Source organism: Strongylocentrotus purpuratus, unplaced genomic scaffold (assembly GCF_000002235.5).
Source record: "Strongylocentrotus purpuratus isolate Spur 01 unplaced genomic scaffold, Spur_5.0 spur5_scaffold_2, whole genome shotgun sequence".
NCBI classification, from domain to species: domain Eukaryota; kingdom Metazoa; phylum Echinodermata; class Echinoidea; order Camarodonta; family Strongylocentrotidae; genus Strongylocentrotus; species Strongylocentrotus purpuratus.
The window spans coordinates 23,630,901-23,702,989 of record NW_022145605.1 but is presented as its reverse complement, the minus strand read 5'-3'; the positions used below and the strand labels follow the sequence as shown (position 1 = coordinate 23,702,989).

Genomic DNA, 72,089 nt, shown 5'->3' with positions numbered 1-72,089 from the left:
GCATTACAAGAAAAAAGCTCAAACAAAGTTTACATTTAAGATATCGAGGGTTCGGTGACACAAAGACGTAACTCCATATTTGCTAACATGAGTATTTGATATCAAAATGTTCAGAAAAATGTGGGCTTTCCATGAAACACAAAGACTTAACTACACCCAACCCCCCATTGAAGTCAATGGCTAGTGAAACATAGACTTAACTCCCTAAGGCCCAAGTGGAACCTCTATCTTTAAACCACTTTTTCTCAAAATAGCCAAAATGGAGTTACGTCTTTGTGTCACTGACCCCTTAATATTACTATTTGAGAAAATTTGTTAGAGCATGTGTTACCTTGGTAGTGAGAGTTATATTGAGCCTGCGTGATGCGCCCGAGGAGTGTGCCTCCGGGAAGCATTTCTTGGGCATCACACCGTACTTGTTGACCAGATTGACCAGCATGTCCCATTGACCACCGTCGTTTACTGGATTGGTCAACATGAAACTGACCAGACGACCCTCAACGGGCTCGCCTTTCTTGAAGATCTCTACCATTGAAGTGAGGAAGTAGTTGGATCGCTCAATCTAGAAACAATAAAACACAGAAAATTAAATTTATTATCAGAAAGAAAAAAGGTACCTGTGAACACGAGTAAACATTTCCATGCCCTTTTTCTTCTTTTATTAATTAGGGATAGTGAAACCTAGATCTGAAATAAAATCGATGTAGACTTAGGGTCAAGAATGAAACAAATGTAGACTACAATCTTCAATATGAGATAATACTGTAGAGTGCCAATCTATATAAATTCTTTGCTACATTTGAATATTCCCATTTTCATGCATGTTTAGCAGGTCTAAGTGATGAATTGAAAATAAGATAAAATGATTAGGCCTCATTTGATAACAGCCTGAGTGCAGATAAATTTCAATGAGACAAAATAGGGAATATATGGACCAATTAATCTCCATTTTAGCTCACCTTATCCCAGAAGAAGAGATGATTTTGACTGAATTCAAACTCTTCTATGTTGAGTTTGCGCATGAACGGTACGCGCATGGCGTTCAGACAGGCAAACATCCAGCAACGCCCAGAGCTACGCTGGTTGCTCATGGGTTTGGCCTCAGCCACCTGGAGAGAGAGAAACAAATCAAATTGGAAAATAATGAGGAGAGTCCTGAGCGATGGCTTGTGGTAGAGCGGTGGTTTTGTAACCGGGATGTCCCACCTCCAAAACCAAGTCAATATGCTCATGCACATTTTATACTGAAGGCATTAAAGAGAAGGTCGAGCTCTGGGAAGAGGTGAAAAATAATTGGTTAGCGTTATCATTGTTAATATGCAAGTGTGGAAGAACATCATATTAAAATGTTCCATGAAAAGCATGGCTCTTCAAATGCCTTGATATTCTAAATATAGCATGTAACAATATACAAATCTGTTTTCTATTGACTTTTGAATTTGCTCTAATCTATTGCTAAGGAAGACAGGGTCAAAAGGAATTAAATTCCAATTCAATGAATAATTTATGTGGGGTTCTTAAAACTCTAGTATATATAAAAAAAACAAAAAACATATAATACAATCAAGGGCAGCATCATTTCATTCATCAAGAAACTTGAGATGGAATTATGAAAAATAAATCAATGAATTTCTATACATTCCATACTTTTTGTTAAATTGTGAGACAAAAGTCACAGCTTTATTTTTGATAATTACGTGCCTGGCACACATCCTCTCTTATATCAATTATAGATCTGTGAGTTAAACCTTCCAATGAGGATTGAAGCCTAGACTTACTTTGTGTGTGTATACATGTAGGTTTTGTCCTGTAGCCCCATGATGAATGCAGAAGTCCAGAGGATCGTGTGAGGTTGCGGCATTCTGAGCTAGGAGATTCTTAGGATCTGAGTAGAAAGCCTTTGTCAATCCTACAATCTGTTCGCCAGAAATCTCTGTAAAGGGAACAGTCATCAGTTTAAAAAAGTTTTAAATTCTGGCTTAGGTGATTGGCACAAGATAATAGCACTGTAGGGTTATCCCACATCAAATAACCCAATACAAATAAATTGGCCCAAATTAGGTACATCTTTATGGGATGATTAAGGCTTTAAAAGGCTGAAGTTTAAAGTGTTTGCCCCATCAGCCAGGTATTTTTGTTGCTATGTTAGCCAAGATAAAACTAAGACTAGAAGTCTAGTTAGGCACTAACAACTGTGTACAGACACACCTCAGTCTTTAACTCTATCATCCTGCGGCTGGCTTAGTGAATAACATCACTCAGTCTCAGCTTCAGGAAATTAAAAATTTGTCGGTTCATAATTCATATATTTTGTTACACGGAATGGCAGAGCATTCCATATTTGTATAAGATGGTAGTGTGACAATATTTTGCACATGACTAAACTTAACGCACAGATCAATATCTCAACAACAAAAATAAAAAATCTGGGCTCAGTTTCATAAAACTTCATAGAGTAAAGGAGCCCGTTTTCGGCCACTTAAGACAAAATCCTATTTTTAGGACTCTTTACTTCCTATTTATTATCATTTCTTGTTCAAATCATGAAGCAAATATTATTATTATTTAAACAAAAACAGAATCCCAGAAAAAAATCACGAATTGCCATGACAATATTCATTTCAATTTTCACTGTTTTGGAGCCAGTTATCGGCCGAGCGTTTCAGTTTACGGCCGCATGTACAAAGTCAATAGGAAGCGCTCGCGCGCGCCGTGCGTTTCCGCGCTGATGTACAGCACAAGCGGACAGAGCAGGTATCCCATGCCGGAGCTCCCTGGTGCTCGCCTGGCCGAAGACAGGCACAGCGGTGATCGGAAGTTGGAATCTGAATTAGACAGACATATCGTGTGTGCGTGGCAGGGTCCGGCTTAGACCGAAAGCTTCAGTCTCTATACCGTCGGTTGTTCCACTGAGACTACGTCTGGCTCCACTAGACCTCCGGTTATAGAGACAGAACGATCGCCTATGCCAGCCTATGTTGAAGATATCACGGCTAGATTTTAGCCGTTAGGCCCCTCCCACAAACATGAACAAACTTGCCACGGCCGTATTGTTATGCCCCCAAAATCCCCCAAAATGTCATTTTACCTCGTGCATATCCAATTTTGCATTAGGCCTAGGCTATAATACATCGGTTCCACTTACTAACTCGATTGAAATAATCCGTTTAATGGTCCCTTTTAAGGAAATTATGGGTCAAAATCGACATCCATGTTGAAAATCTTGCAAGCCGTGTTAAACTCTCGCTGCCGTCAATCTCATCCCTTCTAGTCTACGCCGAAGGCAAAATGATTATGAAGGAAAAACTGTGCGCCATCTACACGTTCGTAATGGCGTTATCACAGTAGACTAGAAGGGATGAGATTGACGGCAGCGAGAGTTTAATACGGCTTGCAAGATTTTCAACATGGATGTCGATTTTGACCCATAATTTCCTTAAAAGGGACCATTAAACGGATTATTTCAATCAAGTTAGTAAGTTTGTTCATGTTTGTGGGAGGGGCCTAACGGCTAAAATCTAGCCGTGATATCTTCAACATAGGCTGGCATAGGCGATCGTTCAGTCTCTATAACCGGAGGTCAAGTGCCGAGTGGAGCCAGACGTAGTCTCAGTGGAACAACCGACGGTATAGAAACTGAAGCTTTCGGTCTAGGTCCGGCTACATTGATTTAATACATGCGATGAGATACTTTTGAGCTTGCGACTAACACAAAATCGGGCTCTTAATCTGAAAAATACTTGAAATAAAGCTGATTTTATGGTACCCATATTTCTTACATACATGCGTAAGGAACTCGATTTTTCAGATTTGGGTAGCGGGACCGGCGATTACATCGCTAAAATGTGATATTTTAGGATATATTTTCCATTGCAAATGTGGTTCTTCAGTGACACTGGCATGGTATGGTATGTGTGGGATATGTGTTATGCTATTATGCGATGTATTTTAGAGTGATTTTACCTTGCATCCAACCAATCGGCCGAAAACTGGAGCTGGCCGATTACCGGCTCCTTTACTCTAGAGCAGTAGAGGTCAATGAATTTGCAAAATGTTAAACTACTGAAATCACGGCATCCGAGCAAAGTTTTCATGGAATCATAGCATTTGTTATTGATAAACAGGAGCCAGGCCCTGATAACGATCAATGGAAACAGTATTTGGGGAGCAAATTTCAAAATTCGACCGTGCGCCAAGTAGTTTTCTGTGTCTAGGCATATGCATGACAATGCAAATGCCAAGCACATAGCCATAGGCCAAAGCCATAGCCCCGGCAGCGCGTTTCCGTTTTACACCCTGCCCTAGGCTTTTCGGCAAGAAATGACACGAAACATGCTGTATCCGAAGTCTAAGTTTGTTTATATCGACGTCAAGAATAGCGAAGCCAAAGCTTATGTACAATTTCAATTGGGGATGCTTGTTCAAGACGGTTTTCCCGATATATTATTGTTTTGTTATCGCTGGGCTAAATTTTGCGAGCTGATCACGCATCCTCACGCTCTTAGAGTATTGCGTATTAATGGATAAAAATAAATGATACGACTAGGAAGATCAACTAGTATAGAGAGTTAGCTAGCGCTACGTGACCGGTACGTGACGTTTTCAGAGTTCTGGTGGTGTGCAGAGCGCCGAGGCGTGTGTGTGTGTGTGTGTATTGGGTTTTTACAGACGTGTATCAATCAGATAAGATTATTTACGTCTGGGACCGACCTTTAAACGTCACCATCCGAAAGACGTGACTCAGTTTCGAACCTGCGTCCTCGGCTGAATCAGTTTGTAACTTCCACTTTTTAGCTGGATTACAGGCGCACGCCACAACGCCTAGTTGTGGCAAGAGGCAAGATGTGGACGACTAGACTCCGAATACCAGTCGGTTTGTAAAATTTTATTGGAGAAAAGCCTAGGGCAGGGTGTAAAACGGAAACGCGCGCCCCGGCAATGTTTTGTTGGATTGATGGTGGATTTAACTTTATGTTCTGAACTTCTGACATGTTTAATAAACTACAGATAGGCAAATGCTATTAATGATCAAATTACCTAGAATAACCATACTAGTAAGGAGCCTAGACAATGAAGATATCACTTACCAGCCATGGTTGTACGAAAGTGAACTTAGATGTTTAAGATTAAGAAGGATTTGGTACGGCTGCGCTGCACTACGTACACGGTACACGTCGAAACTTATGAAACGCCAATTGTGACTGCATATTGCGTGGAGGATCTAGAAGGAGAAGGAGGGGGGGGGGGGGTGTAAGTATAGCAAGAGATAGGGATTATGGTTGACCCTAGACCGAATTTTCCGTCTCTTTCGTTCGTTAGCCTCTTATTGGGGTAGGGTCGGCTCTCTCTTTAGAGACGGAAACCGTCTATACACATTCCCTTGTACGCCACGGCCATTTCAGGTCGTAGCGTTTTGCCCCCGGCCAAAATCCCCCAAAATGTCATTTTACCTCGTGCATATCCACATGTAAATTAGGCCTAGGCTATAATAAATCAGTTCCACTTACCAACTTGACTGAAATAATCAGTTTAATAGTCCCTTTTTAGGAAATTATGGGTCAAAATCGAAATCCATTTTGAAAATCTTTTTGTTGTATTAAACATTTACATTCGTTAGCTAAACTATATAGTACAAAAAACAAGCAACATACTTTTTTCACACTTCACTTTTTTTTAAACAATAATGCGAAGGAGCGTATAGCTACCGAGCGAGAAGATTTTTGCATATTTTATTTGTAGCTGCACTCTTTGGATCTCCAGAGCATAAAAGTATGTTGCAGTCTTTAGTCAGTATTTGCTATACATTTTTTGTGTGTGCACATTTTCAAATCCCCCCTAAACCAATTAAGAGGGGGAGGGGGGGGGGGGGGACGTGTTCCTCGTCCCCCGGGATCGCCCCCCCTGGTGCTAAGACACATGGTTTGGTCTTACACATTACAATAATTGAGCTTCAAAATAAAGGAGGTCAAAAATATGGGGGGGGGGACATTTTGATATTGTGTCCCCAACCCTTGAACATTTTTTTTTTTGGGGGGGGGGGGGGGGACATGTCCCCTCTCCACCCCATGATTGACGCCCATGCCTCAACAATGTTAACATAAATGTCATTCCAAGAATTAATTATCTTTAGACTGAAAGTATCTAACCTTTTGCTAAAACCACATCTCCTCATATACTTGCGCCCACGGGTGACTTGTACATTATGAACAAAGAGTGCAGCTGGATCAAAATCATTCAACAACTTAAAAAAAAAACAACTTAATATTCAAAATAGGGGGGGGGGGGGGCGGGGGGGGGTAGGGGCACCGTGTCTCATTTTTTCAGATACCCCCAAAGTGTTACCTTTTACATAGGACAAGTGCCCCTTTGCCTCATCTAATAATACTGTCCTTTATCTCTGTTTTCATTTTTGGTGAGTACCTCTTTTCAGCTGCGAGAAACTCCCGTTTTTCACCTTTGACATTTTTGCCCCCCTTTTTTAAAAACTTCGACTCATGCTTATTTTCCTTATCAGTGCAATTTTCCTTCGTAATAAGAACCCCCTTCCCTTTCTCTTAAATGCCACTTTTCATCTCTGATAAGTGCCCCTCTATTCTGACTAATACTCATCAGAATTTGTTTTTTGTCTTCTTTATAAGATGTAATTTTTCGCACTGGGACCTCACAAATCTTAATATTTTTGCTCACTCGCTTGGCTCGCTCGAAAATTTATATTCAGACCATCGATCACCTCCAGTGCAAAGATTGTTGCAACTTGCAAGTTTCTTTTACTACGTAAAGAAAGAAACTAATATTACATCCCTGGTAGTGTAATCACAATCAAGACGATGTATAGGGGTAGGTTATACCAGTTTCTGAAAATGGTGTATGTTTTTTTAATATTTCCCTTTGTAGATGCCCCTTTTCCCTACAAAGTGCCCTTTTTGTTGATGCCCCCCCCCCTGCTTTGGAAGACGCTACGCCGCCCCTGCATTAGAATACTTGGTGGTGACGCGGATTTTGTTCTGACCCCCCCCCCCCAAGTTTTTGCTCATTACGTCACTAAGTGAGCATGCCATAACAGCAGCATACGGCAACCACTGAAATGACGACAGCAATCACAACTATACGGCGATGACTATGCCAGCCAGTGATGATCAGTGCATGCCCCGCGGAAAGTTGTGGAGCGCCCTCTATAGCTATTCCCATATTTCCAAGAGAGATTCTATTATACTACTACTAGATTCTAGTTGCGCTGCGCTGCGAAGTTACACATTTTTACATCAGACGTAAAGTTATCCTGACAACAGAACACGAAAATCCGAGCGAAAAATATTCTGGTAAGAAAGCTTTAGTGATTAAATGATTGTTTGTATGCATGTGATGTATGATGTCTATTTTTTTTGTTCACGATTTCGCTCTGAAATAATGAAAACTCATCGCACATGTGAGTGACCCAGTTTTTGCGCAGTACCGTCACCGGTACGTGAAGAAGCTACGGTCCTTGCTCTCCAGCCATCCGAGGCGGCATGCGGCGACTGTCCCTGGCGTAGCTGTAGGTGAATCGCTTGGCTTTGCTCGGCCCGGGTCTTAGTCAATCGGATCATTGGTGTCCAAAAATGTGGGCTATCGTGTATATAATTGGGTTTAACATCCACAGAAAGGTAAGAAACGTGACCAGGGATTGTTTTAACGAAAAAGTCATAAGGAAAAGACGAGCGTGATCTTGACACTGCCACTGGCCCACTCAGTGCACTTTCGCCCGTCGGAATGTTGCAACATGCAATGTGGCATGACTTGCAAGTTGCAATGAATGATCATTATGCAAAGACAATAAGTCAAAGACAAACTTGTCTGTGGCTTTGCTAAGAGTAAGAGGCAAGACCAGCAACACTTTAAACACAAGTACAGTGACCTCAAAACCTGTAAAATCTTTGTAGGCCTAGGCCTACTTAGAATGCCACTGCACCAAGTTTTATTATTAGTTTAAATAATATTAATAGTCTAGACCTAGACTTCTAGATCTATAGTCTATGCAGCAAAAAAAGGAATAGGGTCTACGTAAATTTATCAGAAATTTTGATTTTCATATCTTTGATCCCTAAATTTCACGCACTTTCAGTTAAATGCGTCTAATTGATGTTGATTTATACAAGCATGCAATATTAGTAAATCTTTTATTTTCTTTTTTACTCATTATTTGTTAGCCAATATGATGCCATACTAGATGATAGATCTATAAAAGATTTATTGCTTTGACACACATTATTTTTTTTAGATGATAGGTACACTTTAAAGCAAGCTACAAAGCTGTATAACAACAACATTTTTTAAAGTCTGTGCATGATTCACTTTGTGATGTCAGTGATTCTGTCTGCTCCAGTGTTTCTATGATGTTGATTTTGATTTTTTTTTCTTCCCCTTTAGATCAAATTTTTAAAGACCTTGACCGGAGCGTAAACAACCATACATCCACAGACGGCTAATGAAACACAAAATACAAATACAAGAAAGAAAAAATTAAATACCCTTTCATTACTGAGAAAAATGAAAATTACAGTACAACTGCCGCCCCCTCCCAAATTCGCCTCGGTCAAGAGCCCCCGCGCCGCACGGACTTGGGTGACGTCATTTCGTGTAGACTCGAATTGTTTGCTGTAATTCTTCGCCGCGCGATGTTCGAGATCTACATTGATTTTGCGTAGGCTACCGTGAATCCTTTCTGCTTTTTATCGATTGAAGTTTGAGAAGTTTTGAGAAGTCTTTCTAAAGAGAATGGCTACCCCAGTCGTCAGGGCAGATGCACAAGATGATTTAGTTATGGAATTTGAGTGTGAGGAGGATGGCAGTTGCGGGGAAAGCGGTGAAAATGACAGTGTCAGTGGTAGTAGTGACAGTCCGGACAGTACTGGCAGCAGCAGTGATACCGACAGCGATGCAAGTGATGCAGACGCCGGAGAACACGGGCGTATCGTCGAGTGGGAGTATGAGCCTTTACCTCGTGGTGAACCTGGGCAAAATGTTGGCGATGCTGGAAGGGCCAACAACGCAAATCGGCTTCATGAAAATGTCGAGGATTGGTAATTAAGACTTATAAGCTTATTGAATTTGTTGTGCATTCTAAATATTTATTCCCCCCCAAAAAAAAAAATTGAAATCAAATACCGTAGATCTCTAGACTCGGTCATAAATGGCATGTCTAATTCTAAAGTTAACTTGTTAAAATGATTCTCTAGATCTATGTCTGCGCACCTAAAATTCGACCTCGATTTCATTACACAGTAAGATATTATTTTTAGAATCATCATTGTTATTCCGTTCTTCATATTCTAATGATTACTGAAACAAAAAAACTCGACAAATTATTCACAAGAACAATTTTTTTTAACGAATTTCAGACGGGCTCGTCATTTTGTGTAGCAAAACTGAAAAGTGCCCATATCTGCGCACTCACTATTTTGCACGCAATTCAATCAAGCACAGTGAAGTTTCATACCAGGGACAACCCCCTGTTCAGACTTTTCTTTTTTGACAATGATTGAAATTTTCAGGGTGGCAAATGAAACTTGCTAAAACTCATTTTTAATCTTCCCAATTATTTTCACAAATTTTGGTATCTAAATGAATTGTTGAGGTTAAGATTGAAAATTGGTGTCAGTTTGATGTTTTGTTCTATAAATATCGCGCATTTACGTGGGTGCGCAGACATAGGCACTGCCTTGGGCACTCTTACCATACTACGACTACGAGAACGATGTCATTTTTATATTTATCAGGAAGCTGTAATAAAATATTTATAAAATTATAGTAGGTGTATTGATTTTTGTTTGAATCTTTCTGTATTTCAAGGTGTACATGTGGAAGATGTCGTGTGCCTCCATCTTTCAATGAAGGTGATTGTGTCTGTTGTCAGGAAATTGCAGAGGTCAAGGCAGAGGCTGATCGACAGGGTTCAAGTTGTCTGGTGGATTCTGAGGAGTTTGAGCCGGCCATCCTAAATGCGACAACATTGTACATCGGATGGATGGAGTACACAGATAGGTGGCGCCGAGCAGCCAAAGCATTTGGGGACAGGAACAATGAGTAAGTTATGTTTCTCCTTTTCATCATTTTGGCAAGGGCTAAAAAATAAATGGATTGATTTTGAAAGTTTATTGGGTGAAACTTTTCAAAACGAATTGAGTCACCGCAAGATGAATTACTAGTTTTGACCAAAATTCTTGCCTGGTGACCACTGGTGTACTAGCTGCCTTATCTGCAGGTGCTTCGGGGCACTTTTTCAGGAAATGTATACAAATAGGCAAGAATGACCACCGGTTTGTGAGTTTTAGCATGTTACCCCCCCCCCCCCCCCCCCCCCCCCCCCAATAATCTGTAGTTATGAAACACAAACTTTATATGCGATTTTGAATGTTGCCCCCCACCGCCCGACAAACAATGACTAACCCTTGGTCATTTTAGTTTTTTTTAATCATTTTTATTTTCCTGAATTAATTAATAAAGAATTAATATTTTGACATCAAATCATCTATCCTAAGAAAAATAATGAATTTTTTTTATTGCTTTTTATTTTACAGAAAATACAGGTATGTGGCCTACAGGAAAGTCGTGAGATGGTGTTGGGGCTGGCTCGGGAAGGACATCAGGGTGCAACTGCCAGCATGTGTCCATGCCTCAATAATGGAAGCGTATCCTGATGGACGTGGTCAGTACAAAGGGACCATCCTGCGTCGGTTGAGATGAGGATGTAACATCAACTATTGTCTTGCGAACTTTGAATGACTGTCATCTTCTATGTGATTGTCAGCCATCTTCTGTACGTTATTTGTGATCATCGGCTTTCATCTTCATATTCATCACAAATACTATTGTTTGAACTTCTCATGATGGTATGGTTGCTATGAACTTTGATCTCGACATTTGATTCTAATTTCCAAGAGCTGATATTCGAACTTTTGCAAAACTGTGATCAAGCAACGATTTCTTATGAGGAAGAATGTTGAAATCTATATAAACAAGCAACAACAAAAAAAACAAAAAAAAAAACACAACATGCCTTGTTCCTTCTCTTTTGTTATACACCCTGCAATGTAATTTGTTTTAATAATTTGAGCATTTCATATACAGTCAACCTGCCGAGTCAGAAAAGGGGAGAGAAAGAGAAAATGAAATTGAAAGAGAAAACGAAATTGAGAGAAAGAGAAATAACAGCATGGACACAACAAAGATAGACAGAGGAATAATGAGAGTAAGAGAAGGGAATTGCGGTTGACGAAATTTCAAATGTGTGATAAATGGTAAGCATCGTAATAAATCCAGGAAATCCTTTATTTTGCATCAAATCTATCCTCCCAAAAAGGATAAACCTTAACCCTATCTCCCACTCTGTCCCTCTTCCTCTCTCTTTCTCCTCTTCCACCCTCCACATTCCCATCTCTCTATCCCACTTCCTCTCTCTGTTTCCTCTTCCATATTTCCATCTCTCACTCTGTCCCTCCTCTCTTTCTCCTCCTCCACATTCCCATCTCTCACTCTGTCCCTCCTTCTCCTCTTCCACCCTCCACATTCCTATCTCTCACTCTGTCCCTCCTTCTCCTCTTCCACCCTCCACATTCCCATCTCTCACTCTGTCCCTCCTTCTCCTCTTCCTCCACATTCCCATCTTTCACTCTCTCCCTCTGCCTCTCTTTTCCTCCTCCACCCTCCACATTCCCATCTCTCACTCTTTCACAATCTCTCTTTCTCCTCTTCCATCCATCACATTCCCATCTCTCACTCTTTCACAATCTCTCTTTCTCCTCTTCCATCCATCACATTCACATCTCTCACTCTATCCCTATTGGTATCTATCTTTATCCCTCTTCTTCCTTCACATTCTCTATCTCACTCTCATTTTCACAGCAATTTCCATCTTTAAATTATGAAGCTTCCTACAAGACACCTATAATAGAAATAAACAAACAAGATTTGTGTTCCTTTAGATGAATTTTTGTTTACCTTTGCTCAAAATATTCTCAGAACATCCCATTGACGGTTTTTCCCTCCAATCATTTTCTTCTCTGTTTGTGCAATATATTTCAAAATGATGCACCATTGGAACAAAAACTTTGATGCAACATGTACATTACATTCATCCTTATTTTATGTAAAGTTTACAGGATAGATGACTATTTTTATTATATCTGCAAGGATGATTATTTTTCAATCTTTTATAACCAGGTTTTAGGACAAACAGGAAACCGCTGTTAGGAAAAAAAGTATGGATGCGATGAAGTAATCATCACAATGTTTCCTCTTCTGTGATAATATGGCATGATCTTTAAAACTACTAACTTTGAAAATGAATAACACAATTCACCTCGGCAGAAAAGGGAAAAAATCAAAAACAAAAAATAAAGTCATATCTGGTGCAATACATCAAATGGTTCTTGAATAAGAACAGTTTAGATGGAAAAAAAAAAATGCATTTTTTAATTTTTTATTTTTTGCAAATAAGAAGCAAAAAGCATTGGCCAAGATGAAGGACTGTGAGAAAAATCAGATTATATTTGGTGCCAAATTCATGATCAACAGTGATTTACTTAGTGTTTATGAAAATCTAGTGCATATGCTTCAGAAATTGTTTTTAATTGAACTAAAAATGTAAGTTTTACAAATTTAATAAGTATTTTACCTATTAAAACCAATGACTATTGATGTGTACCATGGACTTTGGCTTGTGTAAGTATGTACAAGCTTACAGACAAGTTTCTAGTGCTTTACACTCACATAGAATCGGAATCCACTACTCACTTGCATAGAGTACTTCCATGTTACTCTCCATAATTATACTGGCATAAACATAATTTAGGGTCTATGAAAAACATGTCTTGTACTGAAATAAAACAATCAGTGGTTAATGTTCAGGTAGCTGACACATTCATCATAGTTTCTATCACCAAAAGAACTAGTTTCTATCGCCAAAGCGATGATGTTGTTCAAAAGCTTGCACGGCTTCTCCATTGTCGGGGTGATGATGAGAGGCACTCCGTGCTGGTTGAGGCTGTAGCTCCTCCATGTTGTCTCTGAGCTGCTCCCTGTTTTCCACCAGTTCTACGACAACTCTCATCAGGGCTTTCACATAACCTACAAGATAAAATCCAAAACTATACCTTGAAAATTCATCTGTACGGTGTTAAAAAAATACATTTTGATAAGAGGAAAAAAGGAAAAGAGAAAAATAAGAACATAAGAAGAGAAAACTCTTTTTCTCACAAATATTGAATTACCTAATTTTACACACTATTTGTAGGTGGATGACCAATCAAATACCAATGGCATGCACATGTTCTTTGCTGAATAGGTAGTTCACTGACTTGGGGACTGACATATATGCCTGTTTCTGCTTGCTATTCAATATTACACATTTGCAGAAAGTAACCCAATACATGTTTATAATTATCAATTTAATCAACAGATTAAATTAAGGGCATATAGGCCACAAGAATCTACTAATTTGAATTCTATTGATCATGAAGTAATAAAAGATTTCTATATATAATTGAGCTCTTTTGTTGAATATTGATATCATTCACTAGACATGTGGCTACTTACCACATGTGCCAGCTGTCAGCACTCTCTCCACTGTGTGGCCTCCTTCCTTCGAGCGTGGATACTTCAACCTGTACACTGGGTTCCCTTCGGCATCAACAGCCTGGGCTCTATCACAATTTTCGTTCCAATGTAGGACAGCCAAATATAATCTGAAAAGAGTGAAGTTAAAAATAAAGGTCACATGAATAACATACTTGTGACAGTTGATTTTATCTTTTTGGTAATGTAATGTCTATCATCATAAACTCGTTACCTACTCTCCAATAAGTGAAGGCAAGAGTTAGTGTAAAAAGCATGTGTTACAAATAATAAATAAAAAAAAAAAAAAAAAAAAAAAAAATATGAAATAGAAAGAACCTGGCTATAACAAAAAGAAAATAATAACTTTAAAACATAAAACCAATAAAATCAAATTCAAAAGAAGAAGAAGAAACAACACTGCCCTCTGTGACGTTCTTGTTAAATTTATATTAGGGGAGCATAATGTTGATGAATTAATTGCCTAATTTACCTGCACTTCATCCCTTGATATGAGTATACAAGCAACTTGGGGCAAAAGTGAAGGAGGATGTTGTGGAATGATTCAACCTTGCTGGTTTGGGCATGTGGGGACATCATCCCAATGTCGTTCATCAGTCTGGTCCTCAGCCATTCCTCTCGAAGCTTGTCGTACACCTTTGTACCTGTAATAAGATTGGGAATATAATATATGCGGTAAAGGTGAAGGAGAGTTCATTTAAATAGTTAGCAATCATGATCTCGGCATTTCCAAGCATCTCATCCCTTCGCCAAAACTATTTTTTCATTCCACAATGAATATTAATCATTTAGAAAATTGCACAAAAAAAAATATGAATATCATGATCAAAATTGAACTAAATTAAACTTGAATGTACATTATTAAAAATAAATGTAAATATTTTGCTCGCATTTTGACAAACATCTTCAAAGTATTATTACACCGTATGCATATAAATAAGGATTTTACCCACATCCAAACAAAAAGAACAACTTGAGGCTAGTTTCATAGAAAAAAAAAAGCAAAGTTAATCTGTAGTCGGATAAAAAAAAAGAAGCAAAGTCAACAACAAATGACCGATGATTTTGTTTTAATAATCATCCCTGGCAACAACACTAGATCTAGACTCTAGACCATTTTGATTTGAATAAAAACAGTGTTTTCATCACGAGAAAGTATCAAGAAGAGGCACCCATGTGATTTCTGACATCAATTCAAAATAATTTAGTTCCTGGCTTCACTGTACTGCAGTGCACTGCCACTGGGCGGCACGAGTCCAAGGCCTAGATTCTACCAACTACCTAGTTTTCTTTTTCTTCTTTTTTAGGCCCAATTCTTCTTCAAAATCTCCATTTCATCTTCTTCTTATTTTTCATTGTTTACAGACTATATTCTAGACAATAAAACAATGTAGATCTAAATAATTCTTTGATTTAATGCTGGTAAACCATGCAAAAGGAAAGGCTATCTGTGCGATAAAAGCGAGCGAAACTTAGTTTTGTTCGAGAAATATTCCACGACCACCAGCATGACACGGCGCGGCAAGTCAGGCCGGGCCGGCCGCGGCCCGAGTGCTCTCGCGAGGCTCAGCGATAGATTGCTGAAAGTTGTGCAATCGCAGACCGAGGCAGGCAGCCAGCAGCGCGGGCAAATGATTCGTTTCAATCTAATTTAGTGGAAATTTGGGGTTGATATTCCATATTACGTAGCGTGAAATTAATACAGATATAAAATGTCAACATTCTAATCGTAAAATGTCCAAATACAGCTTCGACATTGATATTTACAACAACAAAAAAAGAGAGAAGAAAACTTCACATACCGACCACCATGCGAAGAACCAGCTGCAATACCGAGTGGCCAAATAACCTACACGTTATGACGTCATCAGAAACGGGTAGAAACGGCCACCGGCTAGCGCAGCCGAAACTAAATCTCCGGGGTGCCCCTCTCAGTCCGTGAATCCTGGGGTTCGGATGCTAAATACTTCTTTCAGAGGCCGTGGAATCTCGAGAAGTTTGCATTTTCATATTCAGTAAATATTCACGAGTCCGTAGGTATATAATTTGTCTATATAATGCTCTGCTCCGGTCAAGGTCTTTAAAATTATTAAATAGAAACGAAACAAAAACTGTTTTGGGGGGTCCACCATGTAGAGATGTCTGATCTTCAATGTACAAGGACATTTTAGATAATGCTGAGTTTATTATTCTACTACTTCGAATGCGATATACTCGCTGATCTCCGAAAAGCGGAGGGACAACAACAGAGAGAGATGAAAGATATAGATTTCAAATATTGTATCCCAACTTGTAAGCTCTATATTGGGTTGAAGTCAGTAAAATGGAGCCAGGATACGATTAGTTATCTTGCCCAGCCACCCGGATTGAGACACACAAACAAATATATATATATATAATTTAATAATTGAATATATAGATAGATAACTAAATACTCGTATAAGTAGGTAATTTAAAAAAAATGAATGAAAGAATGCTAAATTGAAAAATATGTGTAAAAAAAAATACAATTGGCTCATGTTAATGGTAATTACTCAAAAAATGCAAGTCAAAATGAACTGAATATCCATGTTTTTTTTTTCTTCAATTTTTCTACTTTTTTTCTACTTTTCTTGATAAAGTGTTGAAAAAGCAACTTTCTCTTTTTGACAAATATTGTTTCAAGGATCCCTGTCTAATGTAATTTAGTTCATGATTCACATTTTAGTGTGTCTCACTGTTATGAATACAATTTTCATTTCATTAATCTACATGTCGTTCGCAAAGAGACTTGATGCCTTGATTTTCTATATTTGCACTTCCTTTCCATGTGCATCTTTGTCATCCTTGTGCTCTTGGTTTCCCCGAACCTTAGACAGGAGGCATTACAAGATTAAGGAAATCAAACCGGAGATGGATAACATCGGATATTATTTTAGTCTTGATTTGTCATTCAATATGTGGGAAGTGACTCGATTACAGCATCATGTTTGCAAAGGGATCAAATGATATCACAAATATTGTTGGGTTTGTGAGTCTTTAAAATGTTACTCATAATTTATGTGATATTGGAATGTAGACATTTAATTTGGTACTAGGATGTACAATGTCAAAATGAATACAAATAAAAAATGTTAATTTTGCTAAATGAATCTCTCCTCATATACTGTCTGATCTAGATACAGTACATGATTTCAAAGATGACAATGACATACAATACATGTACAGTACCTACATGTATGTCTAGTTTCATAATTATTGGCACAAATGAAAAGAGACCATCAATGTTTTACAAACTGTACATGTACATGTTTGTAGATGTTTCTTAAATGAAAATTAGGTATTGGGGCTCTCGTAAGATGTTTCTCTTGAACTCTCAAATGCGAATGGTTTTCCTTGTACATGTACATCTACATTGAGGCCTGTGTCTAGTCTGCAGTAAGGCTGTGCACAACAGTGTAATGAGGTATCCGAGTACACTCCCAGGCTTACAAGCGAATACTCGAATATTCGGATGCCATGTTTTTTTATAATTTTTTTGAATTTTTTTGATTTTTTTTGTTTTTGTTTTTGTTTTTTTGCCACCACCATACCTTTGGAGCAGTATCCCAGTTCTGTCGCCGAAAACGCATGCAATTTTAGTTCGAGTTGCAGTTGAAGGCGCCGATTTAATAATAATAACAGTAAACAATACTGTTTTAAAAACCCATTTTCCTACAAGTCCAAACAGAAATCCAGACATTTGGTCCCAGTTTCTGAGTGGTGAGTTTGACAATGCTTGAGTTTGGAAACATTTTTACCGACGGCAGCATGCCAGCGGCCGCCGGGTGGCCTGGACAGATTTTTTTTTTTTTTTTTTGCGGCTGAATATTCGGGTACGAGAAATCGTACCCGAGTAGTTTTCAACCGTGCGGGTACTCGAGCATTCGACTACACGTCGCAGCCCTAGTCTGTAGGCACAACCTTTGTCAGTCGCTGTACATTACAGTGTTTGCGCTGTGAGACTGTTCTGACATACTGCATATGCTCTGGACAAGGCAGCTTGAGACTGACAAAGCTAGGCTCTTCTCAAAGCTTTAGGAATGGTGGTAAAGTGTCAAATTAGAGTCTGCGCATGTAGACTATCACAGACCCTTGTCAGTCACAATGCTCACAAGAGGGTCTGAGCTAGGAGACTACACAGAGACTGCAGTCCGTGGGCCTTGATTAGGGTCTGTGCTTGCACTCCTTGCAGACTAGCACAGACCCTTGTCATTCACAATGCTCACAAGAGGGTCTGAGCTAGGAGACTATACAGAGACTGCAGTCGGTGGGCCTTGATTAGGGTCTGCGCTTTCACTCCTTTCAGACTAGCTTGAGTCCGTCTCTCAGTCTTTGGTAAAGGAAAAGGAGTGTGTTACCACTAAAACCCCCATATACATGTACAATTAAAATCATTGATGACTTCTGTAAGTGTTTATGTTAAACAAAACAAAAATATATTTGGAAGGATAAAGAGATATGTAAAGGAGGATGGAGATGAATGAAAAGTGAAACTGTTATAAGCTCTACAAATGATCATGGGTGAGGTAATTAAAGGTTGAAAGTAAGAGGTGTTGATTAATGTCATCCAGTCTTCCTGTGAATTTCATAGTCTGCCTCTGCAAGCTTTGTTCTTAATATAATTAAAGCCCTAAATTCAATTCAATTCAATTTGATTTTTCAATTCATATTTATTTCATTTCCAACAGAAAGATAAACAAAGATATTACATTTTTTTCCACACATAATTCATTTTTTCTGGTAACTATACAAATACACTTTGCACATAATAAAATTATTAAATGAAATGAAGAAGAGAAAGAGAGACTATTACATGTACACATGTGAGTCAAAGTGGATAGCTGATTACTTTTTTGAAGTATGTTTTTAATTTTCACACTGATGAAACTCAATTCATTAACACTTTTTCCCCATTTAGAAATATGAGTAATACCCACTCCAAACTCCAGTTGCTATATCTGCTTGAGGTGTAATGGTTCCAAATAACCTCCTTCCCACCCTAAAAATTAAAAATGCCCCGATAACTGGCATAACTGATAACTTTTTTTTGTGGGGGGGGGGGGGAGGAATATATGAATGATGAATGGGTATTGGGAGTAATAATTATGGTATGTTCTTTTGTAGCGATGACAAATTACAGTGTACACTGTATGCAGCATGACACTGAGAGACCTACTAATAATTTTTACTAAACTGGAATGTCTAGAATAGGGTAGTTTCAAATGAAAACAAAAGAAACATGTATTATTGATGTGTAATAATTGTCCGAAATATGTGTATTTTTAAAAATTGGAATTGAGTGGAAGGGTAAATAACTGATGATTTGGCAAAGCATAGATTTCAAATGAAAATCGCAAAGAAAACCTAAAAAAAAAAACTGTGTGTAGATAAACAAATTGCAATATGGATGATTACGAGTAGAAGAAAAAGGGGAGGGGAGGGGAGGGGGGGGGGGTGTAGTCTGTGCATTTTGGGGAAATGCAAATGATTCAGGCTCAGAAGCCGAGGTGCCTGGATTTGGAGGGGTCTGCGTATGACACCGAGACTAGTCGAGTAAGTCAACGATCTACGCTGGTGACTTTTTGATCGAGATCATATTCACCGGCATGTGACCGGGAAATATGCTTAGTCTTGAATTACTCAGTATTTATACTGCATCAGGGGGCAAGGAGGGGCAAAGATCCAATCCAGTCGCTTATTAGCACTTGGGACTTGGGTGAACAGTGGGCAAACTTGTTTGTGACTTAGGAGTGTAGACCAAACCTTTTAGGATGTTAACGTGTCAGCCGTAGGATTTTATTGACTATTTCCCATCGCTCATCTTCATTGACCTATTGGAGATACATGTACGTGTTGTTTACTGGTAAGTTTTATCATTCAAAATAGCTTTATCTGTAATCAAGATCATAAAAGTTGGTCTTTAGTTTGACCAATTGTTTTGACTTTTTCTAAATATTGATTTTATACTTCATTTTTGGCCTTTTTGAAATGTATATTATTGAATCAATTTATTTTCATATATGAATTTTTATGAAGCTTATCGATAAATTTAGTTAGATTGACAGTTTGCAATTTGAATGAAAGTCATATGTTTAATTCTAAAACATTTGAAGACAATTCATACGTCTTTTAGTTTGTTAGAAGCAAAGTTTCTAGTGCAAACATTTTAGAAGAAAAACTGAATATGAAGAGATTATGTAACATCATGTGGAGAGAAGGAAAGATAGATAGAGAGAGAGAGAGTGTGAGAGAGAAAGAAAGAAAGAGGGTGGGGGGGGGGGGGGATGAGTTTACAAAAGACTCATGAAAGTCACATGTAATCAGCCACAGTAGTAGTCAGTTAATCTTCCTCTTAGGGACTTTGTAGGCTCTTTTACGATAAATTTTCTAGTTGCACCAATTTGTAGTCAAACACTTTGCAGTCCATTTGGTAATTATTTTGATAAATATATTTGTGTAGAATATGAAAAATCATGGGGTTGAATATCACATTTTTTGATATTTCAAAAAAACTTCTGCGAACTGTGGTCACCCCATCACAAGAAGGAAGAAGAAGAAGAAAAAAAAAAAAAAGAAGGAAGAAGAAAAAGGGAAGAAGTAAGAAGAATTACTTTTAGCAACTTTTAGAATGGTGGGTATTTCATAATTTCTTAGCTAAAATTAGAGAAATCCGCCTAAATATATTTGTGCCATTCGCCACCTCGCTCTAACACACTGAAGGGATTAATCCCTGCCACAGGTCTGTCGTGCATCATCTATATATACGATCACGAGGAACTAAAAATAAACTCAGTCTTTCCGGGGAAGGAACTCCCGTTTACAAAATCCAAGGGGGTAAGACTCTCTCACCCTGCCTTTCATATGAACTCTTCAGAATTCGAACATGTTCATGGAACATGTACTTGTAACCTATTATTCATGTTATTTCATGTCTGCATCTAAGATTCATATGTTCAGTCATGCTCTAGTGTGCGGTAAACACTCTTGCTTGCCGCCATCTTAAAATATACAGATGTACTGTACATTACATACAAACATGTACCGTACATGTATGTTGTGTGTTATTATTTTATTTGCAATTTTTTAAAATCGTTAATTACCTGTAGAATTAGAAATGGAATAAGTGTGTGAATGTGAATTGCTCTGCATTTAAAGTGGACACTTTTAAGTTTTGAGTAGGAGAATCAAAGAAACTTTATAAGGTTCTTTTTAAAGTGCAAACCAATATTTACTGGCAAGTTGTGTGTGAAATCAAAAGATACAGTTAACATTTAGACATTTAATAACAAAAGTGATATTGAACAAAAAATCAATAAATCAATAAAGATATGAATTGGCAATTATGTCATTGGACTTTAATGTGCTATTCACCGAAAAATCTTTGTAAACTTAAGTGAGTACCGGTATCTGTTTTTCTCTTTTAAAGTACAACTCTTTCTTGTTGCTCTTCTCATGTTACATGTTTGTTATGTTTGGCATGTTCACATGTGTCCTCCAATATACATGAACGGTAACACTATTCTTGTACATTTTGTACTTCACTTCCAGAATATAATAGGGACTTTTATATTGAGTGGACGAGAACGGCATGAACGTCCAGTGATCAGGCGTGTCTATGGCAAGCTGTTTTAACCTTTATTCCTATTTCTTGATATAGAAAATCATTTCTTGATATCAAGAAATAAGATTAAATGTTAAAACGGCTTGCCATGGACACGCACGATCAGTGAATGTTCACGCCGTTCTCGTTCACTCAATCTAAAAGTCCCTAAAATGCAGACATACACATTTACAAATGTCCCTTTCTGTCCATTCCTACTATTGATTCACATTGATATCATTCTACCGATGTGGTTTATGGCATGGTTTATGGCATGGTTTCTGGCATGGTTTCTGGAAGTGAGTCAAGCTCAGCCTCCTGCCTTTCGGTCGGTCTGTGAAAAGGTCCAATGGAAATGAACAATGAAGGCAGCCAGTGAATAATACCATACTGCGTGCATACTCGTCACAGTCAATACAGAGTATAATGTACAGGTAGTAGGTAGGGGTGCCAGTACCTTTAAATGATGAGTAATTCATGGAACGTTCGAATAGGGACTTCCGTTCAGGACCGCAAGAGCACATGAATAGAACGAATAGAGCTGATCATACATCATTTCAGAGCAAACGTGTTCATAGGATAAGACATCACAGGTAGGCCAAAGTAGGGAAATATCCTTGTACTCGTGGGCCTATACAATCTCCATGTTCAATTGGGCAAGTAGTGTTATTTTTTTATACAAAGTTATACCCCATATATTTTATTAAGATGAATATGAGCTTTTCCAGGACCAAGCAGTTTTCGTCTCGATGTCTTTTGGTACTTAAATTGTATCTTTTATTTCCTGTGAAAGTGAGAGTACTTGTAATATCTCAAGAGGCTGGATTCGATTGAAGTTGAGCAGAATATGCTCTTGTTAATTGACACAACAATGAAGTCATAACTACCACTTCAGTACACATTTTAATTCACACAAATTTACATACATGTACTGTAGTATACTAACTCAGGGGAGGGGGGCTGCATTGTAGATTCCTGATCTTTTATGTTATCGTGTTCCCTTTGCACAGACGAGCTTAACGAAAGATATCAAGGACATATTTCAGCGATCTAAATTTAGAAAGCGCCTCTTCATTCCGGGAGAAATGTCTCAGCGATTATGAGGGGAGAGGAAGGTACGTCTTGGGAATCGTTAGACCCACGTGCATCGGCCTCGTACAGCACACTTGTGTGATTTCCTGACTTGAGTAGGGCACTAGTTAGGAGAAGGAAGTCCGTCATTAGTGTCGTCAGTTGACAATAAGGGGCTCTTCTACCCTCTCATTTTAATCGAGGAGCATACACATCATAGGTATCTAGACGCTGAGAGACTCTTGTTAGTCCTGTTTGTCTTTGTTGGTGGAGGATTCTTTTTGTTGTTGTTGTTGTGCTATTAAATGAATTAATGTTTTCAGCATCTGATAGTGATAGACTTTCTGGTGAGTAGCTGTTGTTTAATATTTTGGCTTATGAAGTAATGTTTTCAAGCATCTGATACTAGTGATAGACTCTGTGGCGAGTAGCTGTTGTATAATCTTTTTTATTTTGGCTTATGAAGTAATGTTTTCAGCATCTGATAGACATTCTGGTGAGTAACTGCTGTATAATCTTTTTTATTTGGGCTTATGAAGTAATGTTTTCAGCATCTGATAGACATTCTGGTGAGTAACTGCTGTATAATCTCTGTCTTTGGTCTAGATTGCTTTACAGCCTCACAGAATGTTTACAACTGTACAGAATTAGTTAGACATATTAAAAAAAAGTTTTCATATCAGTATTTGTATGACATTTGTCATTACCGGTATATCTTTAGATTGTACAACTTTCTTGTTGATAAAAACAATGAACACCGAACACTAGATTTATTTAAGTTGTATTTTCATATTTGTTTAACATTTGTCATTACATCTTTCAATTGTAAAACTTTATTGTTGATAATAACACTGAACAGTCAGCACTCAATGTTGGGAGTATTATATTTCATTTATCTTATTGTCATATTTGTTATCAAAGATACAAAGTCTTCATAATGCCTGCATTAAAATCTGATACTTTAACAGCTTATTATGATTGTTATCTGAAAAGAAAGCTATATCAAATAGCAGTTATAAAGCACATCATGGGAATATACAGTTAATTCTGCAGAAGTCAAAAGTCCCTCTTGTCAAACTTTTCCCAAGTCCAGTCTTTAATTTTATTAATTTTTATATGAAACTATGCAAAACACTTCTTAAATTAAATTTTACATAAGAACTACCGGTAGTCTTTTTCTTAGTGGTCCCAACAGATATGACTAATGCAATGTTCATAATAGGTTATCTGTACATAAGTTATTTCAATTTTTTTCTTCAGAGAGCTTGTTTGAAGAGAAGGTTGGGCACTAGTAACAGGGGAAAACGGTGATGAGCAATTAGGCATTTTTTCCAAAAAAATCTCTGGTTTTCTCTAGAAAATAGAAAAAGAGAGTACTTTGTAACAAAAAGAAGGAGGAGGGGGGGGGGGGGGGGGGAGGAAAAAGAGATAACACCATATTGAGGTGATTATCTCTTTGGTTCTTCTTTGTTGCAAAGATTGTAGCCTTGAACATTACTGACAGAGGTATTATCAATGAAGACGATGTCTATAATAACTTCTTTTTCTTGGTGTATTTTCATTCTGATGTGTTTGTAATTACAGTGTACTTTACACAGAGGTCACATGGCTTCTTACAACACATACCTGCACAATGTTTGAACTCAGTTTCCTGCCAAATCTGATCGGCAAATAACCTGCTTGCGTAAGGGCAAGGCCCCACTAGAAATTGTGGCTAGAATCACGTCTGCAGTGGTAGACTAATTAGTAATCCTATTAGACCTTCATAGAAGAAGATGGTACCATTATTAATCATTCATCTTGCTGGTGTAAATTGCTTGGTCTTGGTACTGGATCTCACTAGGCCCTGTCAGACATTATGTTGCCTTGGAATGGATTTTTATGATTTCTCTGGCGACACATCCTTCTCATGGAGTTCATTAGTTCATTTAGTTGAATATCACTTATTCAATCGTTAATTTAATAATTAAATAGTACTAGAGACAAAGAAAAGGGAAGCTACAGAAAATGATGAGCTGTGAAAATGTTCATGAACAAACTCTTCCACATACAGTACGTACATGTACAAGGAATAGGTAACATACAAATTAATGTCTGTAAAATGTTGTTTTGTTAATATTGTTATTTTTAAAAACAAAGCTTTAAGAAATGTAAAAAAATGTACAATATGTTTCTTGACCTATATTTCTGTTGTAATGCTAGGCTCAGTAGGCTGAAGTGTAATAAGTCATATTCATGCACACAGTGTTGATACTCGTCTGGCTCTGGACAGATGATGTAGGTCTGTATTAATTTGATACACCATGCAGACCCGTTTTATAACATCTTTATTGCTCGATATTTGTACAGAATGAAGGTGTAAATGACTGTATACCATTCAGGAGATGTTCAAACATTATAAACTGGTTTCTTTTACTTCAATGTGTTTCAAGGTTTCTCCCATGTACGAATGGTAGAAGTGTTTTCATGTGCGTTTGCATGATAATCTTATTCATGTCATTCAAAGGTAATCCTCGTAAATCCCCTCCTGATCCTTTCATTTTGCAGGGTGCTTAGAACAGGCACCCCGTAAAGCCCTACATGTATAAACGGTAATCCAGAATTCTATATCTCTCTTCCCAAGGAATACCACCCTTCACTGATACAGCCCTTGTCAGTTTAAAGAGATTGTGACCTTCAAAATTGCAACTATAAGTGTATGGTTAGTCAAAACTAGAAATGACAACCACAGAGTTTCCAATATATATTCGCAATACCGACAAGCTAGAACGCTTTAAGCTGGCTTTAAAATCCATCTTTTCAGCAAATGTGTAGTCCATGACTATTCAGTATTGGAGGAGCGGCGTCTTTGAATGTTTAAACCAGATAAATGGCGCCATACAAGTGCTGTAGATCATCATTATCATATACTTAGCTCTTAAATCTAAACCTGTTTTGAATTTCATATCTAGACTAAAAAGAATTTAATACGCAGATGGTTTCTGTATGCCGCAAATTAGCACTGCTACCATATTACCTTTAGATAAACATGTTTAATTGATGCTCTAAGCTTTGTTTATCATTTTGAAGAGAAATTCTGAATGGGTGATAACCTTCCTGATATGATACATTGTAAATAGAAGTAGGATTACACGTTTTTTCATCCATCTGAGCTCCGTCTTATAAAGAGTAGCGATTGATTCAAATCAATCTTGTAAGTACTACACAGTTGCTATATTTCTATGTTGCGATTGATTTGAATCAATTTAACAAAATGCAAGAAAGTGTGAAATGCAATGCTGCCAACTTTAAGGAGTACAGGACTCCATAGATTATCATTATTGATAAGTTAATTTTTTTAATGGGTTTTAATTCTTTCTGTGGTTGAACATTGTGTTATGATATCGATAAAAAAATCTGATCCCCTGAGAGGTCTCAAGGCTACTTTTGTCCGGATTATAAGGAAATTAGTTAATTAAACATTCTGATCATGGGCGATACATGTACTATTTAGTGGCATGAAGGAAATAATAATTTTCCCCAAATCCATGGCATAAACTTGACCAACACTGTGGTTTTACCTGGAATATTGTCTTTCAGTGAATATCCTGTCTCTCAGTGTATCCTGTATGTATTTTTTAAAAGTGAAACGACATTGGCTTGTGAAGTAGTAAATATACGTAGGCCGACATGTACATCATGTTAAGATACTACATCTGGCAGAGTCTCTAGAAGAATTACCTCACACCCCCCCCCCTTTCCCCTCCTTCCGAGGAAAAATATTGTTTCTTTTGGCTTGCTTTCAAGTGTATGATAGACACTCTCCATTTTTCTTGTCCTTGGAAGGGATTTTTGCAAAGCAGTTTTAGTTGAGCTAATTAAAATCAAAACATCCTGCGTGACTTGCAAACACACATACATGGGTAATCTTCCTGTGTTTGTTTTTGTTTCATGTATGATATCATAGCATGATGTAGAGAAGAGCTAAAAATCCAATTTTATGTTTTGATGGCTTATTTTGAGCCAAATCTGATACGGCCATGATGTTCTTGGGATCATATTGTGGCATTACATGTACATCTTGAAACTGATTTAATAGGGGCAAGTCACCCCCTGTCCGTTAAAAAAAAAAAAAAATCATCAGCTGAACGTCTAAATAGCATGAATACTTGGTTACTTCACATCACGACTATAGACACCAACATGCACCCGGGACAAATCTAAGACTGGACCCCTTACATTTGTAATTCTTTACATAGGATAATAGAACAATAAATCTTCATACACATATGTACACATAAGTCAAATCAACTTCTTGGTCAAATGAAATGTGCAGTTTGTGTTAACGTTTGAATTAAACATCCAATGGACATCAGTTATGCAATAATGTACCTGCATTTTCTACTGTTATTTGCCCACAAAGTGCTGGTAGCCTCCATACAAACTACAAACATACAAACAACTTATTCACATCTGGCTGGTGCACTATACCAGGCATGCCCAAACCTGATGCAGTGAGCAGAAATAGATTCAGAATCCTGTAATGGGATTGGTTAGGGGACAATACAGGAAAAAACTCACATTGTAGTTTATACAGATTTGACATATTGTGAAATATTTGATTTGAAAACATTATCCTTTTTTAAACAACATACATGTATGAAGAAATGTAACAAAAGTTTAATAATCCATGTATATTATAATAATTAAGTTATAAATGAAAAGCGTTTGTTTCCTTTTTTTACACTTGTACTATTTCTCTTATTTATTGTTTTGGAACAAGCCAACAAAACACTAACCTGATACACATTTTTCTTTTACAACAGATACCGTGTAGTCAACACAAACTCTAAGAACTCTAAGAGAGAATTACATGTAGGAGTTACAGCTACTTTGGATCCAGCTTTTTACAGGCAGAATCACAGCTGTTTGGAGCCTTATCATGTGAGTATTGCGGGATGTCTTTCTGCCGGAAATTACAATGTTTCTAAATGCGTTGGGGTGTTGACATTAAAAGCATAATATTTCCTGAGAATTTAATCTGTAGAGGAAGTTGTTGTCCCATCGATTGGAAGTCCTTCAATCAATTGCACAATTGTAGTCACCTCTGAATTTCATCTGAAAGGCATATATACATGTAGAGTCGCAGTTGATATCTGGGCCCCGTCTTACAAAGAGTTGCAATTGATCCAAATCAATCACAAGTCCTCCAATCAATCGCAAGTTTGCAGTCTCCTATCTCTTATGTTTATAGTTGCGATTGATATCAATTGAAATAAGTTGTCATTGATATCAACTCTTTGTAAGATGGGGCCCTGGGGGGCGTTTCACAAAACTTGTCATCAGTGACAAGTGACAGTTTTTGTTATAAGCTACTGAAATCCTTGCTTCTGATTGGTTATCAGCAGATTTGTCATTGAAAAAAGGCTTTATGAAACGGGTCCCTGGTCTGCAGGTACAGACTCTACTTTGACACTTTACCACAATTCATGAAGCCTTGAGTAGAGCCTAGCTCTGTCAGTCACTGGCTGTGTCTGCAGAAACTAAAGTACAAAGCCTTTGCAGTATGCCATCAGCCTAGTGTCTTAGTTCAGACCTCGTTACGCACAACGACCGACAAGGTGCCTGCAAACCAGTCGTTATCAATCTTAAGTGAAGTTGTGATTGACTTCACTCTTGATTAAAATGGCCATGACCATTTGTGATAAATTTCTTGTTGAACACCCTTGTGAAAAACACCCCTTACGAAAAAAAAAAATGGTTATTAGTCATATATTTAGATCATAAAAAGGGCATATTGAAGTTTGTGCGGTGAACAATTTATAGGCAATAGATACCATAGCCATTAATAAAAAGATATACAGTACACGTATACACTGTAGGCATGCAGATTATTGTAGTACCAGAAACTCTCATGTGCATTAAATGTTTGTGAATTTCATGAGTGGTTCAGGTTCATGATTGTTTTATGCAGGGAAATAGTTGTATCATAATTAACACAACACCATGTCTTTGCAATTCTTGAAAGCTGCTTTATACCATGAAAAAGTGTTTCATTATCTCTGGCATAGGAACTAGGTGGAACAGGAACAGCAAAGAGATGTTCAATAAAGAAGCTCTTAACCTACATGTAACTTTAACTTTTGCGTGGTCACAGCAGTTTTTGGCCTGTGCAATTATGCATCGACATGTACATGCATGTTTAATACATAGGCTATAATAAGCCTGATGTGTCACGAATGCAAGCTTTGATTCAGTGGCTTAATGCTTTCAAAGGCTTCATGCTTTCAAAGGCAGAGTTTGGAAGCTGATTAAAAAACGTTGGTCTATAGGGGACCATGAGTGATGTAACAAGTCAGCTGGAAGGTGGCCTACAGGAGTTAATTAAATCCTTGGAAAATGGCCAAAGGTTTTCTGGAAGATGCCTTTTAGACACCAAGGCTTATCGTGAGGACAAATCAGTTTCCCAAATCGGTTGCTTTGTTTCCAGTTCACCCTCTTTGGGAAACAAAATGCTTTGATTACATTACACATTGATGTACATTTATAGGCTAATGATGTACATGTAGTCATCATCCCTGCTCTGTTCATAACGTCCTTGTACTTCATGGCGATTATTGAACATGCAATCAGTGCCTCAAAATGGGTCACATACATACATAGATGTAGATGTACATGCTATTTGTTCCTAGTTGCGGGAATATAATTGATAAGGTCAGCTGCTAGTAGATATATTTAGAATTTCTCCTCAAATAGGGGTCCCGTTAATGAAGGTACACATGTACTGAACAACAAATGTATGGTATAGCCTGCATACAAATGGTACAATGCATGAAGGGATAGAACATGTACATATCAAGTGTATGTGAACTTTGATTCATGTACCGGTAGACATAAAACAAGTCTCTGACAACTACATTGGGAGGCTGAAGAAAAAGACCCCATCTTTTTCATTCATTGCGTGATAAAAAGAGTTAAGTCTGAACAAACCAAAAAGGTCAGAATCATACTGAAGTACTAGAGTTACGCGAAGTATGTGAATTATTTCTGAGTCAGTATTGTGACATTTGTAATTAATGTGTGCTCCACTTTTCATACGTCAATTTCCCTGCACTTGGTTGTTGCTTAGCACAGTCTCCACAGACCTGTCATAAGAGTTACCCAATGTCGCAAGATTCCCCCAAGGAAGGAAACTTGCTACATGTACACTGTACATGTACATGTACTTTCTACATCTAAAACTCCACTGGTCTTATTCATGATGGCAAAGAGACTTTTTTAATTTTCTTTATGAGAGATATACTGATTTATTTATTTTTACTTGGGAAAATGACTGGTTTCTTATACAGTGTTAACAGTCTTATGAACCAGATATTTCTAGTATGACAATTGGACTATCAACATTTTCCCCCTCTAAAACAAAAAAGAAAACATCAATATCATTCATGAACACTGCATCTACATGCACATGTATGTATAGTTTTTAGACCAAGGTTTATTTTTAGGTATGGTATTACACTTGAATAAAATGTAGTATTTGGAAAGAGTTAGTTATGAGAAATATGCCATATGTTCTTTCAAACTAGTAATTCATAAAAACAGCATCTGATCTGACCTTGCATGTTTTCTAATAGACAATTTAATCAATTTCAATTCATAAATCTTTGTTAGGTGTCATGTAACAAATGAATTCATTCACCTTTTATGAATGATTGTATTTCAATAGTCAGAATGCGAATTGAATACGGTAAATTAATTGTTTCTAGGTACAGTAGGACAAACATTATGGTTTGTCCTACCTAACAACACATAATGTAGGCAATATGCATTCTGACTATTGAAATACAATATTTTAACAGTTAAATGAAATGACTCGTAATGATGAGGCACTTAACAAAGGTTTGTGCATTCAATTTGATGACATTACGAAAAGTCATATTGAGGACAGACCAGAATATTCCTACTTGCCTGTTTTTAAAATCTAGATTCTTGATTGAATTGAGAATTGGATAAGTCCCACAAGTCGAATGAGTCAAATCTTAAAAAAGAACATCAAGATCAAACTATGCAAAACATGTGTTACATGTGTTGTGTATATACACTTCCGAAGTTAAATTTGGCAGAAGTTGTACTATTTCTTGCAATCTCGACAGATTCAGTGTATTATCTATTTTCTTCTACTTGTAAATCTATTATTGACTTTTAAATGCATATTTATTTGAAATAAAATGACGTACCATTCAAGCATGTAAATGCATTCATTGTATTCCCCCTCTTTTACTTCTTTCTCCTCTTGTCTTCCGCAGATTTCCGTTGATGTGTGAAAGTTAAGAGTCAGAAGCAGGTGCTCAACAGGAAGCCATCACTATGGCAACTACATCACCAGCATGGATGCTGTCATTAGCATACCTTCTTGTTTTATTGTGTAAAGAGTGCCATTCGTTAACAGGTAAGAAAAAAAGAAAGAGTAGATAATATTTGAGCAAAAAGAAACAAACCTACAATGAAACATAACAGAGCAGTGCATACACATACGTGTACAGACAAAACAACAGACAACAGAGAACTAAAACAAAAAGAGAAAGAAAAAGAAAAAAATAGGAGAGAAAAAAAAAGAGAGAAGGAAGTACAGACATGCATAGTTAAAAGTGAATATTTAAATATTAAAATAAACAATCTAACATGTTGAGCCATGGGCTGCATTTTGGGGTTGTATGTTTAGAAGAAGTATGATTGAATAGCAGGATGACAATGCCCGTATAAAGCCAAATATACATGGATTAGATATTTACAAAGTACAGTACATGATTATGCTTGATGCTCGTGTTTTAAAACAGGTAGACCGGTCAATATATAGTACACCTCAATAGAATACCGAAGCTGTGACATCATTATAAAAATGATTTTTAGAATTTCTCAATTTGAATTTCATTTTCCAAAAGACCATCAAAAAATAATTGAATATGTTTAGTATTGGCTGAGATATGACCATTCAAATAAATAGATTTCAATAGGAAATCACTGTTATTTTACTCTTGTTCATAATATTACGACCAGTCAATATACAGTACACCTCTATTGGACCCCTCCAATTAATATGAATGTCATATTTATTTATTTGTTATTTATTAACGTAAAGTCCTTTATTCTGAAATGAAAAATACAAATACATCATTTTCATTTAATGCAATTATAGTTTCCAGAACATTGCACACACAGTACAATGAACAGTGTATGATTGATACTTGTGTTTTAAAATAGGGTAGAACAGTAGATAGACACCCCAGAGGAATCCATCAATCAGTATAAATGTCATATTATTATGAGAGTTGACCTTGCTTGCTATTATAAACCTAAGAGGTTAATGGGTATACCAGTATGAAAATAATTGAGCCGGTATTGAATTCTATTTTGGAACCAGTGCATTGAGGGTTCTCCTTGATTGGCTTACATGTATGTATATTAAAATAGAAAACTTATAAATAGATCAATTAAAATGAGGAAATGCAAAGTTCATAGCCAGAGGAAGTAAATGTTTCATGTAATTATAGTTCCTGTATACATTCAGGGAAAGCACAGAGAAAAGTTGAACAATTGGATAAAAAATATGCAATCCCATCGTCATATCATATTAATATCATGAAAGTTATGAACAAATTCTATTTATGACAGCCTCAAATCCATTTTCAGCATTGCCTGACATGTATGTATAAATAGAAAAATGTAAGTGAGGAATTGCAAAGTTCATAGCCAGAGGAAGTATATGTTTTATGCAATTATAGCTTCAGGGGTCCTGTATATTCAGGGAAAGCACTGACAATTCTGCTGAGAAAAGTTGAACAGTTCAATAAAAAAATTGTAATCCTATCGTCCTATTATGTTAGATGAGATGTATTTATATTCAGTCATATCCAGATATACCATGAAAGTTATGACCAAATTCTTGTATGACAGCCCCAAGTCCATTTGCAGCACACTATATTTATGAATAGTTTTCTCTTATGTTTATTATTGAGGAAGTAAATGTTTCATGCAATTATAGATTCAGGGGTACTATAGATTCAGGGAAAGCACTGAAAATTCCTGCTGAGAAAAGTTGAACAATTGGATAAAAAAAATTGTAATCCTATCATATTTTATTATCTTAAATATATTTATTTTCAGTGATATCCAGAATATCATGAAAGTTATGAACGAATTCTATTTGTGACAGCCCCAAATCTATTTTCAGATTTTCAGCATACTATATTTATGAATAGATTCCTCTCATTGTTTACTATTATTGAGGAGGTAAATGTTTCAACAAATTGTAGCATAAGGGGAAATATAAAAGTTATGAACAAATTTTATTAATGACAACCCCAATCAATTTTCAGCATACTATATTTATGAGTAGATTCCTGTTATTTTTTAAAAACCTTAAACCCTTGTTTTTATGCTTTTCAGTATCTGTTTTTGATTCTCTATTTCACCTCTTTCTTTTTTCTTTCCTCTCCCATAATATGTTTTGTTACTGCTTTCTCTGCATCGCACTGTTTACATCTAATCTCATTTTTTCCATGCCTTCTCTTCTACTTGTCTTTTCTCTGTAGAATACAACCTTCATTTAGAGCAAGAAGAAGCAATATACAATCCTGAATTCAGAGAAAACCATGTACATCGGACAGTCCGACAAGCAGTAGACAATACTCCAGTTACAGAAAATATCACAACAGTGGTAAGTACATTTGAACAACCTCTGTTTGGTGCCAGAAGGGCAATAACTTATGTTCTGTTACACAGATTAAACATCCTTCTGGCTTCACACAGAGGAGATGTCAAAATACCCAAAGGAATGTACATGTAGCTGTACATATATAAAGTTAAAATACAAATTTGTTGCAAACACATATAAAATTGGTGCGAAAGAGGATAAAAAGAGAATTTAGTCAAGTGTTCTGTCAGGACTTTAATTTGGAAAAAAGCATCTGTGCTATTAACATATTACATACAATGTATATTGAGATGCTATGTTCAACTCGGCTACTATAAATGATACAAACATAATTCTTGAATCTCCTTTCTACAAATAGCCATACTCATTTTTTATGAATGAGGTTTTTTCTCTCGATTTCTATAATACATGTAGTTCACTTTGGTGAAATGTTTTGTACTGCATGCAATTTTATTTGAACACAAGACATTTACAACGAATGTACACAGTACCTATGAGCTACGTACACATTGTACACAGAGTAGGCAGCGTGCGTTAGCCGGCCTCTCACACCTTCCTCCCTCCCCCTCTCTCTTTCCTCCTTCCCCCCTCCCTCTTTAGTCTCTTCCTGTCGCCCCTGTCAGACCCTGTCAGACATCAAACCAAATTAGCACATTAACGTCACAAATTGAGTTTGATCTTTATACGTCTGCAACTCTCTGACTCAGCTTACCTTCAAGTGTGTGCGTCGTAATACGCATGTAATCCTATTATATTGCCAGTGGGTCTGAAGTACACATGTACTACTCAGAAGAAACCACATTTTGCAGTACAGTTTGTTTGTATGTCAAGTTTTTTTTAGTGGATGATATTCTATTTTAGGGAAGAGGAAGATAAGAGAACATGAAGTGATCTTAGCTTGCGCTTGAGAAAGACAAAGAATAATGATAATGAAAATAATAATTATAAAACTGCAAAGTGTCTTGTTTACTCAAGGTAGCCTCATCAGCATTAGTACTGTTCTCCCTGAGGGCCCTTTAATCATATTATTACTCCACATCAACCACAATGTGGAATGTGAATTTTGATAAGTCAATTTACGTACAGATTGATGAGGAGGTAAAGGGGTGGGGTCAGAAAATGGAAACACCACACATTTGTAAAGAGGCAAAAGACATTGACAATGATTGATAAAAAAAAATTAAAAAAATCATTATATCATTTACCCACTAAAGGATGTCCACCTACTCTTCTTCACAAAAAGTACAATATTTGGAGTATTTTTTAATACAGATGGAACATGTACAAGCAATAAAAACTACAATATTTACATGGATGTCATTACTTGAATACAAAGTACAAGCAATTGATGATATCAGTTTAGATAAGAGTTCAGTTTTTTAATAACGGTGTATTGGAGAACAGGAAATATGAAATACCAGTGATTAATACTGGATCATAGCATGATCGCATGACGGGATGATCAGGTTACTAAAATATCCCTGTAGGCCTGTTTTCATCAGCTCGAGATTGCCAAATATCCCGCTATTTGAACTATCCCAATCGCAAATTATCCAGTTAATTTGCGTCTTCATCAGCCCGAAGTTGCAATTATCAAGATATTTGGTTGAGATAATCATCCAAAGATATCTTGGGCTAGTTTGCAAAATATCCCGCTATTTGTCCGGTGCGTCCTCACCAGCCCGAAGACTTGCACTATGCGCGAACACTGAGTAGAATATCTCGAACTTATTCCTCGAGCTCGAGTTTCAAGTTTCAAGGTCAAGTCTCGAGCTGAATAAGACGCGATTTTGTAACTTCAGGATTATTTCCAAACTCAGAAATAGCGGGCTATTTGGCAATCTCGAGCTGATGAGGACAGGCCTAGTGACTTTAGCCAAGGGATCAAAGGGTATCATCGTGACAGAGATCAATTTCAAAGCTGTTCCATATCGAAATGGGATATTGCAAAGAATTAGCTTTGGAAATAGATCTGCCTTAGTTGACCCCTTCGATAAACTTTCAGTGATTTGAATCTACATGCATGTAAACAAACAGCGGTGACCTTTAGTAAACACATCTATGTAGCTATATCAATTCATGATTCTATGCTTTTTGAGAAGTGTGTTACGATGCTTGCTTTTTTTGGTCCTCTTGCTTTATTTGGTCTTCTTGCTGCCTAGAACACTTTGATTGATATCATACCCCCCAAACAGTTTGTTAAAGATAAAGACCAGTTATGGTCATGCGATTGCATTGTGAAAGAAACGTGAAATCGATCAGAAAAGGTTGATCATCTAGCATAGATGTACTGCAAGGTTCTGGAATCATCAAAATGATAAGAAATTTGGCCCAGTCTTCATAAAGTTACAAGCACTGTACACAGAAAGATGTATATGGGACTACGCACACGTGCGCGACATGTGCGTTTTTATCTCTCACAGTCCAATAGATAAACTAGTTTACCAAAATATATCAAATAGTAGGCGGTTTCCCGGCAAAATTTGTATCATCATGTATTATTCAAAACATATTCTTTCACGTGATTGGTAATAAGAGCTTCCATTTCATTTTTTGAAATTTTGGCGTTTCCAATACTGGTCTTAACCTTTAACCCATTGACTACTGAGTTGTCTTGTTCCCAAGGGCATAGTAAAGGATCAACCCGGATCGTGTACGCAACAGGTTAAAATATCATTTCAAAAATCTATAAATAATAACTTAGGAAGCAGAGGAATGTCACGATTATGATGGAAAAGCTGCTAAGAGTAACATGAGAGGATGAGGGAAGATTGAATAAGAAAGGAGATGATGAAATTGAATCCGTCCCTAATTGTTTATGCCATCGTTATGTTCTTATTCACTATGAGCGCGTTTATCTAGGCTTGCCACTAGATATGTACATATCGTACCCCACTATCGAACCCCACTATCATACCCCACTATACGATCGTGATTTGCGGGATGTCGCGTTTATCTACTCTTCACGATTCAAAATAAAGGCCTTGTGTCTGCCCAGCTGTTTTGACCCGGGAAGCAGACAGTTTCTCGGAGGTCAAATTCACACACATGCTTGTACACAACACCTGTGTGGTCCTATTTGTATGTGACGTTCAAAACAGCTTTGCGTTTATCGACCTCTCAGAAACGTGATTCTGGCTGTATGTCACATACAAAACGCACCTTTTTGCGTCTTTTGATATGCCCATATCTAAAGACGTTTGAAAAAGGCTTTGCGTTTATCTACTTCTAAATTTGCCTGAAAGACGTTTGAGAAACCTGATTCTAGCCAAAAATTTCCTAGATAAACGCAACCTATGTTGCATATACAGTGGAACATGTATATGATTGAAGACCACTCAAGGGAGACAAAATAAATGGTCTTTACTAAACATGTTTATAGGCAGGTGGTCTTTATGTACAGGTTACTTTGGTACATGCTCTGATAAGAAACTACTGTACAAGAGGAAGTGAAAGTTGTGGTATTTATAGACAAGTTTGACTGTATAAACACAGCACTCCTGCAGGTAATCTTACATCATCCAAAGGGTATGATTAATCATAACAGCTGATGCCTATTTAACTATTTACTACCGCTTACACGTACGTCAGACCGTGTATACACCCTCTGTTAATACCACATTACTAACCACTTGCCTCCCACCAATCTTTCAACAGGATAATCATAATTACTACAGTGTGGCGTACTACTCAAGCGTTAATAACGAGGGCAATCGACGTTGGGTCGATCTGACGAAGCTTAAAGCCAAGAAACATCCAAACTTGTCGACCAACCCGAGATTAGCTGCAGTAAGTAACATTTAAATCTCAAGGGCTGTTCCTACACCCGTTGTTTTATGTGGTGCTGTGGGAAACGATATATAATGGCCACTTAAATTCTGCGTAGTAAATGTGTACATCCTGAATGGACCTTTCAAATTCCAGGATCATTGTACTTTCAAATATACATCCTGGTTTCTCTCAGTTTCACTTTCATATAAGTTGAGGTAAATTCCATAATTACTTCCTCTTTTTCTTGTTTTTTTTTATAAAAACAAATGAATTGACCTTGTTATGTTAAATGTTTGATACACTTTACATCTCTGTTATTGAGATTGGTAAAGCTAGGCCTGTATTAAGTACTTGAAAATATCAGTTTCAGAGTTCTTTGCACTTTTGCAGGCACCAACCCATGTCCTTCAAAGACAAGATCTGCATTATTTAGGCTGTGTAATAACATTTGAATGGTCTTTGTACTTTAGTTGCAGGGTCTGCACTTACCTTTTAGCTTATAGGGTCCGGATTAAAATTTATGGGGTCAATGGGCTTGAGCAGCCCCTCCGCCCATTAACACTTTGATAGGGGGTGGAGTTAAATAATGGGGTCTTATGTGCAGCTGCTTGACATTACCACACAAGACTGAAGACAATATTTTATGTTTGTGTCAAATTAAGAACCTACATGTATGCTTTCAGACTACTCACAGACCGTCATTATAACAAAAAATAGGCACAAGGTTTTGCAAAGTTGCATACAATGTTGATTTATAGGTCATGACATTATTAAGGAATTTCTTGCAATTAATGGAATTAGACTTGAGTGGAATTTTATTGTCGCATTTTCTTTACTTTCTTTTAGAAACTGCAATTAGAATTTGATTTTCCCTACTATGGACACAACGTGACAGAGTTGTTCCTGACAACAGGAGGTAAGGATGAATTTATGATAATCACATTTCATTTCATTTTATTTTTTCATTTTCAACAAAATACAATACATAATAACGAATACAATGTAAAATGTATACAAAACATAGTTACATTTGTAATAAACAAATCTTAATATTAATTAATACATTTGAGGAAGACAAGGATTGAATTTTTAAATTTAACTGCATTCATATTTTGAGGAAACGGAGAGGTCCACTGAAAAGCAGAGCCTGTAAATTGTGGACCCCTCAGATCTGAGTCACTTCTCAGAGATCAGTTAAGTTGATGTAGGCTTGTTAATAAAGTAAGCCATTATGCCCTTCTTTTTCTGAGAATACAAATCAATTCTTTTTTTAAGAGCAAAATTGACTAATAGAGTGTTACCAGTTTGAGTTTCCCCTAGAAGTCCTTATTTAGTGATCATCATAATTAAATAAGTCACAATTTTTCTTTAGCATCCACAAATGCTTCTATTCAAAGAAACAAGCTCGAGGTCTACTATATTCCTGCCATATTTGTAATTTCTTACAGCCATTGTCAAAAACCAGCGATATACATACATGTTAACAAGAAGTATTTTTCATTTCACTTGAATCTATGCAGGTTTTATGTACCTGGGCTCCTATGTTCATCGATATCTGGCAGCGACACAATACATTGCCCCTCTTATGGCGAACTTTGACCCCGCAGCGTCAGTTAACTGCTCTATAAAGTACTTTTCTAATGGTGAGTATAGATATGAAGAAGAAGAGACTACAAATTGTTTTATAAGACGTCTACCGGTAATTGGTCTTGTAGGTCTTCTACTACTAAATAAACATAACAGCATAGATATGAAGTGGAAGAAGAAGAGATTTCAAATCGTTATATGAGACTTCAAAATTGGTTGTAGGGCCTCTACTAATTAATAAACACACTGGTGTAGACAAAAATAGCAGCAGGATCGAGAAACATGGAAATATCCAACGAAAACTAGAGGGCTCTCACACAGTGCAATCTGAGGTGCCTATCTCACTAATAATCTAAGAAATAAAGATTAAAATAAAGACCAAAAAAAAAAGAAAGGAATTTATTCAAACGAATCCAAAGACATTTATCATCATGTCCAGAAATAAAACAAAATTTATGTCAATTCCTGTAATATGTTATCATTCTTTTAAGAAATTAGGCAATATACATGTATGATGAAACTCACTAGCTAGTATCTTTACTGATTGATCTTGCTTAGGCTAGCACTATATTCTAAAAAGTGATTCTTTTTTTTCGGGGGGGGGGGGGGGGGGGGGGGGGGGGTGGGGTAGGGAGTGGTGTCAATAATTTTCAATTTTTTAATAAATAGTTACTGATTTCTGTGAGATAAAGTGTCTATTTGACTCTTGCCATCATCTCCAGCCTCCCTGTTCATTTCTGAATGGACCAATATTCAGCTTGGAGACAACCCAACCGCTGGTCTCTTCTCCTTCCAAAGCACCTTGAGGGACAACGGACAGATAACCTTTGCTTACAAGCAGGTAAGCGCAAGTGGATTAAAGACTCACTGCACTACTTATAGCTACTGGCGCCCTCTATATAGCAAAACAATGCCTAATCAGTGACCATAGAGTACCGAAGCTGTGACGTCGTAAAAATCTATTTTTAGAATTTCTCATTTTTTTCTTCATTTTCCGAAAGAGCATAAAAAATAATGTCCAAATGTCGAAAACCAATTGAATATTGCCTGAGATATGACCATCTGAATAAATATATGTCCTCTGGGAACTCAGTGTTATTTGCTCTGGCTCCTAACCATTAGGAGCCAGAGCATATAACACTTGAGTTCCCATAGGACATATATTTATTCAGATGGTCATATCTCAGCCATTACTTACCATATTCAATTGTTTTTCGACATTTGGACATTATTTTTTATGCTCTTTCGGAAAATGAAAATGAGAAATTCTAAATTTAGATTTTTGATGACGTCACACTTCACCACTCCATTGGTCCCCCATGGTCCCCTTTTTCTTATGTTAATTGAGAGCTGCTTTGATGAGATAACCACCTGTCAGTGACCATTGGCATAACTAGTGCAGTGGGCTTTAATGTTCCTGAATGTGGAAGAAAAAAAAATGAAAGAAGAAAATAAGCTAACTCCTGTAAATGAATCTATAGCTGCCTTTTGATCCTGTTTTGGGTTTCCTAATTTTTGCTATCAAACTAGTGGTATGTACCCTGATTTCTTTGTTGTTTTCTGAAAACATCTGTCCAAATGGCATATAGAATGCCCTGTATTCCTTCTTTTTTGCTCAAGAGATAACTTGCTGTAGAAGGTTTGCTGGTATTTGAGTTCATAAATATCACACTCACCATTTAGAAATGAAATCCACTTGTAATTAATGAAGAAGTTAATCCTGTCAGCTTGATTTAAGTAGTAGCTGAAAATGAGAGGAATGTGTCTGAAAATAATAAATATCTGAATATGGGGAATTTCCCTTTACAGGTTTTATCTATGGTATGGCTGCCTTAGCTAGGGATAATTGTAATTGTAATGACAATGATAATTATTTCATATTTTATAAAGATTGAATGATTTCTGTGATGATAATGATGATGTTGATAATAATTACAATAATTATGATGATGATGATGATGATGATGATGATGATTTCTGTGGTGATAATAATGATGATGAAGATGATGATAATGATAATACTAACAATAACAATAATTATGATAATGATGATGATGATGATGATAATAATAATGATGATAATAACAACAACAAGAGCAACAACAATATAATGTATGTAATTAATTTAAGAATTACAAATGCAGCGAGGAACAAACCCATTAAATGTCTTTGTTTTGTTTGAATGTGAACAGATTCCAATCCCCATTGCTAGTATCTCTGACGAGGCTCACCCTATGAAGATGGGCATTGCTGATGCTTTCTACATCGATCAGAAGCTGAGCCAGTGTAAGTGACACTCCCCACGTTTGCAGTAGTATAGAAGTTTGACAAAAGGGCATCCGCATGTCAAAGTCTTTTTGTCCCTTACATTATCAACCACATCCTAGACTTCATGTACGGTAAAAAACCTGTCTATAGCAACCGCCCAAGGGAAACAAACAGTGGTCTTTGTAGACAGTTCTTTTAGTCTTTGGAGACAGGTTCCTTTAGTACATGTTTCAATGATAAACCATTTTCAAGGGAAACACAAAATGTGGTCTTTGTAGACAGGTGGTCACTAAAGCAGGTTTGACTGTATCTATAAAGTATTGCATTAGTTTTTTTTATATTTATATGTTTTATTGATCATTCATAATCACATTTTTACAAACAATCATAGGAGAAATTACAATTAAAAAGTATTGCATTAGTTTGCAAACCTTATTAGAGTGTGTTGATCAGACAAAATGTAATTAAAAATAATGATAATAATACAAAAAATACTTTTGCCATCATTTTATGTTCATAATACAATAATTAATTATGTGGCACCAAATGATCAAATACTTTTGGCTTGCCTACAATGTACAACAGTATTTTGTACTGTCACAGATGCTGGTAGTAACTTAATGCGACCATGTCATGTAGTTAAGGATAGACTTCATGTGTAGATTCAATTAATCATCCAAATCTTGTCAACTAATCATATGTATTAATCAGGGTTATGTTTTTGTAACTGAATATTTCTAACCTTGCAACTCCTGGTCTTTTGGTGCTTTACATCTAAGCTCATAGATTGATTTCCATTTGTGCTTGTTGTTTTTGTAACTGAATATTTCTAACCTTGCAACTCCTCGTCTTTTGGTGCATTACATCTAAGCTCATAGATTGATTTCCATTTTTGCTTGTTGCCTTCAGTTGTTTAAAGATACCAACATATGTTTCCTTATTTAACTTTGAATTCCAAAAGAGTTCAACATTGGTCAGAGAACTCTTGATTTATATCTTATTTGGAGATGTATCATCATGCATAAAACCTGAACAAATGTTGTAAGTTCAGAAACAGTTACGGTATAGCCTTCAGATTTCCTTCATTATGCAAAGCAGCTGTAAACAAGATGATCATCAGTTGTGAAATGAATTTGTAAATAACAATGCCCTTAATGTTGTACAGTATGTACCAAAGAAATGGAAGTAGTCTCAAGCAAACTTTTTAATTTTGTTTTACCTCTTACTAAATTAACACAAAATCTTCAATCCCTGTTTCTTTTAATTATTTGTATCATCGTGATGGCTTTGTATAACATGGAATTCATGACTTTAAACAAAATGTTTTTCTTACAGGGATCAAAAAGAGGACCATTTATGAATACCATCAAGTTGCCTTGAATACAGCATTGGTAATCAACGCTACTGCCGTCACAATCACTCCACTTCCAAGTAAGTTGTCCTGTGCTCTATCATAGAGTTTGATCTTCATATATCAATTTAGTAAGCCAACTTAAGCATAATTACTTACTGTTACCCATTGTGATGTCACATTAAGATATTGCGCTATAAGCTCACCGTATTGAATGCATGTTTATGTAATTGCTTATGGATAGCGGATTATGAGTTGCGTATGTATGAAAACCACAAGCCTGCCAGTCAAAGCTTCCCAAAGAATTGGCTCTGCCACGGAGCTGTGTTAAACTTGGGGTAAAGTACTTATAGTCAAAAGCTTCAACCTAATACCCCCAGTTGGCTCCATGCCCATAACTGATTAAAATTCTCACGTTTCTGACTTCTGCATTGAATTGAACACCAGTCTGGGGGTTATTGCACAAAGATCCTAAGTTGAACTTATCTCTAACTTGGACCTAACAACTATGGAAAAGCATTAGCATCTATGATAATATTTTATACGGGTTATTTTAAAAGGCATAAAATGTTGATTCAAATCATTTATATTTTCAATTATCAAGGAGATTTTATGGTTTTATTGCTTTTGAATATTTTTTTTTTATGGCGACAAATGGCGCTCCATAATTTTAAAGTCCAACTTAGACTTATGTTCGACTTAGGATTTTTGTGAAACACCCCCCTGATTCATCAACTCTTTGAAATCTCTGTTGTCAAATGACTACTAATACTAATGCTGTTCTAATTAACCTCTTTCTTTTAGCCTGTAATTTGCACATGGATTGTGAGTCTTGTGCTAACAGTCAGATCTACTTCAACTGTACCTGGTGCTCCACGGCTAAACGCTGCTCAGACGATGGCCTCGATAGACATAGACAAGCATGGATTACATCCCAGTGTGACAAAGATGTATGTATTATATGTAATGAATTCATTTCCTTCTACCTTTTTTGGATGGTAGCACTTTCCTTTTTAATAGCAGGAATGTGCACTATTTTTGTAGGGGTTTGGATTGAGATTTTATTAACGCCTGTATGCACAAGCCTCCTATTAGAACTTCCATGAAATTAGGAGGAAGAAGTCTGGAGAGAAATTATGAGGGGGGTTGAGGGGAGCTTCGAAGAGCACAATATCTATTTCATTTTATATCTGACATGTGCGCTATACAAGAACCCGTTATTATCATTTATTATTATTAACTGCTCAACTAACTGCTCTAAAAAGTCAGATTAAAGGCAGTACAAGAGAATATTTTTAAAATGGTTTCAGGATGAGCTTGATCATTGTGGAATTATTCAAAGAAGATGAAATAATTCAATTTTGAATGTATCTTTTTTTTAACAGGTTAATACTGCTAATGTTCCGTACAACTGCCCTCTACCGACGATAAAACCAACGACCAAAGCCCCAAGGTCTACTATGGGAAAACACCCTTCAATCTACACAGGTACGTAGAATGTCTTGTGGGAAGTATGTCATAGATTATCGTTAAGATCACATATGAAACAGGTTTAGAATCTTGAAAGGCATCAATTTTGGTGTCGTGCAATTTTGAAGGCAGTTGTTACCTGTGTCTTTTTTTCAGTCGATATTTCATATTTGTAGACATGAATGTTAGTTTCTGATTGAGACGGAGCATAATGTAGAGTATTAAATTCAGAAATGATGAAGGACAGATTTAAAATCACTTCCTATACATCCCAGTCATAAACTTCAAAGAGAATAGTTGTTCCCATGTTTTTTGAATCCCCACAACTTTTATCAATATCTATTGTGCCATCTTTTACTTTCTGCATACCGTTCAGCATACAGTGGAACCTCAGTATAAAGAGCTCTGATATACATGTAAAAGGTGATTTTCCTGGTCCGAGCTCTTTATATATAATTTTTTTTTACCCTGATATATCAAGATTCCTGATATAACAATGTCATTTCCTTGGTCCCAAGGATCTTGTAATAACGAGTGTCCACTGTATAAACAAGGCTTTCTTTATTATCAGTGTTGTATCTTTAACTGTTGTAATACCTCTAGTAGTATTGAGAATCGTTATAAATGAAATTTTCCCCCTCCCCTTGTATTTCAGACTGCTCAGAAGGCATAGGTTGTCTGAATGGTGGAGCTTGCCGCTATGGAGAATGTATATGCCCTACAATGTACACAGGAAGGCGGTGTGGAAAATGTAAGTGAGATTAAAGACTGAAAATAAATAAGTTTTACAATTATTTTTAAATATATACAAGTGGGTAATGTCACTCCATATGACAGTAGGTAAATGATTACCGTTGGTGAAGGTGATGGGGAAAAACTATCACTTCCGAGGCAATCTGGATGTAGCTATCTTAAGCTGAGGAAAGATAGCGTATACATTCAGATCGCCGAGGAAGTGATAGTTTGCCATCGCCTGAAACCAAAAGGTGATTATTTGCTTTATATTCTACATCAGAAACATTTCACTTCTTCTGTCATTTTAGAGAAACGAATCATCATTTAACAGCTAGCAAAGGGTGTACGATACGTACAGTGCATGCAGTACTAACGTACGTACGTATACGCAACGTATACAAGAAAGTACTTCCATCTTCAGTGAAAGTGCGTTGTACTGTGTACTATCTACATAGTGCAACAAAATTTTCTTCTCCCATCAATGATGGGCGAACTATCTTTCATCACGTGATTTACTTTTGACCAATCGTAGCGCAAGATTCTTTGTATGTGGAATATAAAACATAATATCAATCCATCACAAGACACAACATGAAAATGAATACTTTTTTTTTGTTGATTTTTTTTGTTGATTTTTTTTGCACCACAAATTTATTTTACACATTGCAAAACACACTTAAAAACATTGATGTTTTGCCACTTTGTCATATGCTTCTCAATTTTTTTTCTTCATCCGTGCAATAATGCCTTAGTGGACTTGTAAGACACAATACAATATATGAAAGTCTGTATTATACTCTTATCTTGTGCAGACTCACCGAGGGGAGATGGAAACAACAAGGGTGGTCAGATGGCTCAGGCAGGTGACGGCTCATCCAAGGACGGTACCACTAATGCTCTGAGGATCGGGATCATCGCCGGGTCCATTGCCATTGGTGTTCTAGTCCTGGTCCTGGTCGGCTGGATCTTCTATGCCTACACCAACCCCAACACCAACTCTGGACTGTTCCTAATTGAGGTAGGTCGCTTTGTAGAGCAATTTCCGAGAATGGTGGAAATGCATAGCTGCTACCCTGTCTATTTTGGAGGAATAATTCCTGTTTTACATCCTTTAATGAGTGATATGAACTCAATATTTTTGTTGTTTCCTGCAAACATCTGGAAATCTTTGAGTGACCAGTTTTACAATACTCATTTTTCCCAATAGACTAATGTTATAAAAACCGTTGGAAAAACGATTTTTGAAATGTCTAATTCTAATCATAAATATCTTGATAATCAGATAGACGACCAGCTTGTAAATGTCATGGGATTCCTGACTGACCTAAATGTTTATAATTGTGATTGCAGCATGAGCTAAATCCAGGATTTTGTTTAGAATTTGAGACAAAGATACCCAATCCCTTTAACATATTTATATTGGCCCTTTACTCTCGTTTGTGCTACAGATCACAAAGTTTCGCCTGAGGAAGAAGGAAGAGAACGGCATCGGGTACCATTATCATAAACCAGACGACAACGAGGAGGTGGATATTATTATATGAGCAACGAGACTTCCTCCAGAGGTATCTCACAACAAAAATATGTCATAGAAACAAAGGAATTGGAATCAACGTACCTCAAAGAGTTGCAATGCCTTTCAGCTCGTACATGGGTGGAGAAGTTTTTAAAAAAATGCTATGATTTTGCCTTAAAATATGATTTTATTGATCAGAGGAAGTTGTGCGTTATTTCTAGCTAGTCCTGTAGAATTAAGTTGCTTGCTATGGAGTCATAAGCGAGAGTAATATCTTTATTTTGTGGTACGGGTGAGAAACCTTGAGAGTTCTGAAGTCTTCAACGTTCAAGCAACTTGATGAGCCCGATCATCTGCATCATAAATGAAGTTGTTGTATGAAGAATGGAAATGTGCTTGAGTATACCATGTTTCTACTTGTTTCTTTCGTGGCTCCATGGTTTCTTCTCATCAGGCAAACCCTTTGGTTACATTGGCATTGTGACAAGCAGATTTTGCTCCTCACAATGAACCCTATCATACATTATTTGCAGGTTTTGTAAGTGTATCAACAATTTACTATTACAGCTTGTCGTTGCCATGGGTTTGTCTGTATGTGTAAAGCATAGATATTGGAAGATGCTGACCCAGTATTCTTTTTTTTTGCGTAGGCAATCATTGCATTGAATTTACATCAAGCAATCAAGCAAGAGAGCTATAAAAGAGCTAAAATATTATAGTAGATCTGGGGGTGTTTCACCAAGCCTTTTTTCAATGACAAATGACCCCAAAACAGTGACAAATCTGCTGATAACCAATCAGAAGCAAGGATCATAGTAGCTTATAACAAAAACTGTCATTTGTCACTGATGACAAGTTTTGTGAAACACCCCCAGGATGCTCTTGTTCATACTGTGTTTGAAATCTGAAAAATGGAATACTGGGTAAGAAGAAAAGATGCAAATAATTATTTTTTAAAACTATTTAAGTCCAGTTCTTTCTCCTGGCCCGGTGCTTGGATTTTGCATGGAAGTGTTTTGGTCTCATACAATTGCAAAATGTAAGCTAATCTGAAGCTTAGACTACAATTTTGATGCTCTTATCGAATAAAAAAAATTGTATGAGAAACATTTGTTTGCGAAACCCAGCAATCTTTAATGGGAAATAAATGTATTATTTTACTGCTTTGCTTTTCATTTCCATTAATTTGATTTTCAATTTTAATTCTTGCATGTTTAATGGTGAGGAAATTGATCACTTGTGCAATTTGCTTTTCTATGATGTATTTTTAAATGAGATACCATGTGGATTGGTGTGTGCTTTGGGGCACAAGCATTGGAAAGAAAGAGAAAGAACAAAAAATCATGATTGCAATAATTCTCCTGTAATGGAGATCCATGTTTGGTCTTCAGATTGTTACATTTTATGTATTTCTATTTCTGTTATTCTGTGAAATACTATTGTGAAGAAAGGAAATTTTGTCTAAAAGGGAAAATCTTTATTATAGAGATGAATTTTCTTCTTTTGATTATAGTTTATGGGTTACATTGTCAATTTATTGCCTTTTAAGAAACAAATTTTGATGTTGTGCTCGGGATTTTCATGTGTTATATATATATATATATACTTTGCAGAGAAATATGACGCATTTTTTGTTTTTCGGTTGTTAATAGCTTTGACTATTGGCACTTTGCAATTCATGGCTCTGATGACAGAAAATTAATTGTTAAACCTCTGTGGAACTGCTTTATTCATTGAAGTACAATAAGTGTTTATTCTTTGATTCAAATTGATTTGTAAATATTGGCAGTTTTATACTTCCATCAAGTGAATGATTTTATATTCTTCTATGGATTGGATCATTTATTGGTCAAAATGTTGAATGTTGATACAATTGTGATAAAATACCATTGTACATTATTGTTTAAATTGGATACCTTGCCCTACGTGTATTGAAATGATTATTAGTTGCTGATAAGTCATTATAGAGTCTATGTATTCTCTTTGAAAAACAAATTTAATAGACAAAGCTTCATGCCAGCATGGGTTATCTTTCCTTAAATAGTAAATGACTAGGACCAAGGCTTGAATTTTGCAAGCTAAACAAGCTGTCTATGTTGCCCGACTAACGGCCATATAAAAATTAATATTACGCGATAGCCTGTAATCTATTATTTCTGTTGGTTCAGAGATCTGTTGAAATGAATTAATCATGTTGGTCATTAGACAAACTGATTATTACATTGATCTAATCTTGTTCCACATGTTTAATGCTTTCAATGCGGCATAGCAGCTGCAATCAGCTGCATTGCAACCTACAAACCTTAGACAAATTCTTTTTTCATCCATTTGCTGTACATATTTCCTCCTTATTTTACACATCCCCCCCCCCAAGTGTGTATATTTTTGAACTATTTTGTAGTGCTGTCATGGTGGTACATTTGTGCAATGTATAGTACAAATTTTTTAATATATTTGCAATGTGATGAGTCACACTGTATTAGGCTTATGGCTCAAAATGGAATATCAGGGCTACTGTATATCTTTTGAATTTTTGAATTTAAAACAATCAGTTTCAAGTTGCAAGCCAAAGTATACATGTATGTGGGGGGCTACCTATGTGAATCTATTTTTACTTGAACAGACATAATAGAAATAGTAATGGAAACCAGGGTATTCAATGTAATTTCAATTTTGTATTCAAATAGACGTACCGATATTGTCGGTATATGACCAAGTAAATATAAATCTGTGTGATGCCTGAAAGTAAATGACATTTTACTGAAAAATATCTGGGAAGCAGATACGTACATGTCGAGTGTACTATGAATTCAACGTTTTTGTGAGCTTGTGTTCATATATAATGTTGGATCTGGTATAATTTTTAGGAGATTTCTATCCTTGTATGAAATCTAATTTTTTTTTGTAACCCCCCTGATACATTTGGTAATGTATGGTTTTTCTCATGTCTTGATATTATTCAAGGTTATTTGAAGAAAAAAAAAATGTTTATTTCTAAGTTAGCATAGTCAGCTGAATTGTTTTGTGATTAGAAATATGGCAAAGATGCAGAGACTTCCAAAATACATGTTTAATCAAATTCAGATTATATACCGTTTTATAACACTCGTTATCTTTTCATTTCAACGTACCCAAGAAATGACTCCTATGTTAAATTATTTTAAGAAACCATCAGCTGATTAGTAATTTAAATTTTTTTTTTTGCTGGAAGTAAGGGTTCAATATAATAAGCAAAGTCTCTTGTTTTATAAAGCCATGTCTTTCCTTCAGTGTTTATGTGCTCCTTTCTTTTTCTTCACACCGTGTTTCCGTTAATATACAACTTATATTTCGGAGCTGAATTAGTCAGGTATTAAAATTCAGTTTGAGAAATAAACAACATATTTTAGGTAAACGAAGAGAAATTACTCATATTGATAATTACTACATGTATGTAGCAATCAGAATGCACATTTTTTTAAACAGTAATTCAAAATGTGATGCTTTACAAAGTATGTGTATATTTTATTTTATTCTTGTTTAAAGAAAGTACATGTATTCTTTTTACCAGGCCTGTCTACAGGTTATAAGAAAAAATTATGTGTACAATAAATTATGTACATTCATCTGTAAAGAGTTATACATAGTGAAAATGTGTTAAATTCCCATTTTCACCAAAAAAGTGTGAGCTTGAGCAAGCAAAACAATCATGCAGGTAATGTGGAGTTCTGGCAAGGATGGAAATATACATAATTAGTCTTTATAACTGCATTCAGCATTTTGTCTCTGTTGTGAATGATCAAATCTGAATTAAAATGTTGTTTTTTTGAAAAATTTGAAATGATGAATTGGCAGGAACCCTCATTTCTGAGTTCATCTACCAGACATTTTCAAACGATCAAAACATTTTATTGGTAAGTAGAGTACAAGTAATTAACTTTTGAAAATAGATTTCTTATCCAGAATTCCACATTACCTGCAAGACATACAAAGGAATTTATACTTGGTAATATAAGCAAAGATAAACATTTGTGTCTTTCTTTTGCACTTCAACACAATTATTTTGTTTTTATGAAAGAAAGTTTATCAAGAGCTGTACCTTACCTGCAAGATAAGTTTATAAATAAAGTATATGCAGATATTACCGTCATGCTTGTGTTCACTTTGATACATTGTACATGTTTATGTATAGCACAGAGGAAATATTTTAACATGTTTCTTTTCATTGAAATACATTTCTAATTGTATGTACTTCTCTTTTCCCTTTTTGCAATCTGTCGAGCTAATGTGACATGGATAAGAGAGAAGAGGAAAGGGAAGGGGGGGGGGGGGATCATATCGGTTTAGAGCCAGAAGGTTGTCAACTCAATACATGCCATGCCATGCCCTTCTGGCTTCAAGCAGGGCGTGGGGGCAAATGATAGAAGGGAAGATTGATCTAGAGAAAAATGATCAAGAGAATGAGAGGGGAGAGAGAGAGTAGTGAAAGGGGAGGGAGAAATATATATATATATATAGAGAGAGAGAGAGAGAGAGAGAGAGAGAGAGAGAGAGAGAGGGAAGACACACACAGATGGAGACATTGAGGAATGGAGAGAAGAGTGAACAAAAGAAAGAGAAAGGGAAGGAGAGTAAGAAAGATTTCTGGATGGAGATCGAGACTTGAAAGAAGGGTACATAGATTTTCAGTGTATAGCAAAACGTTTAATTAAAAGGTCCAAATATCTGGAATACATCTATACAAATATAGAGATGAAGTTAGAAAAATGAAATGGGGAAATTAATGCTAAAGAAAGACATACCGGTACACACAAAAAATAAAAAACGAAGAGACCCAGGCCCGTATTCTAAAGTCGTGTCTAACTAAACGGTTGTTTAACTTTAGTCATGACCAAGTTAAACACGACTTCAGAATACGGGCCTCAGTGTTTAAAATCTCATAAAAATAATTTTGTCATGTTTTTTACACACTTTCTACATGCAATACAGAAAGTAACAGTCCTCATAAAAATAATAGTTATAATAATAATAAGGTAAACTTTTAATGCATAGTAAAGCAAAGTGCCTCCCAGACGAGAGCTAGGGTAACACCGCCAAAATTGCAATGTTACATAAGACACAGTATAAAATTCCTCATGTTTTTCCAGCACACATCAATATTTCATATCTAAACATTTTAAAGTGGAATAACTTGATTTTTAATAACAATTACCCATAAAATATCACACACAAAACCAAGAGGAATAAATATATATTTCATGTCTATCTACTAAAATTTTGGAACATATCTTCTATTCCTGAACTGCATAGAATGACTTCATAAATATTGGCAAACATATTGTGCAGTGACAAATGGGCAAGGAGCTTAATTATCATAACCAAGTGCAATACATGTATGTTCTCGAGTCGTGTTCCGACAAACTTTGTGGGCCCAATGAAATTTCATTGTTACATTAAAATCTTGTCATATCAAATAGAACAGAATACAGAGGAAGTTGGAACCAGGGGGGTGTTTCACAAAGATCCTAAGTAGAACTTAACTCTAAGTTGGACTTAAAAATTATGGACAGCCATTGGAGTCTTAAAATGAAATATATTCAAAAGCAGAAATTCAAGTATTTTAGACTTTTCATAAATTCCACATCCAGAACATGAAATCTCCTTGATGATAGAAAATATGAATGATTTGAATAAACAATTAATGCCTTTCAAAATAACTTTTACAAAATATTTTCAAAGATGCTAATGGCTTTCCATAATTTTTAAGTCCAACTTAGAGATAAGTTCAACTTAGGATCTTTGTGAAACACCCCCCAGGACTCTTGTTAAGATATGAAACGGCAAAACTGCATCATTTAAAGAAAATGATGACATAAAGTGTAATACGCTTCACATTTCTGTATCTTATGATACAGAGCTGATTGAATAGGCATAGGACCTTCGTTGCAAGCAGTTGCATGCGTCCACGTAACAAAAAGAAACGCTGCTTTTTGTGGTGGTTTACCGCATCATATCTGAATGATCCTTCAGTATATCAAACTCCTTCAGACCAACAAAATTACCTTGTTGTAATGAACCCTTGTTATATCAGAAAGTAAAAAAATAAACTAAAAATAGTGCAAACAACAAATTTACCTGAGGGAAAATCAACCAGTGTTGTTTTATCAGTTAGGAGGGAAATTCCTATAAGAGAAACCTTGAGTTAAAAACAAAACCAGTATAAAGCAGCTATACTCGCAAATAAATACCTCCCAACTGCTGAAGACAATAGTCTATTTTAATCTATTACAGGCACATTGAGCAAGAAAGGTTTAGTTCTTGGCAAGTCAAAATCTGGTGGTGAGATATTCATTCAACTTTTCCCTCACAAGCTGCTGTATGAGTTATTTGTTCAAATTGTTACGAGTTCACCATTATGGAAGCTATGTATTCAAACTTTGATTATGTTAAGGCACAAAGACAGTGAAAAGGTTTCTGTTTTTGAAAATGATAGTACATCGTCAACTGCCCACGAGAAGACCAGGGGGGCATTTCACAAAGCCCTTTTTCAATGACAAATAACAAAAATCAGTGACAAATCTGCTGATAACCAATCAGAAGCAAGGATTTCAGTAGCTTATAACACAAATTGTTGTTTGTCACTGATGACAAGTTTTGTGAAATGCCCCCCCTCCCAGAACAGTTTTGAATTGTCAATGACAGTTGCATCATCCTTGCATGCAGCTGATGGCAAATATACTTTAATATACATAATATGTTTATGATATAGATCTATTTAGGACTAAAATAATACAAACTCCCATACATACCCTGAACTATGACCCCTATTCTCTTCCACACAATTTGGAGGTAGTTCAATCTCAAATAGTTTGATAAGGTTTTCTCTCATGGGATGATCCCTCAAATAAACCCGACCAGGGTCACCGATTAAAATCCGACTGTTGTGTTTCCTGATCAAACAAATCAGCCAATCAACAACCATGTTAGTAAAGTCTTTATCATAGAACATGTCACCAAGAAACACCACATCCCATTGGTTGTCTTTTAAGCATGGCTGGCATATCAAGTTCTTGGCACTTGTGTCCAATGTGATACCATTGAGGGCAGCATTTATTTCAATAGCTTGGATTGCAACTGCAAAGAAAGAGATGAAAACAGTGAATCAGGATGTGATTTTTAATCTTTCTTGTACAGATATGACTACCGGTACTGAATTATCCTTTATTTTATTAAATGTATTTATTTTGGTTTAAAAAGACATATCAGTAGACTATATATGATTCAAAGGTCCAAGGACCAAAACTGATCATGTTTACAAATTATACAATACAGTTATAAATAGTACAGTAAATATACAATAGTGAGCCAAACGAACAGGTATGACAAGTACAAGATGGTAATAAAGATGACAAAAATAATACATTTCCATCAATACAATACCAAAATAAACTAAGAGAAATTAGTGGTCAAGATCGTCAAATTACTAAACTGATATATGCTAATGGTAGCAGATAAACAGACAATAATAATGTTGAGTAACCAAACAATCAAAGAAAATAGGGGGAAAATATATTTTGAAAATAGGCAACGATGAAAGCCTTAAAACCTGAAGATTCTGTGGAAAAGGAAAGAGGGAGAGAGAGAGAGAGAAAGGTGATGGAGATAGAGAGAAAGAGAGAGAGAGAGAGAATCAAGGCTTATTAATTGTACGAACAAGAGAAGGAACAGCAGAATTTTGATATCGGCTAGTCCTGCATTTAGGAATGACCAAACCATGATTATTACGGAGGGGGCGAAGATTTGGCAAGGAATCTTTAGATGGTGGAAGTAAGTCTCTGTGTCGGGACGTCAGTAGCGAGTGGGCAAACTTAGTATCAAGCTCAATTCTTCTTGCTTGAAGGGAGGGCAGATTGTTGTTAGTTGTTATAGGATTATGATTGGTAGGACTGGGTCATCAGTCATACTTAAAAGATTTCTTATCATTTTATGTATGCTTAATAAAAGTTGATAGTCTTGTATGTAAATGTAAGGAACAATTTTCCAGAAAGTGTAAAAAATAGTAAAAAACAACAACAAAATTGCCTGTGTGCCTAAATCTGTAAACAATTTCCCTTGATCGCAATAACATAATATTGCTGTCTTCCCCTGTATACCCCAGTTCATATGTATGCTGAGCAATACTATTTTTTTCCTACCATCAGTGAGTATCGCCTTGTGGTTATATCCAGTATGCTAAATAGTTAAATACGCACTTTGAATAAGGGTTAGCCCTTGGACTTGACCCTACACATGTATGCTTCACTGCCCAACCCGTAAAAAAATTAGTTTTAATAATCAGTAATAATAATTGGTGTCCAAAAATTATCGGCAATAATAAGACCCCCTAATAAGACGTAATATTACAATATTTTTTACTTAGTCACGGCAGCGTTATGAGCTGCAAATAGCTGTAGAAATAACAGGAAGCAGACTAAGACTTGGTAAAGTCAAAATGAGCATAATCTTGACAAGTCTTAATCATTATATTATTGTGAAGTACCCCGTATATTATCCTGAAAGTTCTTTTTCTATTTCGTTGCATACTGCCCTCTCGTAGCAAGATATACGTTCAAGAATACGAGCAAGATAAATAAAGTTGGATGCAAAAGACTGCATGTTAATGACGGTGTGAACTCTTATCATTTTTAATCCAGTTGTGTCTTAGAATGATAGTCTCTGGTAGGCCCAAATCAGAGACAAGACACTAAACCCGGCCTGCAATGCATTTTCAGTAATGCACTTGCAAATAGGCCCGAGTCATGTCGGTATTTTCATAAACCGGGTCCCGACGGCCTTGCACCGATCGGGACCCGGTGTCCCGAAATCAGCTCGCAGGATTTGTCACTTGCCTCTATAAAAAGCGCATATCATCAGTATGTCCCTTAAAAGTGACCTTTTTTTATCAGTCAAATAAATCAACACATGCATACCTCGGCACAGATCGGTATATTCTTCCATTAGACATTATTTTTATCCATGATTGGCGATGTTTAGTGCCATTATCGTGCCTTTAAAAGTAAAAAAACTGGAGCAAAAATAGAAAGACAACGATCGAGCCGCCATTTTGATTCATGTAGAAATCGGGTCAAAAAAGATTAATGTTTGAATAATAAAACGGCTTTCTAAAAAGTACTCCTTTACAACATACCGATCGAATAATTTTTAAAAACAAAAAAGATATTTTTTCTTTGATTTTGAACACCGCATGCTTAATTTAAAAGCTGAAAATTACTTGTTAATCACAAGAAGTTTCGATACGGATAGCCGTTGCAAGGCAAGTTCAGACTAGTCTCGGAAAAATGCGCAGTGCTCCTTGTTAGCTGTAATGCGTGCCAGAAGGAACCCAAACAAAGACGTGATCGTAACGAGAAAAAAATCATTAAAAACTACGAGAGCACAATTGGAAAGACAACTACTGCTCAAAATTACGATAATCAGATAAATAACTTAGACAAAGAATTCAATAATCGCCCAAGAAATGCCAAAGAAATTGTGATAATCGAGGAGTAACTGGGTACATTTTTATCGCAAGGGGCTAGCTGCAAATACTCGAATCCTTTGTTATACTGCTTTTTACCGTAGAGGGCGTTATTTGGTTTCTAGCCTCGTGTTAGAACACGAGGCTAGAAACCAAATAACGCGTAATTCGGACATATCAGCAGGCCCATTCCGATAATGATTGTACCTATAGTAACTCCTTAAATATCACTATTTCTGTGGCTTTTCTTGGACAACTATTGTATTATTCCTCCAAGTTATTTATCTGCTTACGATAATTTTGAGTAGTTGTCTTTCCAATTGTGCTCTCGTAGTTTTTAATTATTTTTTCTCGTTCTGGCACAGATTACAGCTCACTACGAGGAGCACTGCGCATTTTTCCGAGACTAGTCTGAACTTGCCTTGCAACAGCTATCCGTATCGAAACTTCTTGTGATTACCAAGTAATTTTCAGCTTTTAAAAGAAGCATGCGGTGTTCAAAATCAAAGAAATAATATCCATTTTGTCTTTTAAAAATTATTCGATCGGTATGTTGTAAAGAAGTATTTTTTAGAAAGCCGTTTTATTATTCAAACATTTTTGTTTCTTTCAACCTGATTTATTAATCCTGCCGAGAGACCCGGCCAGTACAGTAGCTAGCTAGCAGCTGGCAACAACAACCCCATGCAGCGAACTGCTTTGCAACCCTTATTTATATCAGCAGTTCGGATTGATTCAGGATGAGCTAGAATATGATTGGTAACAATTAAATACTTAAGTTTCAAGGTGGAATGATTTTAGTGGTGTGCAAAACTGCAATTTCTTACATATTTCATTATTTTTTTCGGAGAGTCGGTTCTCAAAAAACGAAACCGGGACCCGACGGCAACGGTCGGGTCCCGGTGTGATCGACCGTACCGACTCAAGCCTACTTGCAAACATGAATTATTTGAAGTATCCTCACTCACCAGGATCAATATCATTGGCCAGTACTCTGCTAGCTCCTGCCATACGCGCTGCTATAGCTGAAGCACCGCAACCTGATCCTACATCTAATACAGATCTGCCTTCAATCAACTCGGGATGATCCAAGATATACCTGTGTATGTCAGAAAGATTTATTGAAGCTGTAAGGCTAGGGATGAGAATAATACAGTCAAACCTGTCTATAGTGACCACCCAAGGGAAACACAAAAAGTGGTCTTTGTAGACAGGGTCCTTTAGTACATGTTTCAATGAGAAACCATTTTCAAGGGAAACAAAAAATGTGGTGCTTGTAGTCAGGTGGTCACTAAAGCAGGTGTGACTGTATTTCTATACCTGCGTTAGTGATTATCAAGATTCCATTTGTTTATTGTGCAAGCTATAATAGATTCATTTTCTTCTTCTTCTCCTTCTACCTTAAACCCTCAACTTGTAAGAACTTGACCACTAGGCCGGTAGAAGTCTTAAAATGGGTACTATAACAATGTATGAGAATTTTTTTCCCTCTTCTTGTCCTTCTTCTTCCCCCTTTTTTTTGGCTTCTCCTACCCTTTTATCCTCTTCTTCTCCAACTCCTCCTCTTCTTCTCCCTCTCCCTTGTCTTTGTCTTGAACTTATGTACATTAAACCCTCTCCTCCAGGTATACCATAATTGATAATGGGGATATGTGCATGTGGACCACTACACCCCCTCTCTCTCTCTTTCTATCTCCCTGTATATTTCTCTTACTGTAAGTAGCACAGGTATAAGCAATAGCAGCACTCAGACTGAGTAAATAATCCCTTTTTTCTTTTTGTACATTGAAGCCTCACCCTCACCTTGTAAGAGCTTGACCACCAGGCCAATAGAAGGCCCAGAATGGGTCAGTGAATGGACACTGGTCAGTGGTCTCGTGCCACAAGGGGCATTCTCTGGTAATCAGTCTCAATTCTATCTCTGGAGTGAGGTGATCTCTGGTGGCTTGTGTGTGTCTGGTGATGTCTGGGGGAGACGTGGCCTGGATGCTGCCTGGGGGAGGTGTGGTTGGGATGCTGCCTTTGGTGTGCTTGGAACCCTGGAAGTGAGCTGCAGAACTATTGTCCGTATGTGTGGAGTAAGGTGTACCGGGTGCAGTGGAAAATCTGAAGAATCCGCCAAGCGTAACAGTAAAGTGTCATTATGGTCATTAAAGTATCTAATTTACAGCAGAATATGACAAACTAAGAACATGTACTTTCTGCTATTAAAAGGCCCCTTTAATCACGATAGTTTATATTTTTTAATTTTCGTGCAACTTGAATTGTGTTCAAATGTACATTGTATTATGATGCATTTAAAAAGGGAAAGAAAATCAACTAGAATGCAAAACATTAAACTAAAAGAAACTAAAGTCTTTAGTAATGACTGAAGAAATTAAAGAACAGGGTAAGAAACAGAATGGAAACAGGAGGTAAATATATGATTTTAAAGTAATAAGTGCAAAAGAAATGTGGAAATATATGATTAGAACTGCTGCTGGAAAGGTGGAGATGAAAAAAGAAATATAATCTGAAATGAGAGAAACAAAGTATAACTAGACTCTAAATAATAAGAGGACAGAAAGATGGAGTAAGTTACCAAGAACAGGACAGAATCACCCCCCCCCTCCCTTAAATTTAAAAGTCTTCTTGCCTTGTGCTGGATAACTCGGCAACCAAGTATCCTTTGAGATTGAAGATCTGCTCCTGTTTCCATCTCCCAGACAGCGGCAGCTCTTGTTTACGAAGTGGTGACAGGAATTGGTTGCTCACACGATTGGCTAGTCTGCTCAGATACCCGCTCATGGTACCTCTCCTCTTGTCAGACTGATATTGGGTTGGACCATTCTAAACACCAACACAAGACTGAACCTGCAGTTAGACAGGAAATGAAGATTGATTGGGGAAATGTATATAAACCATGGAGTTGTATGTTTACAACTCCCTGTATAACTCACTCCAGCAAAGCATAGAGTCAATGCTAATGCGTACTATTGACCCCTAGCACTGCATACGACGTATCCGTGCAAGACAAGTTGAAAACTGTAATACCTCAAATATCATAGACAGACAAGTGACAAACAACAGCAAGTGCTACAACCCCATCAGAGCACAAACTGAAAACTACAGGAGCTCATTCTTCCCACTACCATCATTGAATGGAACCATTTGGACGAAAACACCATAAACTCCACATCAACCAGCACATTCAGGAAGGCCATTGACAGAGCCTTCTAATTAAGTACCCCCGCGCCCTCTCTCTCTACCGATGCGTTTATGCCCAGTAGGGCCCTGCATCGTACACATCCAGATCCAGATGCAGGTATAATACACAAATACACACACCACAGGCAGGCAGGTAGGTATACACATACCACAGACAGGTATAATAGACAAATACACACACCACACACGTATGAAGGGGTGACCAAAGTTCGCGGACATTTTAGAACATATTACAAAATGTGATATTCAAACTACGATTTCTCATATTCTACACATATTTATTGATTTCAATTATAACCAAAGGGACGGCAAAGTTTTTAACTACAGATTAGTTCAACTAGAAAATTTTATCGTCAAAGGATTTTGGAGATATCGCGATCTAAAAATTCGATGTCAGATCGTTCGTGCTTGCTACATCTAAAAAAGCCGTAAAAACAACGAGACCTAACTTCACGCACGGGGGTTTATAGACCGAATTTTCTGTCTCTTTCGTTCGTTAGCCTCTTATTGGGGTAGGGTCGGCTCTCTCTTTAGAGACGGAAACCGTTTATACGCATTCCCTTGCTAACGCCATGGCCATTTATAGCCATATTTTTTGTCTAGGGGGTTTACAGTTGATTTATCAAAAAGTGTGATCCATCAAAAATAAGGTAATAGAGTAAAGGAGCCCGTAATCGGCCAGCTCCAGTTTTCGGCCGATTGGTTGGATGCAAGGTAAAATCACTCTAAAATACATCGCATAATACCATAACACATATCCCACACATACCATACCATGCCAGTGTCACTGAAGAACCACATTTGCAATGGAAAATATATCCTAAAATATCACATTTTAGCGATGTAATCGCCGGTCCCGCTACCCAAATCTGAAAAATCGAGTATCTTACGCGTGTCTGTAAGAAATATGGGTACCATAAAATGAGCTTTATTTCAAGTATTTTTCAGATTTAAAGCCCGATTTTGTGCTGGTCGCAAGCTCAAAAGTATCTCATCGCATGTATTAAATCAATGCAGCCGCACACCGCGACGCACACACGATATCTCTGTCTAATTCAGATTCCAACTTCCGTTCACCGCTGTGCCCGTCTTCGGCCAGGCGAGCACCAGGGAGCTCCGGCGTGGGATACCTGCTCCGCCCGCTTGTGCTGTACATCAGCGCGGAAACGCACGGCGCGCGCGAGCGCTTCCTATTGACTTTGTACATGCGGACGTAAACTGAAATGCTTGGCCGATAACGGGCTCCAAAACAGTGAAAATTGAAATGAATATTGTCATGGCAATTCGTGATTTTTTTCTGGGATTCTTTTTTTGTTTAAATAATAATAATATTTGCTTCATGATTTGAACAAAAAATGATAATAAATAGGAAGTAAAGAGTCCTAAAAATAGGATTTTGTCTTAAGTGGCCGAAAACGGGCTCCTTTACTCTAGATCTAGATCTAGACCTATCATAATTTGCAAGGCAAGATATCATACGATCAGTTAGTACCACCGTTTACTTACAATTTTGAGGAAATCTGCTCTCAAATTGAAGATTTTCAGACCCTTATCGGTAAGTTGATCATTTTTCGAAACGGACGCAAAATATTGCAAAATTTGCCGATCTTTTGTCAATATTTTCACAATTTCGTACCCAATTCCAAAGAAAATTTCACTTCTGGGTAATTTTATCATTTTTATGTTCCTCTTTCCATTGGTGATATCAGATTTTCGTAATCTTACTGATCTTTTGAGATAGCGAACTTAGGTCACGCGCGAACTTTGGTCACACCACCATACACTATTTCACAGACTGCACACAATATTTGACACTAGAATATTGCCATTTAGGTGTCATCAATTGTCACTAAAGTACCGATTTTGAGTGAAATCAGTTGAGTTTTGTACGGTGGTGTTTGAAATGTTGAGAATCAAAAGTACAGCTTTTAATACACAGCCAGGATAGTAATGCAGCTATGTATATGGCTCTATGATGGACTAACCAGATTGGAAGGTCTGAATTGAATACTCGAAAGGGAACGTGTGGGACTAAACGTATACACTCTGTCTCTAGTAGCATTAGATCTACTAGTAGGGCCTACCCTGTTAAATAAAAATACATTTGACCGATCCACGTCACCGGCAACATTTCTGTTCGTGCTTGTAGGTCTGTTTACTCACCTAGCTAGCTATTTCAAACGAATTAGTCGTTCCTTGAAAGTTAAACTGGAGGACGAGATCGATAGGCACCTATAAATAGGTAGGCAATCTTTTGGAACCTGTAGAGGTTTGCGCACGTCACTACGTAAAGGAAATGTTGACGCCCCCTAATGAATATGCATTATGCTTGTGCCGACACGGCGTGTGTACTGTCCGTACACGCAGTGCATGCATATCTATCTAGGCTATGACAGCACATCTGCACTACCGATTCAAGCAAGAGAATATATGTATTTCACTACACTTGTATTGTTTTGAATATATTAATTGCATCTAAACTTGCATCAATTAAGTTAGTGCATTTCTAAATTTGTATTGTACTGCTGTGACTTCATACTTGCATCAATATAAGTTATTGCATCTAACCTGTTCCAAACTGCATTTTGCGTGTCCCAAATTTATATCTTTGTCATGGGTGCATTGTTTGCATCAAGCAAGTTATTGTATTGTATATGTTCCAAGCTGCATTCTACGTGTACCAAAATTTCTATCTTTTGGAAATGGTGTTGTTTTGCCCACACACTCCAATCATATCCAAATTATTGCATTGTACATGTTCCAAGCTGCATTCTACGTGTTCCAAATTTTCTAACTTTTGGCAATTGTATTGTTTTGACTACACACTGACACTCCCATTATTTAAGTTATTGCATTGTATATGTTCCAAGCTGCATTCTACGTGTACCAAAATTTCTATCTTTGGGTAATTGTATTGTTTTGCCTACACACTCCCATCATCCAAATTATTGCATTGTACATGTTCCAAGCTGCATTCTACGTGTTCCAAAATTTCTATCTTTGGGTAATTCTATTGTTTTACCTACACACTCCCATCCAGGCGCGTACGCAGGGGGGGGGGGGGGGGTTTGGGGGGTTAAACCCCCCCCTTTGGAAATTTTTTGTGTGTAAACCCCCCTAAAAAAAACCTAAAACCCCCCCCCCCCCTTTTGGATTTTTTTTTTTTTTTTTTTTTTTTTTTTTTTTTTAATTATTAAAAAAAAAAAAAAAAAAAAAAATTATTCCCATGGCCGACCTAAAAAAGGTGACCTTACCCCCCCCCCAACGGAGCAAAATGTCAAATTTCCAAATTTCGAGACCAAAAAAAAAAAAAAAAGTGTCCTCTTACCCCCCCCCCCCCCCCCCCCCCCCCCCCCCCCCCGCTTATTCAGCGGTCGGCTGAGTCGTTGCGATTTAAAAATGTGTCCTCTTACCCCCCCCCCCCCCCCCCGCTTATTCAGCGGCTGGCTGAGTCGTTGCGAAATTTTCGGACCGATTTATAAATGTTAAACCCCCCCCTTGAAAAAATCCTGCGTACGCGCCTGCTCCCATCATCCAAATTATTGCATTGTACATGTTCCAAGCTGCATTCTACGTGTTCCAAAATTTCTATCTTTGAGTAATTGTATTGTTTTGCCTACACACTCCCATCATCCAAATTATTGCATTGTACATGTTCCAAGCTGCTTTCTTCGTGTTCCAAATTTTCTATCTTTGGGTAATTGTATTGTTTTGCCTACACATTCCTATCATTCAAATTATTGCATTGTACATGTTCCAAGCTGCATTCTATGTGTTCCAAAATGTCTATCTTTGGGTAATTGTATTGTTTTGCCTACACATTCCTATCATTCAAATTATTGCATTGTTCATGTTCCAAGCTGCATTCTACGTGTTCCAAATTTTCTAACTTTTGGCAATTGTATTGTTTTGACTACACACTGACACTCCCATTATTTAAGTTATTGCATTGTATATGTTCCAAGCTGCATTCTACGTGTACCAAAATTTCTATCTTTGGGTAATTGTATTGTTTTGCCTACACACTCCCATCATCCAAATTATTGCATTGTACATGTTCCAAGCTGCATTCTACGTGTTCCAAAATTTCTATCTTTGGGTAATTGTATTGTTTTACCTACACACTCCCATTATTTAAGTTATTGCATTGTATATGTTCCAAGCTGCATTCTACGTGTTCCAAAATTTCTATCTTTGGGTAATTGTATTGTTTTGCCTACACACTCCCATCATCCAAATTATTGCATTGTACATGTTCCAAGCTGCATTCTACGTGTTCCAAAATTTCTATCTTTGGGTAATTGTATTGTTTTGCCTACACACTCCCATCATCCAAATTATTGCATTGTACATGTTCCAAGCTGCATTCTACGTGTACCAAAATTTCTATCTTTGGGTAATTGTATTGTTTTGCCTACACACTCCCATCATCCAAATTATTGCATTGTACATGTTCCAAGCTGCATTCTACGTGTTCCAAAATTTCTATCTTTGGGTAATTGTATTGTTTTACCTACACACTCCTATCATTCAAATTATTGCATTGTACATGTTCCAAGCTGCATTCTACGTGTTCCAAAATTTCTATCTTTGAGTAATTGTATTGTTTTGCCTACACACTCCCATCATCCAAATTATTGCATTGTACATGTTCCAAGCTGCATTCTTCGTGTTCCAAATTTTCTATCTTTGGGTAATTGTTTTGTTTTGCCTACACATTCCTATCATTCAAATTATTGCATTGTCATTGTACATGTTCCAAGCTGCATTCTATGTGTTCCAAAATTTCTATCTTTGGGTAATTGTATTGTTATGCCTACACACTCCATTATTCAAATTATTGCATTGTACATGTTCCAAGCTGCATTCTACGTGTTCCAAATTTTCTATCATTGGGTAATTGTATTGTTTTGCCTACACACTCCCATTATTTAAGTTATTGCATTGTACATGTTCCAAGCTGCATTCTACGTGTTCCAAAATGTATATCTTTAGGGGATAATATTGTTTTGCCTACACACTCCCATCATCCAAATTATTGCATTGTACATGTTCCAAGCTGCATTCTACGTGTTCCAAAATTTCCATCTTTGGGTAATTGTATTGTTTTGTCTACACATCACTCAGGCGCGGATCCAGGATTTTCCAATAGGGGCGGGGCCGGAAATTTAGAAATTGCGCAGACCGTTTTTGTCCAACTCAATATACCAATACTGACAAGGTCATAATAGAAGCACCATACCGGTACATCGGGGGGGGGGGGGGGCTATATAGCCCCTTGCCCGAAAAAGTAATTTTCTGGTTTCACAATTCGGCTAGTGAGCGAAGCGAGCGAGCAAAAATTTGAGCATAATATGTATTTTGTGAAAGTATTATTTGTCACCAAAATAAATGAGAAAAGATTTTTTTTTAAATCATATTCGGGCAGCTCGCTGTTCCCCCCCCCCCATTACTGGCGAAGCGCATAAGCTTTGATGCTTCATTAAATTATGAGAGAAAGAAGATGATTCGTTGTTCCATTCTCGATTCTTAATCCTTATTTGAATTCAGTTTTCTTTAAATTATTAGAGAAAGAAGACGATTCTTTGTACCATTCTCGTCTCTTAATCCTTGTTGAATTTACCTTTTCCCCTTCAGCACGAGGCGTGGAAGCTTTTACGTTGTATTAAATTATTAGAGAAAGAAGATGATTCGTTGTTCCATTCTCGACTCTTAATCCTTGTTTGAATTTATTTTTCATAAAATTATTATAGAAAAAGGTCTAGCGACGCCCCTGTGCCTACCCTAGATAACACTGAGTGGGTGGGGAAGAGAAAAGTCGGGTGAGAAAGGGGGAAAGAAAAGGAAATGGCGCTAAGTGACAGTAACGACGAATAAGGGAAAACTGTAATCCGGAGATTTGGGGGTCATTCCTGAAGGCTTGGCAAACGTTATTGAATAGAGGGGGCCGGGCCGACCGCATAAAATCTCGAGCCGCGGATTCAAAGTTAAACGTTAAAAACAGCCCCTGCGCTACAAAGGTCATCACTCTTTAGTGAGAAATTTGAAAAGGGCACAATATGTTGGATCTCTTTTAAATAGAAGCTATATACTCAACAGTCAGATTTTAAATAAACGGTAGGGCGCTTATTTTGCCCTTCATTTGGATTCAGCTCACAACCAACTCGCTTGTGTTTGTATTTGAACTCATGTTGGTAGTAATCATGGACAGGGGCGGCAATCCTGGATCCGATACGGGGACACGTCCCCCAGGAAATTTAGTAATATAGCTAGAAAGAAATCTAGCGGAAAGAACGTACATATTGAGCTTAGGGATTTTCTAGAATACATGATTTCAGCATTCAACATTGCAAAATCTCGCTTGGTCGCTACGTACACCCCGGTCCTCGCCCGATAACACAAAACTATGATATGACGCTCCCGGGCCGTGATTTATCCATGGTTGGTGTAATAGATCTGTTTTTTCTTTCATTTCTACTAACCTAATTATGTGCTATCACAATCATGATTGTTTCATTTTCCCTTTAAAGCAGGCGCGTAGCTAGGGGCAGTAGGGGCAGTAAGAGAACATAGGACGAAAAAGGAGCAGACAAAGCAACATTTTTGGAAATTCTGACAAGTCGAGAACGGTACAACGAACCGTCTTCTTTCTCTAATAATAAATGAAATGTCAAAGCTTCCGCGCTTCGCTCGCTCGGGGGCAACTGAATTCAGACAAGGATTGAGAGTCAAGAATGAAACAACGAATCTTCTTCTTTCACTAATAATATAATTAAAACTAAATTCAAATAAGGATTAAGAGTCGAGAATGGAACAACGAATCATCTTCTTTCTCTAATAATTTAATAAAACGTCAAAGCTTCCACGCCTCGTGCTGAAGGGGGAAAGCTGAATTCAAACAAGGATTAAGAGACGAGAATGGAACAAAGAATCGTCTTCTTTCTCTAATAATTTAATGAAGCGTCAGAAGTTTACGCGCGGGCGGGGAAAATTGAATTTAGACAAGGATTGAGAGTCGAGAATGGAACAACGAATCATCTTCTATCTCTAATAATTTAATAAAATGTCAAAGCTTATGCGCTTCGCCAGTAATGGGGGGGGGGGGGAACAGCGAGCTGCCCGAATATAATTTAAAAAAAAAATCTTTTCTCATTTATTTTGGTGACAAATAATACTTTCACAAAATACATATTATGCTCAAATTTTTGCTCGCTCGCTTCGCTCACTAGCCGAATTGTGAAACAAGAAAATTACTTTTTCGGGCAAGGGGCTATATAGCCCCCCCCCCCCCCGATGTACCGGTATGGTGCTTCTATTATGACCTTGTCAGTATTGGTATATTGAGTTGGACAAAAACGGTCTGCGCAATTTTTAAATTTCTGGCCCCCCCCCCCCCCTATTTGAAAATCCTGGATCCGCGCCTGAGTGATGTGTAGACAAAACAATACAATTACCCAAAGATAGAAATTTTGGAACACGTAGAATGCAGCTTGGAACATGTACAATGCAATAATTTGAATGATGGGAGTGTGTAGGCAAAACAATACAATTACCCACAGATAGAAATGTTGGAACACGTTAAATGCAGCTTGGAACATATACAATACAATAACTTAAATAATTGGAGTGTGTAGTCAAAACAATACAAATACCGAAAGATAGAAATTTTGAAACACGTAGAATGCAGCTTGGAACATGTACAATGCAATAACTTGATTGATGCAAACAATGCACCCATGACAAAGATATAAATTTATTTAGGACACGCAAAATGCAGTTTGGAACAGGTTAGATGCAATAACTTATATGGATGCAAGTATGAAGTCACAACAGTACAATACAAATTTGGAAATGCACTAACTTAATTGATGCAAGTATAGATGCAATTAATATATTCAAAACAATACAAGTGTAGTGAAATACATATCTTCTCTTGCTTGAATCGGTAGTGCAGATGTGGTGTCATAGCCTAGATAGATATGCATGCACAGCATGTACGGACAGTACACACGCTGTGTCGGCACAAGCATAATGCATATTCATTAGGGGGCGTCAACATTTCCTTTACGTAGTGACGTGCGCAAACCTCTACGGGTTCCAAAAGATTGCCTACCCTATAATGGAGACTACAGTGTCTCCAACTCGTACAACAGAAAAGGAAAAAAGAAAGTTTTGCACGTCTCAGCTGTCTGTAACGGCAACAGAAGTAATTAGAGATTAGATTTGAATGTTTTTGATACTATCTTTTGAAATTTTAACTAAATAATGACCTAAATAATTTTGAAGCTGTAAACCTGTTCGTTACTCTCATATATGTCACATGCCGTAACTTCTTGTTTGGGTCTTATTGTTTCAGATTAAATTAGGGCTCACAACAGCATGTCGGAAGGCTTATATCCGCTCAATACAGAATATATCCGCTCAATACTGGCCAAAATACGTTTTCAACTTTAGAGGCTTCTATGTATAGAATAACCGCACAATTATGGTTAGATGCTGTTTTTCCGAAGGTTCGTATTTTCGAAGATTGATAATTCCGAACGCTCGTTACTCCAAAGGTTTGTTATTTTGAAGGTTCGTATTTCCGAAAATGAAATAGGGTTCATAATTCCGAAAACGATTTAGGGTTCGTAATTCAATTTCTTCTCTTTCTATATCTCTCATTATGTTATTCTTTGTTTTTATTTTTCAATTTTCCTCTTCCTATCTATAAACAGCATAATATAAATAAATAGCTAAATTATTTGGCGGCCGCCAGTCTTTCCATAATTATGTTATGTTCCTTTCCTTCTATCGTCTTCTCTTAAAGCATGAATGAAAAGTAGGTATTGCCTGGGACATGGGTAATCAGGCTAAACATGAAGAGAGAGAGAAAAAAAAAATTCAATATTCAATATTCTGTGCGACACCCCCCCCCCCCCACCAGTCAGCATATTGTCGGTAAAATTGCGCTGCCGTCGGGAAAAAGAGAAAAGGGGGAGGGAAAAAAGAGAGGGAAAAAAGAGAGGGAAAGGGAAAGAAAAGAAAAAAAGAAAAAGAAAAGAAAAGAAAGAAAGGAAAAAAAAGGAAAGAAAAGAGAAGAAAGAAAGAGAAAAAGAAAAAGAGGGAGGAGAGGAAAGAAAGGAAAAGAAAGAAAAGAAAGAAAAGGAAAAAGAAGAAAAAAGAGTGAAAGGGAAACAAAAGAAAAGGGGATCAAAGAGAGGAGAGAGAGGGGAGGTAAGAGTCTGAGAGAGAAGGAGTGGGAGTAAAAGAGAGAAAGGGGTTGTTGGGTGGAGTCGTCTCGTCGAGGGAGCAAGAAAGACACAGGTAAATATGTTGCTGTGTCGGGTCAGCTGTGTCGGTATTCTTGCTCGATCCTCGTGTACTATATCAATGCAGCAGTTTGAAGTCAGTGAGATGTATATTGTCGGTCGGCCGACAAGTTTTTTTTCCCCTACGAACCGTGACTTCTTATCCGCTTTGACGACTTCGAGAGTGACTACAACTACAATACTTGTATTTTCTCGAAGTTTCACTTTCCTATAATATCAGCTAAAGAAATCAGAGGTTAAAAATTTTCGGGGAAACTAAATTCAATCAAAGTTTAAGAGTCAACAACGGTACGACGAATCGTCTTCCTTTCTTTATATTGTGATGAAACGCCAAAAATTCCGTGCTTTGCGCGGAAGGGTAAACTTCTTTTAGACGAGTCGAGAACGGTAAAATGAATCGTCTTCTTTCTCTAATAATTTAGGGAAAGGTCAAAGCTTCCGCGCTTCGCGCGAGATTGGGAAACTGAATTCAGACAAATAGGGCTTATTAAAAGTCAAAAACGGTACAACGAACCGTGTTCTTTCTCTAATAATTTAAGGAAACGTCAAAGCTTTCGCGCTTTGCGCGAGAGGGGGAAACTGAATTCAGATGAATAGGGCTTAATAAGATTCAAAAACGGTACGATGAATCGTCTTCCTTTCTCTATATTGTGATGAAACGCCCAAAATTCCGCGCTTCGCACGGAAGGGGAAAACTTCAATAAGGCGAGTCGAGAACAGTAAGACGAATCGTCTTCTTTCTCTAATAAATTAAGGAAACGTCAAAGCTTCCGCGCTTCGCGCGAGATGGGGAAACTGAATTCAGACAAAAATAATAGGGCGTATTTAGAGTCGAAAACAGTACAACGAATCGTGTCCTTTCTCTAATAATTAAAGGAAACGTCAAAGCTTCCGCGCTTCGCGCGAGAGGGGGAAACTGAATTCAGATGAATAGGGCTTAATAAGAGTAAAAAAAGGTACGATGAATCGTCTTCCTTTCTCTATATTGTGATGAAACGCCAAAAATTCCGCGCGTTTCGCGCGGAAGAGGAAAACTTCATTTAGACGAGTCGAGAACGGTACAACGAATCGTCTTCTTTCTCTAATAATTTAAGGAAACGTCAAAGCTTCCGCGCTTCGCGCGAGAGGGGGAAACTGAATTCAGACAAAATAATGGGGCTTATTTAGAGTCGAAAACAGTACAACAAATCGTGTTCTTTCTCTAATAATTTAAGGAAACGTCAAAGCTTCCGCGCTTCGCGCGAGAGGGGGAAACTGAATTCAGACAAAATAATGGGGTTTATTTAGAGTCGAAAACGGTACAACGAATCGTGATCTTTCTGTAATAAAATGAGGAAACGTCAAAGCTTTCGCGCTTTGCGCGAGAGGGGGAAACTGATTTAGATGAATAGGGCTTATTACCAGTCGAAAACGGTACAATTAATCGTCTTCTTTTCCTAATAATTTAAGAAAACGTCTAAGCTTCCGCGCTTCGCGCGGGAGGCCCATCACCCAAACCACCCTAATGAGCGCGCTTTTAAGTGATTTTCTTGCTCACTACCGCCCCTCCCTAAAATAAGATCCTAGCTCCGCGCCTGCATTAAAATATATAGCTATGATGCTGCTAAATTGAAGAAATAATTCGTATATTTATGTCGTCGAGGAAAAAACAATTTTGCGCATATGCAAGTACTATAGATGTCCATAGGAAAAACAATTTAGCCTTTGACCCCAGGTTTATAGGGTTGAATTTGTAGATATTGGACATTTAATTTTGTCGGTAATTGGTGGCTAGTTTTGTCGGTAATCGTTGGCCTCTACACCCCCCCCCACTGATCTAGCGACGCCCCTGGTTAGATTTTGGGATATCTCGCTGCAGATAGAAGCATATTTAATTTTTTAATTAAATGTAGGCCTATTCCAGATGAGTTGATGGAGAATTTTAATGATGATAGTGTCGGAGTTCATGAAACTGTAGTTCACAAACTGCTGAATTAAAAAAATCAGGCCTGCAAAAAATAGTTCCTATAATAGAAAATATATAATTTATTAGGCCTAATGAGATCTCAATATGTTCCTGAGAAGAGGTATGCTTATTGGAGTGACAATTTACCTGTACCATTAACCATTAAAGCGATTGGGTAACATTGCCTTAGATTCTGAAACAAAATCCTGGATTTAGCTCATGCTGCAATGATAATTATAAACCGCTTGTCTAATCATCAAGATAATTATTTATGATTGGAATTCGAAATCAAAGTTTGCGTTTTCCTAACGGTTTTCATAATACTTCAGTCTATTGGGGGGGAAACGAGTAGGCCTATGGTAAAACCGGTCACTCTAAGATTTTTACTTTTTTGAGTGAATAAATCCAGTTAGAACCAGTTCCGAAGGTATGGCGAAATACCAAAATCTTCAAACTCCCTACAACTTCTTAGACAGTCATTTTGGATTAAAAACACAGTATATATACCCAGGCGCGGATCCAGGATTTCTTAGGGGTGGGGCCCAATTTTTTAAAATTTTTGCTCCCGAAAATTAAAAAATCGCGCCGGCCGAAAATGCGCTTAGTGGGGGTGGGGTGGGGTGGGGGGGGGGGGGGCGGCCATCTCCCCAAAAAGGTAAAATTAACGTGTTTTTACACGTTTTTTTCCCCTGGATCCGCCACTGTATATACCAGTGGATTATTAGTAAATGCACTGTAACATTAGTCGCTACAGTACCATTAACATGATTGCACTTATCATTACATTGTTCAATTTTACTACGGCCATTTATATCTTTAAATATCTAGTGTACAGCCTTGGGTTTCCATTTATTTTAAGCAATACATTAATGATGTACTAAAAGTAAAGGTAACATTAATGTATGATTGGGTAAAATTGCATAATACTTCAAAATATATTATATTAACTTGTGCTGGTTTTTGAATGGAAAATGCATTTGCTATCATAACAATTTTGACATTTCCATGGTCAAAGTTACACATATGCCTGTACTGACTTCACTCTCATTAGTTTCTGTAAAGTAATCTTGGTAAAAGAAAAGCACACACACAGAATTATACGAACTTTCACAAAGAGCGTGAAATAAAATAGGAAAAATAAGAGCTTCGATTTCACAATGTGAAGTTTCATTTCTCTCTACTAATCATTTTTCTTCTTGTTATTAGTTCAAGCTGGAATTTAAAATCATCGCTTGTATAGTTAAAAGCTATTTGTGTAATGTTCCTGTTCGAAATGATGCACAAACAAAATCAAATGCAATTCTAAAATGGAACCAAGAATAAGAATCTAGGATATGCAAAAACGTGCTCATGAATGCCATTATTTAGTTTCAATATCGTTTAGAAAGTGAATCCATTAAGAAATCGATATGCTTGTATTTCTAGAAATTATAGAAATTGAAGTCATCGAATAGCTGAATATGATGATCGTCCTTCAGGCAAAGTCTTCCAATTCATGTATAGTAAATGGTCTTAAGTTAAACCATAACAACCCCAAATATAACGATATACATTTTCAGTGTATAAGAGAAAAAAATCAGGCCGGAAGAGCTCATGTGCGGCGGATCCGACGATGGAGGGACAAGGGGAATTACCCCTCCCCTCTCCCCCTTATTTTCTAAAGTCGGGAATAGGGAATTTAAACAATGGAAGGTAAACTCAGGGATGTCTCTGGTGTATTATATATCATACCTTCTATGAAAGATGCCTTTCCATTACGAAAACACAATACCAGATCTGGGGGTTCCGGGGCACGTGCCCCCTTCATACACGCTAAATCTCAAGTACCCATCGAGTATTACTCACAAAACTGAAAATATCACCTCCCCCCCTCGTCGCGGCTTATTGAGATCTCCCGTACATGCCAAGAAAATAAAATGTGAGAATATTTTTTTTTTTGCAGACTTGGCCCCACTTCTGCCAGGGAATCCTGGATCCTCCACTGAAACGGCACCCCTCCTGTGGTATGAAATGTTCTTCATATCACACTCGTCCCCTCCTTTCAATTAGGCAGTGATTATTTTTTGGTCTCATTCATGTTGCGCTTTGTTCTGTCGCAAATTCTCACCTCCGAAAGTATAAACTTTCTCGACCCAAAATGTGTAACATATAATTATGACGTCAACATAAAAACATCATTTTCGCGTTGAAAAATGGGGTGAGGTGAAGAATTGTTATTAGAAGCAGCGAAAATTGTCTAGTTCCTAGTAAATCTCGCAATTTCATAGCAATCGTGATCATGGCATCAAAAACGACACAGGAAGAAAAAGTATCCTTTTCTGCACCCCTAATTTCATTAATATATATTATGTACTAATAAGTGTGCGACACTTATCACAGTGGCGGATCCAGGGGGGGGGGGGGGGGGGGGGAGCCCAGTCCCCCTCCACTAGGAAA

General features: G+C 37.0%; 5 protein-coding genes across 5 annotated transcripts in view; 2 read left to right on the top strand and 3 right to left on the bottom strand.

The window, feature by feature from the left end:
- Positions 1–5,167, bottom strand: part of LOC115918829 (bleomycin hydrolase-like) — an 11,296-nt gene extending 6,129 nt beyond the window's left edge. Inside the window, exons 1-4 of the mRNA XM_030992019.1 lie at positions 5,088–5,167; positions 1,779–1,933; positions 960–1,109; positions 332–562 (exon numbers count right to left, since the gene is read on the bottom strand). Coding sequence (XP_030847879.1) covers positions 332–562; positions 960–1,109; positions 1,779–1,933; positions 5,088–5,094 — 543 coding nt within the window. The 5' untranslated portion in view covers positions 5,095–5,167. The remainder of the gene's footprint in view (positions 1–331; positions 563–959; positions 1,110–1,778; positions 1,934–5,087) is intronic.
- Positions 5,168–8,657: 3,490 nt separating this feature from the next.
- On the top strand, positions 8,658–11,025 carry LOC115926759. Its single transcript, XM_030992017.1, has 3 exons — positions 8,658–9,059; positions 9,829–10,062; positions 10,557–11,025. Exons 1-3 carry the CDS (start codon positions 8,755–8,757, stop codon positions 10,720–10,722), a joined length of 705 nt encoding a protein of 234 aa, XP_030847877.1. The 5' UTR covers positions 8,658–8,754; the 3' UTR covers positions 10,723–11,025.
- Positions 11,026–12,441: 1,416 nt separating this feature from the next.
- Positions 12,442–15,541, bottom strand: LOC115926760. The gene is made up of 4 exons (XM_030992018.1): positions 15,414–15,541; positions 14,084–14,255; positions 13,573–13,721; positions 12,442–13,104 (listed from the first exon to the last, which is right to left on the bottom strand). Exons 1-4 carry the CDS (start codon positions 15,421–15,423, stop codon positions 12,926–12,928), a joined length of 510 nt encoding a protein of 169 aa, XP_030847878.1. The 5' UTR covers positions 15,424–15,541; the 3' UTR covers positions 12,442–12,925.
- A 6,682-nt stretch (positions 15,542–22,223) lies between these two features.
- LOC763781 (plexin domain-containing protein 2) lies at positions 22,224–49,924 on the top strand. Its single transcript, XM_030991138.1, has 15 exons — positions 22,224–22,650; positions 27,109–27,226; positions 30,589–30,731; positions 32,875–32,999; positions 36,654–36,785; positions 37,614–37,683; positions 38,288–38,410; positions 39,077–39,195; positions 40,499–40,640; positions 41,958–42,053; positions 42,778–42,923; positions 43,359–43,461; positions 44,099–44,194; positions 44,991–45,196; positions 45,627–49,924. The coding sequence occupies exons 3-15, from the start codon at positions 30,650–30,652 to the stop codon at positions 45,720–45,722; spliced, it is 1,536 nt and encodes a 511-aa protein (XP_030846998.1). The 5' UTR covers positions 22,224–22,650; positions 27,109–27,226; positions 30,589–30,649; the 3' UTR covers positions 45,723–49,924.
- A 2,424-nt stretch (positions 49,925–52,348) lies between these two features.
- LOC115926431 (electron transfer flavoprotein beta subunit lysine methyltransferase-like) lies at positions 52,349–57,313 on the bottom strand (the record flags this gene model as incomplete). The annotated part of the gene is made up of 3 exons (XM_030991137.1): positions 52,349–52,807; positions 56,159–56,289; positions 56,994–57,313. Coding segments are annotated over 3 exons (804 nt in total), but the record flags the coding sequence as incomplete, so codon positions are not given.
- Between the last annotated feature and the right edge of the window lie 14,776 nt (positions 57,314–72,089).

Bases quoted from the DNA above. Each gene is read 5' to 3' on its own strand.
- LOC115926760 (XM_030992018.1), bottom strand. The intron at 13,722-14,083 runs GTAAATTAGGCA...CACTCTTTTCAG, and splicing joins TATCAAGGGATGAAGTGCAG to ATTATATTTGGCTGTCCTAC. The intron at 13,105-13,572 runs GTAAGTAGCCAC...TTTATCTTGTAG, and splicing joins GCTGACAGCTGGCACATGTG to GTTATGTGAAAGCCCTGATG.
- LOC115926759 (XM_030992017.1), top strand. From the start codon at position 8,755: ATGGCTACCCCAGTCGTCAGGGCAGATGCACAAGATGATTTAGTTATG. The intron at 9,060-9,828 runs GTAATTAAGACT...CTGTATTTCAAG, and splicing joins CATGAAAATGTCGAGGATTG to GTGTACATGTGGAAGATGTC. The intron at 10,063-10,556 runs GTAAGTTATGTT...TTTATTTTACAG, and splicing joins TTTGGGGACAGGAACAATGA to AAAATACAGGTATGTGGCCT.
- LOC763781 (XM_030991138.1), top strand. From the start codon at position 30,650: ATGGCAACTACATCACCAGCATGGATGCTGTCATTAGCATACCTTCTT. The intron at 33,000-36,653 runs GTAAGTACATTT...ATCTTTCAACAG, and splicing joins CAGAAAATATCACAACAGTG to GATAATCATAATTACTACAG. The intron at 42,924-43,358 runs GTATGTATTATA...TTTTTTTAACAG, and splicing joins CATCCCAGTGTGACAAAGAT to GTTAATACTGCTAATGTTCC.